At 33.0% G+C, this 70,524-nt stretch overlaps 4 protein-coding genes across 6 annotated transcripts; all 4 read left to right on the top strand.

Annotated features, from left to right (window-relative positions):
- The first annotated feature begins 372 nt into the window (after positions 1 to 372).
- On the top strand, positions 373 to 3,079 carry LOC137820499 (protein NUCLEAR FUSION DEFECTIVE 4-like). Its single transcript, XM_068624621.1, has 2 exons — positions 373 to 1,232; positions 1,710 to 3,079. The coding sequence occupies exons 1-2, from the start codon at positions 738 to 740 to the stop codon at positions 2,889 to 2,891; spliced, it is 1,677 nt and encodes a 558-aa protein (XP_068480722.1). The 5' UTR covers positions 373 to 737; the 3' UTR covers positions 2,892 to 3,079.
- A 4,968-nt stretch (positions 3,080 to 8,047) lies between these two features.
- Positions 8,048 to 10,873, top strand: LOC137822006 (uncharacterized). 2 transcript variants are annotated; one of them, XM_068626879.1, is made up of 2 exons: positions 8,048 to 8,419; positions 8,640 to 10,873. In XM_068626879.1, the coding sequence occupies exon 2, from the start codon at positions 8,822 to 8,824 to the stop codon at positions 10,445 to 10,447; it is 1,626 nt and encodes a 541-aa protein (XP_068482980.1). In that variant the 5' UTR covers positions 8,048 to 8,419; positions 8,640 to 8,821; the 3' UTR covers positions 10,448 to 10,873. The 2 variants fall into 2 exon arrangements, with proteins under 2 accessions (XP_068482980.1, XP_068482981.1); XM_068626880.1 differs by having other exon boundaries at positions 8,307 to 8,510.
- An 18,351-nt stretch (positions 10,874 to 29,224) lies between these two features.
- Positions 29,225 to 32,383, top strand: LOC137822620 (flavin-containing monooxygenase FMO GS-OX-like 9). Its single transcript, XM_068627533.1, has 7 exons — positions 29,225 to 29,868; positions 30,037 to 30,107; positions 30,260 to 30,418; positions 30,616 to 30,698; positions 30,946 to 31,081; positions 31,248 to 31,421; positions 31,791 to 32,383. Exons 1-7 carry the CDS (start codon positions 29,310 to 29,312, stop codon positions 31,986 to 31,988), a joined length of 1,380 nt encoding a protein of 459 aa, XP_068483634.1. The 5' UTR covers positions 29,225 to 29,309; the 3' UTR covers positions 31,989 to 32,383.
- Positions 32,384 to 39,648: 7,265 nt separating this feature from the next.
- LOC137821998 (uncharacterized) lies at positions 39,649 to 66,994 on the top strand. Of its 2 annotated transcripts, none has more exons than XM_068626837.1 (24): positions 39,649 to 39,997; positions 40,083 to 40,445; positions 40,554 to 40,686; positions 42,502 to 42,674; positions 46,899 to 46,972; positions 47,166 to 47,201; positions 47,296 to 47,386; positions 47,868 to 47,927; positions 48,530 to 48,710; positions 49,319 to 49,464; positions 50,084 to 50,185; positions 50,722 to 50,832; positions 53,481 to 53,546; positions 53,649 to 53,747; positions 54,628 to 54,831; positions 54,956 to 55,075; positions 55,154 to 55,264; positions 59,212 to 59,544; positions 59,667 to 59,854; positions 59,929 to 60,031; positions 60,179 to 60,324; positions 60,484 to 60,563; positions 64,911 to 65,083; positions 66,165 to 66,994. In XM_068626837.1, the coding sequence occupies exons 1-24, from the start codon at positions 39,683 to 39,685 to the stop codon at positions 66,255 to 66,257; spliced, it is 3,501 nt and encodes a 1,166-aa protein (XP_068482938.1). In that variant the 5' UTR covers positions 39,649 to 39,682; the 3' UTR covers positions 66,258 to 66,994. The 2 variants fall into 2 exon arrangements, with proteins under 2 accessions (XP_068482938.1, XP_068482939.1); XM_068626838.1 differs by having other exon boundaries at positions 55,160 to 55,264.
- Positions 66,995 to 70,524: the final 3,530 nt, after the last annotated feature.

Raw genomic sequence — 70,524 nt, forward strand, 5'->3', positions numbered from 1 at the left:
AAGGTAATTACAATTAGTAAGTGTGTAGGATATAATTACTTAGACAAGTAAAAAATTAGATAAATAATATTTATAATAGATAGATTTTAAAGAAATTTAAATTAGTAAAATATGTAAATAAGAAAAAAATTATAAACAAAAAAGAAAAGAAAGAATTTAAGAAGTGATGGAAAGTGTGTGATATAATTAAATTTATTGAATATTAACTTTAAAAAAAATAAGTGTATGTAATATATTCTATGTGACGGTCTCAAATTATTCTATTTTAAATTATTAATATTTTGTTTTTTCTATTCTTTTCTTCTCTTTCATTATTATTTTAAATAAAAAGGAAATAAAAATACAAAAAGTTTGGAGAACTAAATTTCTTTCAACCTGCATCTAATTAAAGATCAGAATTAGATTCTCTAAAAACAGATTCTAACCTGAAAGAGGACTACTGTGTAGAAAAAAGTCTACATATTTTTTTTTCTATTTTTTTAACCAAACTATCATGTAATTTTCCCTCTTTTGGATGGAAATTTCATTATATATGAGCTTGTAATCAAACAACAATCATTCAATATATGGCAACCACCTAAATTCCAATTATTATTTTTGGAAGAAAGAAGGAAAAATAAAATTTGTGGGGTTCCTTCCAAGTGTGTGGCAATGGAGTTCGGTTAATCACCGAAGGAAACAATTTCCGTATTTTGTTCATTCACGTCAACCAAACCCATTCGCCCACCAACGGATCCATGGGATGGGTGGCGAATCCCTGGACGGCCGTCGCCGCCGCCATCTGGATTCAGTCCAGCTGCGGCGCATCCTACACCTTCAGCATTTACTCCTCCGTGCTCAAGTCCACGCAGGGCTACGACCAATCCACCCTCGACACCGTCTCCGTCTTCAAGGACATCGGCGCTAACTTCGGCGTCCTCTCTGGCCTCCTCTACACCGCCGTCGTCCCCTACACCCATCGCTCCGCCCTCCCCGGCTCGCCCTCCAAGTCAAAATGGACCTTTCTCGCTGGACCCTGGCTCGTCCTCGCTGCCGGCGCAATCCAGTTCTTAACGGGCTTCATCTTCATCTGGGCCTCCGTCGTGGGCCTTATAAGTCCCCCGCCCGTGCCCGTCATGTGCTTCTTCGCGTGGCTGTCGGCTAATGGTCAAACCTTCCTGAACACCACCAATGTCGTCACTGGCTTGCGCAATTTCCCTGGGCATAGCGGCACCATCATTGGTATCATGAAGGTAACTGAAACAAAAAAGGGTTCAATGATTAGTGATTTGTTCCGAACGTACTTATAAGCATATTGCACAATTTTTAATTTAAATTAAAATGTAAATAGGAAATGTTTATTTTAATTTAACCTAAAAGAACAGCATTTCTGCCTTATTTTAGTTTCATTGTGATTCTGTTGTTTCAGTGAGTTTTATTTGTGTTGACCAATTACAAATATTCACGGAATTTTTTTAGTTGAATCCGGGGTTTGAAGTTCATGCAAAGTTGTGTAGACTAGTCAGAGAATTTTTTTTGTTATGATCTTTTTCGGTTTAAACAAAATTGTCTTAGTATTTGTGTTGTCTTACAAAAGAAAAGAAGAAACACAATCAGAAATCATTATTAATGTCAGCATATTCCATGACCTTTTATAAGAAGACAGTGTAGAAAAGAAAACCTTTAACATTCTAATTAAGTTCTGGTTGAATTGGAATTTTGTTGTTCAGGGCTTTCTTGGACTGAGTGGAGCTATCTTGATCCAAATTTACCATACGTTTTTTGATGGGGACCCTTCAACGTTCATTTTGATGCTTGCTTTGTTGCCTTCATTCATCTCCGTGTTGCTTATGTTCTTGCTGAGGATTTATGAAGTTCATGGCAGTGATTACAAGAAGCATTTGGATAGTTTCTCTGTGACTACTGTGATTATTGTTTCCTATCTCGTGTTCATTATAATCTTACAGAACTTCGTTAGTTTGCCATATTGGGGACAGATGTTTGAGTTTGTGATTCTCATGGTTCTGCTAGCATCGCCTTTTGGAATTGCTATCAAGGCACATTGGGAGGAGTCGCAGAAGTTTACACAGTCCTACACCATTGAGAGGGGTTCTTCTACAAATAAGGGTTCTACGTCTTCCAGTTATTCTGCATCAGTGGATCAAGTGGAGTACACTGAGTTGCCTAGTGGTGAGGAGCAGGTACAAGTGACTTCAGATGACGAATTGCCCCATGAAGAAGATAAGAGCCCCTTGCAAGCTATGTGCACGATTGAATTTTGGATGTTGTTTGTGATCATGATATCAGGATTGGGCTCTGGGCTTGCAACTATCAATAATATGAGCCAAATAGGGCAATCCCTTGGCTATAGTACCATTGAGATTAATAATTTGGTGTCACTATGGAGTATGTGGAACTTCCTTGGTCGTTTTGGAGGTGGCCATATATCGGATTATATCATGCACAGAAAAGGTTGGCCAAGGCCCCTGTTGATGACGACAACACTGGGGATAATGGTTATTGGTCATTTAATTATAGCATGTGGTTTCCGTGGAAATTTGTACTTGGGCCCTGTCCTTGTGGGCATTGGCTATGGTGCGCATTGGTCCTTGATGCCTACAATCACTTCGGAGCTATTTGGTGTAAAGCATATGGGTACCATTTTCAATGCCATTGCTGCAGCAAGTCCACTTGGATCTTACATACTTTCTGTGAGAGTTGTTGGATATTTTTATGACAAGCAAGCCGATGAAGATAATTTGTGCTTTGGCATAGACTGTTTCATGTCATCATTTTTTATCCTGGCAGGTGTGGCTTTTCTTACATTTTTGGTTGGTTTGGTATTGTACTTCCGGACCCAGAGGTTTTATAAACAAGTTGTGCTTAGAAGATTAAAACATTATGCAAGATGATGAAGATTGTATTTGCCTGCGTTTCAACACGGGGTAAAGGCTGAGGAAATCACTCTTGCTTTCTCTGTTCCGTTTGGCATAATTATAATTACTGCAGTTTTGTACAGGTTGTCTACTGAATTATGTATTTTATTTGTTATAAATGTATACATAATTAAATAATAACAATAGATTCCCACTTCTCAGAAGGCATTTCATTCTTTAATTCGCTTCCCAAATGATTGATGATAGACCTTTTTGATTTGTATACAAGAGAAGAAGGTTAGAAAGGGTTGGGCTAAGTAAAGGGGTACAACAGAAGTTTGGAGTGAATTGGTGGCCTAGAACAAGGGAGAGCAGACTCTATATATAATTATATTCATATCAGTTTCTGATTTTTTGGCATTTCTTCCATTCTGGTTTGAAAAGGAGTTTTCCTCCTTGAGTTGTATTTATTTCAATATTAACACCAGTACCTATCAAGCTGGCATCACAGCTCCCATTCCCAGGGAGCCTTTGGATGGCACTGACATGCTTGGAGGGAAGCTCGGAAGCTCTGCTGGGATGGAGGATGGATGGAATTCCTGACCTGATGAAGGTGCAAGTGGAGAGATATCAGCATGTGAAATAGTAGTACTTTGAAATCAATAAGATATTATGGGTGGAGAAGGTGACTAAGACAGCGGTTTTTTTGGATGGAACGGGCACTGGATTGGTCCAAACTTCCAGTGGTTAGAACTGTGGACAAGGGTCATGATTTGGCCATTGTTCAACAGTGGATTGTTATTGGTTTGTCAAACAGTTCATGAGGTGTTAATGTAATTTGAATTCTGTTAATAGACTTTGTATCATTTAAGTGTTCTAGCAAAGGCATTAATCACTTTGAAAATTAAGAGCTTGTAGAATTAAAATCGTTTGAAGAGGTTTTCTTGTGATTGCAGCATGCTACTTGTCCCTATGTGAAGTTTTGTAGTAGTGGAGTGTAAGACAGAACAACTTTAAAACTGCAAGCTTCACATATTTGAACGTGTTTTGTGTACAAATTAGTTTGAAAGTGGTTCGTATTTTGTTTTCTTTGTTAAAATGATTATTTATGTGCTTTGCATTTGGGATGAATAATGGGTTCTGTAGAAAAAAACATTGACATATTTAGTTTTTAATATATAATTAATCTTAAGAAACTAATTGGGGATCTAAAATTTGAAGGTTCTCCTTAAAGTTAATTTTGTATATTAATGTCATTTTTTTAATAAATATACATGACAGGTAGCATGTACTCAATTTCCCTGAATCATTAATAAATTTTAAATAAATTAATATCATTAAAGTTTTTCTACTAAGATTTTTTTTGTACTAAAAATATGAAATATATCAATAATTATGGTAATGAATTAACTATTTACTCTTAGATTTGAGAGTATTGTTATATGAAAAATTAAAAATTGGGAGGGTTATTGGCAAAATAACGAGTTACCTAAATTGAGGTACACATTTATTGTTCAATTACCATTTTCTCTTGGCAAACTAAGATGTTTTTAAGTATGTGCAGCATTAATATTGATATTTAATTTTTTTTAACATGTGTATGCTACAAAATTTTATTAAATTATAATAAAGTGATTTCGGAATAAGAAAAAAGCTACATTAAACATATTGTCATGTTCCTTTGCGTTTTTTTTTTCTTTTTTACACTTTATTGGATCAATTTAACTAACTGTTTTTTTAAAAACACTAATTTACTTAAATTAAATAAAATAGAAGACTATTTTTTTTAATTTAATTCTATTTAAAAATGGGATGAATAATAAATAGATGACACCGATGAATAATTGAATGAACTAACTTTTAAATCGATTCATTCTCATTCTTTTAAATTATTGTTTTAAACAACAATAATTCCGTTTTAATTTACTAATCATTTTAACTTATATTTTTTTAGACTTTATTTGATTTTTTTTAAAATCGTAATTGAATTTATTGAGATATGACTTTGGTTTAACTAATCCTAATATATTTATTGTTTGTTGATTTTTCATTAGATTGTGCATCAGACGACCTAAGACCTTCATTAGATGGTCTATAAGTTAAACTTTTTTATTTGATTGAGTATGACATCAACTAATACACTTTTGAGGAGTAGTCTTCTTAAAAAAAATATGTTTATCCCTTTTATTCTAAGACAAGCTAGCTTTACAAGTGAACAATATCTGAGGAGATAATTTATCTCAACCTCAGACATGTTGGATTATTTTTTGGTAATGGATTTTCTAATCATTGAGAGCTTTTGAACTCACCTAGCTTCATTTTTTTCGTCTGTCGAGCATGCATGTAGGGGTACATTAAATGTGCTTGATGCATCATAAAATACCACGTTTTTTTTCAAGCAAGATCTCGACAACTAGAAATACTTATCACCGCTAGGTCATATATGTTTTTACTCAAAATGTAGTAATAACAGAGACCATACAAGATGAGCTAGAGTTAATATAAGCTTGTGTCAAGATGGTTGTTGAAAATAATTTTATCTCATATCTCAAGTGATCTTTGTGTAAACATACGTTTGTGCAGATCATCTTAGTGGATAGGAGATGGAGACATTATTTGCAACACACTGGTAAGTTCAAAGAATGTTTTTGTTAGTTACAACACAAAATTAAAGTACATGTGTATTATCATTTAATGAAGGTTTCACTTATCATATGAAGTGAAAATGACAATGTGTTGTATCATATGTCAAACAAAGTGCATGTGTCTTACATGATATGCTTGTTTTTCATATTTTAACATCTTTTAGACGATTTTTCATGTTTCTTACTTTATTGTGAGAAACACTTAATCAAAATTATAGGATTGTTAGACTTTTGTTTTAACAAATACATATACATATATTTATAGCTTTATTTTACATTGAAAATACTTTTAATATACTTTATTTTCATTTTTAAATTATTTCTGTAAATTTTTAGAAAAAAACTTAGTTACTTTGATTTCAAAACGATATTGAAAATCAACCAACAGCAAGATTATACTCTACACTTAGAGCCACACACAAAGCTAAATTTAGAAGAACACTACAACTTTATTATTTTAATACTTTATTTTAGTATTTGGTGTAAGTGATAAGATATAAAAGGGTAAGCACCTTGTTAGAGTTTGATGTAATTGCCCAACTCCTATAACTCTTCTTGTACTTTTGAACAAGATTGATTAATTTAGGTTATTGTTTTCACTTTGCTTTGAATTCTTTCTAGCTTGATCAACCTAATTATCGTTTTCACTTTTATTTTCAAATCCTAAAGTTCTCTAAATTATGTTTTCTCTGATTATTTATATATATAATGTTAATATTACGTGTTTTTAATGTTTTTGTAAATATATTTTAGAACCTAATTTTTTGACATTGAAAATTCTTCTGATTTGTAGGTGTACTGGAGAAATGCCGGCACATTATTTATGTGGAGTCTTTGATTTAGTTAGTAAGCATGAAGGGCAATGATTATTGGTCATAAACAAACCAATTACTGATCGCAACGTTGGACAGCTTGTATTAATTATTTATATGGGTGGATCAAGGAACCACTCATGCTTCATTAAGAAGATACCTTTAATTAACTTATCTTAACAAAATTCTTGTCCCAAATTTTGTATCTATTTCCTCAACTTTCTTTCTTGGAATTAATGAGAAAGACGGGAATATATGCATCATGCTAATTTCATTTCTTACTTCCACTAAATTAGGGATTTGTATTAATCTCTTCAAATTATTGAAATTTGGTAAATTTTTTAAAAATAATCAAAATGGATAAGTAGTTAAAGGTGATAACTTAAATGTTAATTATATTCTTTTACTAAATTCGTGCCATCATGACAAAACTTACTTATTCTATTGTTTTTAATAATTTTACATATTTTAATAATTAAGCTGCAAAAATTTATCAGATTAATAAAATAATTCACTAATTATATGATATGATATAGCAAAATTATTTATCAGTATAAAATATCATATTAATCATATAATTTTATAATGTCTTTTATGAACGCTAGTGTAACTCTTATTAAACAAAACCTATTCCAATCAAGAGAAAGACTAATTCTCGATAATAGTATATTTTTTTTTATTGAGAAATGCCTTTTAAGTATCTTCAAAGTGTATATGAGCATGATATAAATTAGTGAATAATATATTTTTTTTTAGAGTTTAATGGTTTAGTGAAAAATAATTTTATGTTGTTATTTAATCATAAAGTAATGGTTTAGTGTGTTTCTTAATATAAAATTATCGTAGAGTAAGATGTGATTGTATCATCGTACAAAATGATTTTAGATTGTCCTCAGATAATGTTTTTTCCTCATCAAAGAACCTTAATTAAAACAATTATCAGATATAATATCAGTGGGTGTAAGTTTTACAGTGAAGATACAAAACTACGTAAAGGCAGATTCCATTTATTGGAAAGAAAGCAAGTGGTGAAAGAAAACAAGGGAAGATCCAGATGAAGATCATTGGATTTAACAAAATTCGGCCCAGAATTAGTAAATTACTTTGCTTCTTCGCTAATTCAAGCTCCAACGAAACATCTATCTGCTTTATAACTTTCATCATTGTAATAAACTACAATACCTTTACAAGGCACCAGAAGACAAAGTATATGACATCAATTTTGTTTGGAAGCAGATAAAAAACTTTTGGAACAGCAAATAGATAGAAGATTAAAGTTGGTTTAGAGTAGTTTGATCCTTTACACAAATTGAGAGTGACCAAAAGGGATCAAAGTGCATGCCCAACAGGCTTAACCAGGAGCCATTGTGGATAACCAACACTCCTCTAAAGGATAACATCTCCATATTCTTGTTTGCATCCAACATCCTATTTTGGATAATTTACAATGTTTTGGATACACAATTCCAAAAGGGCATTCAAAGATGAAATAAATGTGGCAGATTTTTGAGTTGCATCACTTAACCAGCTCAGCTTGTTGGAGATGTTAATGGTTAATAATAGCAGTGACAGTAGCATGGTAGAATGTGAAGTAATAGTTATGGAGGGCCCACATGAAAAAATCTGTTGTAAATCCGACAAATAAGAAAACATATGAGTAATAGAAAGTCCAGAAGAATAACGGTAAGGAACCTTTCACTTCTTTCACTTGATAGTACATATGTAGAGAAAGAAAAGAAGCATTTTTTTTTCATAGCAAGACAAAGGAAGGAATAGTTGGGAATGCAGTTAGTTTTAGCAGGTTCCTCAGCCTAAAGGATGCTGATGTGGAGGAATCTGAGGCCGTTGGATGAAGGGGTGGCGTAAGATCCTCGGTTGAGTACACGTGCTGTCTCTCTACCTTTACCACCCCTTCTCTTTTTTTATTTTTTTTATTTCTTCTTTTGTTTGTTTTTTAATCTTTGCTTCCATGCATGGATTTCTCCTCCTAATATAGTGAAGTTTAGAGAGAGAATTGGAGAAACAAACGCTCACTCACTCACTCACTCTTGTTTGTTCTTTTCTCCCTTGGCTTCCTCATCCATCATCGCTATCATTAGCAACAAAGGTAACACGCACAACTCCTCTCCATCTCTTCCAACTTTGATTTTTTCTTCAAAATTCAACTTCCCAAAGGACACCAGCTACTACTCATGGTGGTACTATTCTCAAGAAGCTTTCTAGTTTATATAGTTTACCATACTACTACACCTTCTCTTGTCCCTTTTGTTTTCCTCTTTTTCTGACTTAGATCTTGCACTCACCTTGGAACTTTTGTGTCAACCCAGACATGGGGTTTCTCTTCTTCTTCTTCTTCTCTCCCACCGCTTCCAAGATGCTGTGCTGATCTGGGGTCTTGCTGTTTTTCCTTGTGACTCTCTTGTGCTGATGATCAAGAAGTCACTTAATTTGGCTTTGTTTGCTGATCCGTGTGTCGTGTCGTGTGTGTCTTCGGTTTCTTGAAAATCCAATGGAAGAAGATCAAGAAGTGAAGCACTTGTGCAAGTTCTGCAGCAAGAGCTTCCCTTGCGGGAGATCCTTGGGTGGTCACATGAGGTCACATGTCACCAATGTTTCAACCGAGACAGAGAAACTTTCGTTTTTCAGCAACAACAATGGTGGAGGAGATAGAGACACGGGAATGATGGGTTCTGAAGGGGGAACTAGCAATGGAGGCTATGGTCTGAGAGAGAACCCGAAGAAGACTTCGAGGTTCACGGATTCCATTGAGGACACTATTTTGGTCTTGGACAAGTTGTGCAAGGAGTGTGGCAAAGGCTTTCACTCTTGGAAAGCTCTGTTTGGTCACATGAAGTGCCATTCCGAGAGAGTATCCCAAAACAACAGCAGCTTATTGGAGGATCAAGATTCGTGGACCGAAAACACGAATGGTAGCCAGAAGATGGTCTTGGATGATAGCCACTCTGACGATGAAGCCACTGCTCCAAACCGAAGGAGAAGATCCAAGAGGAGAAGGACAAGGTACGTGGCCCCATCAACTTCTTCTGTGTCCTTTGTTTCTGAGTCAGAGCAGGAGCAGGAAGAGGTCGCCATGAGTTTGATGATGCTTAGCAGGGATCTTAGTCCTTGGTGTGGTCTCAGTTCTGTTAACTCATTGCACTTTGAATCTCCTTCTTTGGTTCCAACCAATTTAGATTCTAAGGCAGAAGGCAAGAGGGTTGTCTCCAATGGTTCTGTAAAAAAGGTTACCAAACCAAAGGATATGAAGTGGGAGTTTGGCAATTTGGATGCTTCAAATCTCAACTCCAAAGGTACTGAGAGTACTGGATTTGGGGACATGACCATGGTTTCCGTTCAGGGGAATGAGAAGAAGGCCGAGCTTGATACTAATTCTGCATTTGAGGACAATGGAATAGATGATGATAGAAATAATAAGTACACTTCAATCAAGGCAAAGTATTTGGATTCTGAAGTGAAGGCAAGTTCTTCAAAGAGTTGGGTGAAGAACAAGTCCCCAGAAGCTGAATCGAGCAAAAGCTCCAACAAGAGAGGAAAATTTGAGTGTACTACTTGCAAGAAAATCTTCCACTCTTACCAAGCACTTGGAGGTCACAGAGCTAGTCACAAGAAGATCAAGGGATGCTTTGCTTCAAGAAATGAGAGCAGTGAAAACAGCACAGAGTTCGAAGCTGACCTCTCCCCTGACCCAACAACAGAAAGTAAGCTCCTGAAGAATGAATATGTGGAAGAACATGAAATGGTTACTGTTACTGCTACTGGTACTACTGCTACTGGTTTTGACAATGAGGAAGAGAGAGAGAGAGAGTCCAAAAAGGGGAAAGGTCATGAGTGCCCAATTTGCCTCAAGGTTTTTCCATCTGGACAAGCCTTGGGTGGTCACAAGAGATCTCATCACTTGCCTAGTGGGTCTGAGATTACTAGAAACTGTCAAAGTCAAACAGTTGTACTTGGGGGAGAAGCCCCAGAAATAAGGGACTTTTTTGATCTTAATCTTCCTGCTTCTACAGAGGAAGAAGGTAACAGCCATGGACGTGCTGCTGAGCCTTACAAACCTTGGTGGGTAGTAGGAGGCAGCCACAAGCAAGAGGCACTCGTAGGCCTCATTTCTAACTAAACTAAACCTATCCTAGTTCATTCCAGCAGAGGTTTCAAATCTGAATTCAACTTCAGAGAGTGAAGATTCCAAACTGTATAGAAAAGCTTCCCCTTATTTCATTAATTCTTTACAGGATTCATGTCTTCTTTGAGGTATTTCTGTTATTCTTCAAGTAGTTCATAAGCAACTTTTCATCCTTTTCTCTTTTTATTTTCTTTACTTTTTTGGTGGGGTGATATTTGTTGGTTACTTTCTTCATACTTCAAGGAATAAGTCCCTTGTTCCAAATTTTAGGTTCATCATTTTGGTCATCCTTCAAACTTCAAACTTCAAACTTAAGGAATTTGTATCAGTTTGTGCTGTTTTGACACAGTTTCCTCCCTGGCATTGTATGAATAGAAATTGTTGTGTGAAATTCCAAAAGTGACATTTTGGTGGTAGTTATCTTTGTTTGCATCAAAGAGAAATGAATGAGGTGTTGAAAATTTGGATAGATACTGGACGTCATAACACATGACATGAGGAGATAAAAAGGCAAGGTTTTTATTATAAACATAAAGAAGGCATGTGAGAAGAAGGTGGTTGTTTAGTCACATACCATAAAACCTCACCACCCATTCCTTCTCTCACTGCCCACACAACTGCTGTCTTGTTAAATCTCTTTCTCTCTCTCTATTTAATCTTTATATACTCAGTAATCATAATAATAATAACTCACAGGGGTGGTGGGGTTGGACCACAGATCATAACAACTAACTTGTCAAAAGCTGCTGCTACCATAGTAACTATTATGCTGCTAACTGATGAAACACAACTTTTTCAATTTTACTTCTTTTTCTTCTTAACTTAGAATTCAATTTTGTTATATTGATGATACTAGATGATGGAGTTAACTGTAGATAGATGGAAAAAGAAAACAAAAAACTGAGATCCTCATTTAATCATTGTAGATGCAAGAACTGGGAGCATTGGTCTTGGATATGTCTTTTAATATGTGAGGCCAACAACATGGTGCAGCTTACAAAACGGCACTTGTTGGCATTTGTTGTCTTTACTTAGTAACAGTAATGACATTTATCTGATCAAATAATTAAATGAACTTTCCTATTATTTATTTTCCATTTATTCATCAACCTTGAATCGAGATGAATGTTAAAAGAATAAAATAAAGAAGAAAAATGAAAGAAGTAAGCACTAATAAGAACTTTAAATACTGAAAATATTTATCAATATAATAAAATTTTATCTCTTAATTATCTTATTTTAAAAAATTATCAAAATAAACAAAAAAATGTCAAGGTGACTGATTCATAATAATTAAATTTTAATAAATTTTTAAAAATTTATCTATTTTAATAATTAAAAGATAAAATTCTATCAGATTAATACAAAGTAACAAAATACTGTAGTCATCTTGCAGCAGCCTGCAGTGAGATTCCTGAGTTCGGTTCCCAAAAATGTTATGGTGGGATTATTTAAAAATAAACACTATTATATGCTGCTGTTTAGAGTGATCAACAAATTGTTTTTTAAAATATCTTCGTATGTGATGAAATAATATTTTAATTAATTCATAAAATGGTATATTGTTTATTAATTTTTGGTAGAACAAAGATATATAAGTACAAATTAATAATTTCTTATCTTCAAGTGAAATTAGTAACTATAATTATTTGTTCTTAAAAATAAATATTAAATAAATAAAGAAGGGGTTAGTATTTGAATGTGAAATTTATACATAATAATATGATATTTTTAGTATCTTTAAAATTTACTTTTAATTTTTTATTCATTAATGTATAATGCTATCTAGTATATATAATCAAATGTAAATATTATATATATATAATATTATATTATTACATTTAATGAACAGTACATATCTATAATTTATATTTATGTTTGATTTTAAAAAAAATTGTATATATTCCCCTATTATTAAAATTTATATTGTAAAGAAAATGTTAGTATATATGAAATTTGAATTGATATATTGTTACATTTTTAATATAGTACAATATATTTAAATTAATTCATTTAAATATTTTATATTTAGAGTCTATTTTATATTATGTTCTTATTAATATTTATATTTTATAATGCATCTAATCCGAATAAATATATTTGAATACACAATTAAATATTAAAAAAATAAGAAGATCAACAATATACATATATTAACATGCACTATTACCGGTTTCATGTTATAAACACACATGAATTAATTTCACAATAATAATAATAATAATTATTATTATTATTATTTACAAGGCATATATATTATTGTAAAAATGAATTTAATGGATTATTTGTAGGGATGTCAATGTCGATCGAGACTTGTAGGTTGACTCAGGCCTGCAAAGAAAAAACATGGGGCAGTGCGGACTTTACTACATATCTTAAAATATATAGAAATTTATTTCTGCACTCTCATAATTTCTTTCTGTGGTCTCATTTTTTAAAATTTTAAAATTATCCATTTCAAGTTTTACAATTTGGAATATAAATTTGTACTTTGGATTGTGCAATCTAAAATATTGTACAACTCTAAACACAAATTTTAACTTTCAAATTCTATAATCGAGATGTCTCTTAATTCCACATTCCAAAATTAAAGAAAAAAAATATTCATTAAGAAATTTCAAAGGGTAATTTGAGTATTTTTTGAAGTATGAGGTGCAAAAAGAAAGACATGTAGGTGCAAGAAGAAACTCCCCTCAATCTCTAATTTAGAACACCTTCACAAAATTCGATAATAACTTTTTAATATTTAATAGTATTTTTTTATTTTTTTAAAATGTATACATTTATTATATTTCAATACTCATTCAATAATAATTTTTTTTATAATAAAATTTAAATATAGTAATATATATATATATATATATATTATTTTATATTATTTTTTAAATTAGAATGGTAATGATGTATCTACATCCATTACCTTAAAAAAATTGTATTTTTAATGAAATATTTTATTAGACAATCTATTAATATGATTAAAATTCAAATTTTATTGAAATTTAGAACTTTTTTTTATCCGTATCTTATTACACATTTTTCGTAAGTATAATAATATGATAACATTTACTTAATTCATGTAAATAAGAAAAAAAATAATTTAATAAACAAAACATAAATTTATTTAAAAATTGATTTTTCATTAATTTAAAAAAGAATTATGCAAGCTAGCCCATAGACCCGTAGACCAACTTTGACCAATAAAATCAACCCACAACTTTTTACGTGGGACAGATCAACTCAACCCACATTTTATTGACCAAATATAAGATGAGTCATTACAGAATAAGTGAGTCCATATTGACATGCAATTATTTGAGTAGTTCTATACAATATTAAAATAACTTTTCAATATTACTTGAGTTTTAACTGTAGATAACTTTTCAATATTTAATGAGTTTTAACCGTAGATAATTTATATATATATATATATATATATATTTTGATGTTTATATTTCTTATCTTTAATGTACATATATTTTTAATAAAGATATTTTTTTTTGAAACTAATAAAATCATTTTAAAATGTTAAATCATATTAAAAAAAATAAAAACAAAAAGATTTACATTTTTTATAAAGGCTATCACTTCAAACTATAGGATAACTTTCTAATCTTGTACTTAATAATAAAATTAGACAACGAAAGTAAAAAAGAAACAATTTTCATTTAATGGTTCTTTATGGTAATTTTTTATTTATTTTGTTGGGAATATTTCCTTGATCATATACTAAAAAGATAAAGATAAATTATAATTCGTAAACCTGAAATTAAAACTAAATAAACAACTTGTGACACTTTTTGCAACACGAGGATAAAGTAATTAAAACTCAAAGTTGCATCCTAAAAGTAGCTAAGTTAGGCTATCAACATTACAAGGTTGGTCTTATCGGTGAACTTTGACCAATATTCAATCTTTTTTCCGCAAATAATAAACTATCTAACAACCAAACAAAGCAAACACAACAATTTTATGTCAGTTCACTCAATCTTAAAAGTTACTTCTAGTTTTCCTTAAGATAAAATTTTGACTAATCAATCAATAATTTGAAAAGTACACAAGTTCTATTTAATCTATCTTAGTCTTCTACTAAAAACTGAAAAGATTGTAATAAAGAAACTTTAAAAGAAAGGGCAATTTAAGATTATTGGGTGATTTCATATAGTGAAGAATAAAAAGGTTTTAACTCTCCCACAAAATTTAAAATATTTATTAGAACATTTAACTCTAGAAAGGGAGTTGAATAGTGTCTTAAACTCTTCTGGTAGACAACTAGACTAAACCATCTAGTGAAAAGGCAAAGAAAAACAAAATAGATTATGTAAATAATGATAAGGAATAACTTATTTGAAGATAGAGATGAGCAAATAAAGACAAGAAGTATGACAAGGAAAAATAAAGAAGAAGAAAAAAAAATATTTTAAAGGAGATTCACAAGAGAAATACTTAGAAAATTAGAAGAAGAAATAGAGAAACACTTAACTTTTACCCTTTAATGTAGTTTTGATCTTGTGTTTAAACAGTAAAGTATAAAACACAATTTCGTCAACATCAGGCATAGTTAGATGCAAGTGTCTTGTTTAGTCAAACAAAGGCAAGTCTTTTGGTTGAACAAATGTAAATGTTATTTGTTATGTGCTTCATCTTATAAACTTTTTCCTAGACAGACGATAATTATACTTTATTTGATAGACGATAAGTCTTAAGCATTTCATAATTTACATCAAAGAGTTATGAATACTTATTATTTATTTGCAAGTAATGTTCATCTCTTGGCTTTGCTAGCATTTCATAATCACTAGCATGTTTAATTTTGCTAATACTATAGTAGAAGTTTATTTTCTTTATACTAAGAACTTGATTATGTTTTCCCTTACTTTGAAAATACCTAGACTAGGTCAATTAAATGTATGTCTGGAGGTGGAAATCAAAATATTTAGAGCTTCGCAATTCTCAAAATAATTTACAAAATCATGCTTGCAACATGATATATTTTCCTATAGTTTTTGTAATTTATTTTGATTGCATCTGATGATACAGTTTGTTCCATAGTGGAAACATTTTCATCAGATGCAACTTTATCTTGCTTGAGTATTTTGTTATCTAAACAAAAAACTTTACATTTTTGTTTTAATTTTAAATATTGCTTGAAAAAAGTATTGCAATTATTAAGAAGTTACTCATATGAGAGATCACTCTCTTCATCATCATCAAATGATGAGTGATGAGTACATTTCTAATCACATTTAGAGTGTTTAACCTTAAATTTCTTAGACTATAATTGATAATAAATCCATTGTTTTATATAAGATTTACCTAATCAGGATTAATTGGATTTTAATTGAGATTATTGGCTAAACTTAAATTTTAAGCACAATCTCTCACTTTTCTCTTTTCTAATTATCCGTAGAGATTTTGTACCTTGATAAAATTATTTTAAAGTCTGAAAAGTTATGCTAAACAAGGACTAGATGATCTACAACTAAATATACCACTTTAAAGTCGTAAGACACGAGTTTTGTGATTTGGTTACTTTCTGAAGAAATAAACTAACCTAGTGCACTATCTAACTATGTGATCTCTCTCTCTAAACTTCACTCTAATATCTATTCATAGAAGTTTTAAAGCTTTATAAATGAATGTGATTTTGGTGTTAGACGAAATTGGGCCCACAAAAGCATTTCTAAAACTAAGCTAACTACTTCAACATCTTCTTTTTCAGTGTAGCGTTGACTAGGACTTATTTACCATCTAATGTCGATTTCGTCATATTTTCTCTTTTTAATTCATCTTTTTCTTGTCTTTATGACATCAATATCTTCATTTAATCTTCTAAGGTTAAAGTCCAATTCAAAAAATGTTCCTACAATTGATCAAAACATTTGTTAGACGATTCCAACAAAATACAAGTTGAAAAATGCAATTTTTATGATATTTTTGTAAAAACTCTAATTTTATACAGAAAATACAAATTTTAACTAAGAATGGAAAAAGAAAAGAAAAAGAAACTCCAAGGAATTACAATTATCCTTGAAAAGGCTCAATTTGTCGCACATTTAAAATGTTGGTTCCCTTGTGGGATGGGGACGAATTCTTCCAGCTTTAGCTTTCAAATTCCTTGGGGGTGTCTTAAGGACCAAGGTTGTTCTTCATAAGCCAATTCATCTTATGTGGCTCAAGTACAAAAGAAGACTTTTGCACAAGCCTTGAATAATGTTTTTGATATTCCTATTTCATAGTTGTTTTCTCCTTGCATATAGGTGTTGAAATAAAGAGAAGCTAAGTTCAAGAGGGAGTGAAATATACTTAAAAAAATTTTCGCAAATAATTGTTTACAACAAATCAGAAAGAACTTTAACAAATTGTTTTCCAAAACAACATATTGATTTTGTAGTTGAAATACACTAATACAAAAAATGAATCTATTTTATGAAACACAATTGATTTAAATCTTTATTACACAGATCTTATAAAAAGTTTGAAAAGTTCTAAAACTGTTTTAAAAGAAACAAATATTTGAAATAAATTCAATATTTTTTTTTTTAAATTAACATATTTTTTTACGATCAAGAATTATTGGAAAGATATTTTTACAAATTATATGACAAGTGCATAATTCAGAAGTATCCATCAATGTTTTTAAGAAAATCTTTGATTATATCATAACTAATGAAAACTTCTTAAGTTGTGAATTGTTTTAGTTTACATTGTTAATCAGTAACTAATACAAATTGATACAAAATATATCAATATTCAATGTAACACCAATATCACTTATCACAGTAGTTTCAGTTATCATAGAGAATCAGACAAGTCTGCAGAGAACATAAACCACAGATTGATTTTTGAAAACAAATGATTGATTATACTAGTACAAATTATTATGCATAAATATTATAAAGCTAGGATAAAGAACATATAAAAGACCCAAAGACTTTATACTGGTTCACTCACAATAGAGTTGCATCTAGTCTCACCTCATACCCAGGTGGATTCCACTAAAACAACACAATTTCTTTATAAGAAATAAAAAACAGTTATTCAACATTCCAAGAACAAAAACCAATCAATGCAACACCCTGTCACAACATTGATACACATCAAGAAATCCTATCTTGGCCCTAACAATTATAACAAATATACAAAACATAATAGAAGGGAACGAATAAACATGGACCGTGAACCAATACATAGAATAGGATCTCTCAAATTCACAGTTGCAATGAAATACCTTTGACCTCAATCATAGATGATGAAAGTTTTGCTCCAAGAAAACTCAATGATCTTTCAAAGACTATTTCTTTCAAAAACTTTTAACACAAAGACTCTCATAGATGTAAAATTGTAAATTGTATAAGTAGTCTTTTTCTGAAATGACGCATACCCTTTTATAGAGATTTAACACAAATAGTTTTTATTAAAAAGGTGTAGTGAAGTAAAATCAACCTGTTCAAAAATTGAAAAATTTGTTGATTTCACTTAAAAATTTAATATGCATGAAAACTTATTTTTCTCAAATAGAAAGTACTCAGACTAAAAATAGTTCTTATGTTACACATTAAAACATGGTTTTCGATATATAAAACATATTTCAGAAAAATCTAAAAACTTTTCACTATTTTCAATCAATTGATTTAAAAGATAAAAGATTGAAAAATTGTAACATTCCAAAAAACAAATTAAAACGAGTTGAAAAAAGTTTTAATCGGTTAAAAATATTTGTTATTGGATTCATCATCATTTCTTAAGGCAAAAGATAAATCAAGACACACAAAATAAAAAACTAAACTACCTAGATACTTAAGGCAACAAGTCTTCAACATGGCTTCATCACACAACAAAGTTGGATCCTTGAGATGTCCAACAATAGGAAGATTTGATATTTGTTTAGATTGATAAAGATATGCATCTCGCATGTCTTGAAGACTGTAAAAATCACCTTCATAGAAAAATAATACTATCCAAGGGTGACAAACATCTTACTCATATGGACGTGTGCAAAAAGCTAAAATTTGCTTGGAAATCTTTAGGATCTTGGAAAGTTATTCCTCTAGGAAAACGGGTTTACGAATTTTGATTTTTCTTCCTTTGAAGACGTGAGAAGAGTCCTATGGAATCTCAATCCGGGTATCTAGAGAGTATTTTCTTGGGCTAAAGACTTTGTGCCATCTTTCACAAAACTCACCAAAGCTCAATGTTGGGTCAGAATGCACGACCCTTTTATGGAATATTGACAACCAAAAACAATTTTCTCTACATCGAGAGAGATTAATACTCCTTTTTTTCTTGATGACTGCACCATGAATAAAACTAGAAGATTTATTTGCTAGAGTGTTGATTGATATTGACATGCTATCTATTTTTCCTAGTCAAATTTTGGTGGAAAGACATGGTTTTTTTTTATTGCATATATTGAATTTGAGAAGCTGGCTCCATTTTTCTCTTCATGAAAAATGATAGAGCATGATATTTTTAAATGCATACGACATCTTGATAAGCTCAATAACACGACAAAATCGCCTACTATTTTGTCCAAACCTGTTGTTATACAATAAAAACATGTGATTGTCTAGACCAAAGAAACTAATGATATCCCTCACAAGAAAGTGGTTGGTGTCACAGAAACAAAATTTTGCGGCAGATGTACATATATGTGATGCACCTATTCGAAATGCAGGGGTGGTGGAAGTTAAGGGAGTTGTTATTGATCTTGATACCCTTCTTGAAGTTTGTTATTGGCCAGTTGGAGGGTGAATCTCTTGTTGCTTAAAATTTTAAGAAATTTGCTGAAGATATAAGGGTTGTTTCAGGGTATGATGATGATATTTTTGCTGATATGTCCTCTTTGGAGGATATCCATGAATCAGATTATTTGTTACAAAAAAATAACTCCTTGCCTATTGAAAATTCTAGTCTTTTAAAAGGATTTTGTCATCTCAAATATGCAAATAATACAATAAGTCCTAAATTAGTTGTTTCCAAACGGGTTACTTCTAAGTCTGTTTCTTAGTATTTAGTCTTGCAAAATTGTTTTGAATCTCTTTCGGGTGACGAATAAGAGGCTCAAGAGTAATTTCTCACTATCTTTCCAACCGATATAGTTGAATCTACCTTGACTAGTATTTTCTTAGAAGAAGTAAATTCGGTCTCTAAGTTCTAGGCTGAAAAGATGGATAAGGAGAAATCATTAAGTGAAAACGATGAACTAATTCAAACCTTCAGGAGACCAAAACGATATCCTAAAGCTAGAGTGAAATCCAATAAGATGACATCCAAAACAGGCCAACCTAAGAAAAAGTAATGGTAGAGACGTGCATCAATATCATATGATTTTATTACCGCTGTTGAATGCAAACGAGGGTCAGTCTGATTGAATTTTTGGAATTCAATCGTTCCTCTTTGTTCTATTTATAGAAGCTACACAATAGATAATGTTCTTTTGTTTGTAGTCTTGTCTTTATTTATTTATTTATTTTTTATTTAAACTGACAATGTAGTTACTTAGGCTATTTTATATTTTCTTTTCCATAGATTTGGTGGATATCCATCAGGTATAGTAACTCATGTTTTTTTTTTCTTTTTTGTTTTTATACTATTTTTCATATAATAGCACGTGTTGCTTAATGTAAATTTTATTAAAAAGAATATGACTAAAAATTTAAATTGATTAGGTTAAGAATCACATGCATAATTTAGAGGAGAAAAAATACTGTAAAAAAATCTCTTCATATTAATATATCTTATAAATTTCAAAATAAATAAGTTAGTTATAACTTTAAAAAACACAAAATGTTTGAAGTAAATTAGTAAGAGTTTTTATAGAGAATCACCCCAAAATATGTGTTATTTTTTTATAAGTTTCTCAACAAGAGATTTCAAGGCAACAATCTATCCTCCTTCCATAATTTGTATCATCCAACCTTATATCTTGCGTAAAATATGTACGGTTGACATTAAAAGTTAGAGTTTAAAGATTTTATTTTTGGTTCTTAACTATTATCATTAACGAGAAAATCATTTAAAAATAAATAAGTATATTTTTTACCTTAAATATTTTAAAAATAAGAAAAAGAAAAAATAACATATAGAAGAATGATGATTGGGACCGATTTGATCACGCACGAGTGGAAGATTAACCAGCTTTTAACTCACTTTAAGTTTGATATGCCTCCATTAAGTTTAGAACTTGATAAACAAGCTTTAATGATTTGTTTCCAAATCACAATATAGTGCCTATCACTATTATCATCAATATGTAAGCAAATCAGTACTAATTAGGTCATTTTAGACCACTATTAGAAAAACATAACATGCAAGTCAATTAGTGGTAATGAGAACATTTTATATGTTATAAGCCTTTAAAAGATATAAGAAAATATAACAAATATAAGAAAAAGAGATGTTTCTTATTCTCTTATGTGTATATTACATCACTTCATGTATACTAGTAAATATATATAGGGAGTTTCTCTCCCCAAATTACAATCTAATTAGGTAAGATATTAATCATGAGATTCTATAATTATTAAATTAATTGCATATAATTGAGTACAATATCGTCAAATATTGCATATAATTTGATAATTATTATTTTCTTAATACTCCCCTCAAGTTGGTAGGTGAAGATCAAGAACCCCAACTTGTGTCGTAGCATCAAAAATCGTTCCTTGCCCAATGCCTTCGTAAAAATATTTGCGAGTTGATACTGTGTTGGTACATATGAAGGACTGATTATCCCAGCTTGTAATTTTTCTCGCACAATGTGGCAGTCTATCTCAATGTGTTTTGTGCGTTCATGAAATACTGGGTTTGCTGCTATATGTAATGCCGCTTGATTGTCACAGAAAAGTTGAGCTGGCAAGTTACATGGCACCTTTAAATCCTGCAACAGATATCGCAACCAAACTATCTCCAAACAAGTCTTGGCCATTGCGCGATATTCTGCTTCCGCTGATGATCTTGATACGTTTGTCTATTTTTTTGACTTCCATGAGATAATAGAGGAACCAAAAAAAATGCAATACCCAGATACTGATCTCCGAGTTGTCTGACAACCTCCCCAGTCTGAGTCGCAATAAGCTGTCAATGTCAGATTGTTTTCGGATGGCAATAACAATCCTGTCCTGGTGATTCTTTGATGTACTTTAGGACTCGAATTGCGGCATCCCAATGAGGTTTCCGTGGATCCTGTATATATTGACTTAGGGTCCGAACCGAAAATGCTATGTCAGGCCGAGTAACCGTGAGGTATATCAGTCGTCCCACGAGTCGCCTGTATTTGACTGGATCCTTTAATAACTCTCCGTCGTCTGGTGTGAGTTTTAGGTATTGTTACATTGGAAATTTGTCTGGACGAGCACCTGTGAGTCCCGTATCCTGCAAAATATCAAGCGCATATTTTCTTTGGGACATGTAAATACCAACTTTGGAACGGGAAAATTCAATCCCTAGAAAATATTTTAGGTCTCCAAGATCTTTAATGCGAAATTGTTGTAATAAACAATCTTTAACACGCTAAATTTCTGTCAAATCATTTCCTGTCAAAAGAATATCATCCACATAAATCAAAAGGACAGTAAATGATAAGTTATTCTGTCTTGTGAATAGAGAGTAATCTGTCATCCTACAGATTTAATCACATGAGAAAATTTTGAAAACCATGTTCGAGATGTTTGTTTGAGACCATAAAGGGATTTGTTGAGTCGACATACAATGTTCTCCCCCTGTCGATGATGCCCGGGTGGCAAGTCCATGTAAATAATTTCATGCAATGTGTCATGTAAGAAGGCATTTTGCACATCTAGCTGGTGAGTAAACCAATTTCTGGTTGCTGCAATAGTGAGGAGACACCTCAAAGTTGTTAATTTTGCTGTTGGTGAAAAAGTTTCAGAATAGTCGACACCTTCAATCTGAGTGTACCCCTTTGCGATAAGGCGCGCCTTATATCTGTCGACGCTACCATCTGAGTTGTACTTTATTTTATAGACCCATTTGCATCCGATGGGTTTCTGTCCAGCGGGTAACAGTGTTAAGGTCCACGTTTGATTTAGCTGCAAGGCGGAAAGCTTTTCGTCCATTGCTTTTTGCCAATTTGGATCAAGGATAGCTTGAGCATAAGTGTGGGGTTCTTTGGTGGTTGTGATGTTAGCAAGATATGCACTATGTGTAGAAGAAAATCGTGAATTAGAAAGAAAATGATGCATAGGATACCTGGTTCCATTCGGTCGGTATTGGGCAGTGGTCGAATGATTGGCTTGGGATCCCGTTACGTAGTCTTGAAGCCAGGAAGGTTGGGTTGATGTGCAACTGGATCGTCGAACAGGAAGGTCGGTTGGAGAAGGTTTGGTAATAGGTGCTAAACTTCTTGGCATGGGAGAAGAAGGTTGGTCTACTGGAGGTTCAGGTGTATTATGACGAATAGGAGAAGAAGGTTGGTTTGATGGAGGTTCAGGTGCATTGTGACGAGTAGGAGAAGAGAGTTGGTTTGATGGAGGTTCAGGTGTATTGTGACGAGTAGGAGAAGAAGGTTGGTTTGATGGAGGTTCAGGTGCATTGTGACGAGTAAGAGAAGAAGGTTGATCGAGTGAATGTTGGACAGGAGTGGGTAAGTCAATGTCAATAGTGGGCAAAATACCTTGTAATGGAGGTGAGAATTGTGTCTGTGACTGTTGGCAGAATGGGAAAACACTTTCATGGAAGATGACATCCCGACTTGTAAAGAAAGTGTCTGCATCTATATCAAATAGTTTGTATGCTTTTTTACTGTGAGGATAACCAATGAAGATGCATTGTCGGGCACACGGATCAAATTTTTGCTTAGGTGAAACAACAGTTGCGTAACAGAGGCAACCAAAAGTTTTTAGGTGAGAAAGTGAAGGTGGTTGATTATATAGTAGCTCAAAAGGTGATTGTGATTTATTTTTTAGTAAAGGTGATGGCAAGCGATTAATGATATATGTGGCGGTTAAAACGCATTCTCCCAAAATTCTAATGGTAAATTGGACTGAAATAGAAGGGCTCGTGCTGTGTTTAAAATATGTTTATGTTTGCGTTCTACTACTCCATTTTGTTGAGGAGTGTAGACGCAAGTGCGTTGACATTCAATACCTTTTTTGAAAAAAAAAATCATATATTGAAATAAATTCCAGTCCGTTGTCAACGCGGATGGTTTTAATAGATGCCTGAAATTGATTTTGTGCAAATGTAATGAATGACTCTAAGAGATGTTGGGTTTCAGATTTCTGATTCATAAGAAATAGCCAAGTACATCTAGTATAGTAATCGACTATAGTGAGAAAAAAAAACGTTTTCCAAAATGAGTTGGGGTTTTATGAGGACTCCAAATGTCACAATGCAATAGATTAAATGGAGAATGAGATTTTATTGTGCTTAAAGGAAAGGGTAGCCTTGTCGGTTTAGCTTTGGGACAAATACTACAATTATTATTATGAATGGGAATGAGATTTTTACTGATAGGGATAGGTAGTAAGGAAGATACAAGTTGTAGACACGCCGGAGAAGGATGTCCAAGGCGCTTGTGCCATAAATCAGGATCGATCGATATTTGAGATGCGTGGGCTTGGTTTGGAAGAGGGGACATGTAGTATAAGTCTGCGTGTTGTTTACCCGAGCCAATCATCCTCCCCGTAGCCAAGTCCTGTAAAACCCATGTGGAGTAAAAACGACACAACAATTTAGTGAACTGGTTATCTTACCAATGGACATGAGATTTAAATTAAAAGAAGGAACACAAAGAACATCTCTTTGAGAGTGATTTTGTCATTGAATTTAACTGTGCTTGTAGATGAGATGAGCACAGTTGATCCTGTGGGCAGATTAACATTTGAAATAAATGATGATGAAGTGTGTGTGAAAAATTGTGAACTAGATGCAATGTGATTTGTTGCTCCGCTATCCAAAATCCATGGTTTCGTAAAAGCAGAATTAGAAGAGGAGTTATGGGCAAGCAGACCTGCAGAATAGCCCTTGTCAATTGCTGAATTTACTCGGCACTGAAGCGAAATGGAGAGGCTGTCAGGGCACCAAGATCGGTGCTCTGATACCATATAAGAAAATGAAAACAAAAATGGTAAGAAGAAGAGATGTTTCTTATTCTCTTATGTGTTTATTACATCATTTCATTGTATAGTAGGAAATATATAATAGGGATGGCAAAGCGGGCCAGCCCGCCCCGCATTGGCCCGCCCCGCACTTGGCCCGCAAAAATGCGGGACGGGTTGGTCCGCCCCACAAAGTTATTGCGGGCTAGAATTCCCAACCCGCCCCGCATAAGAGCTGGTCCGCAGGTTTGCGGGCCAGCCCGCGTTCTTTTTTTTTAAAAATTAAATATTTATTTTTTTTACATTTTGTTATTAAAAAATTGTCAAATTAAACCTATATATTTGTTATTATCAAACCTAATTTTTTTTCCTTCCTTTTCAAATATAGTCAAACATCAAAACATTAAGATAAATATCAAATATCACTATTCTTCCACTTCCAAAACATTAAAAATACCTAATTCCAAAACATTAAACATAAACATTAATTCAAAAACATTAAACATAAACATTATTGACATTCTTCCATTTCAATAACATTGGATGCCACCTTAGTAGAACCTTCATCCATTTTTTCATAATTATAATCTTCCCCGTCATCTGCATATATTAAAACAATGACAATTAATTAATTTTTCATAAAAATAATACAATAAAAATAAGATAACTTTTGACTCAATTGATGGTTTGGTCATGGGTAACTTCTAAAATACCCTCTGCTTACTTCTCCTTCTCTAAATGGTGTCTTGTTCCTTTATCATGTTTGAAATTGATTTAATTGGCATGACCCAGTTTAGGTTGCCCTGCTGCTACTAAGTGTCAATATTTTTTTCTTGCGGGTTTGCAGGCCAGCCCGCCCCGCCCCGCAACTGGCCCGCGCGGGTTGCGGGCTAATGCGGGGCGGGCTAATGCGGGTTAGCGGGTTGAAAAGGTCATCCCGCCCCGCGTTTTTTACCTGCGGGCCGCGGGCCGGCCCGCCCCGCTTTGCCATCCCTAATATATAATATATAGGGAGTTTCTCTCCCCAAAATTACAATCTAATTAGGTAGGATACTAATCATGAGATTCTATACTTATTAAATTAATTGCATATAATTGGGTACAATATCGTCAAATATTGCATACAATAATTGCATATAATTTGATAATTATTATTTCCTTAATAAAAGAATTTAGAAAAAATGAATTCATCTCTTTCTAGATTAAAATTAACTTATACATAATAAATTAAAAGTATTTTTTTTAAAATTTTTCTATCTTTATCTTAATCTATAGTAAGATCTCATAACAATTAAAATAAGAACGATATATAATATTACATAAATAGTTACAAACATTATTTTATAAATTAATTTTATAAGATTAAATTTAAATTGATTTTGTAAGATTAAATTAAATTTAAAGGGAATGAATGATTTTTTATTAATGATCAAGAGAAAAAAAATTTCATACTATATAACATATAGTTTTTTCACAGTAATATATAGCTTTTTGATAGTGGTAAATAAAAGATAAAAAGTGTATCTCCCTTGAGTAGGATTATGCAAAGCGTAAAGGGAAAATGTGTATTTGATCTTGCTTCCAAGCATTCTCAAAAGCAGTGTATTTACAGCAATTACAGTGTGTTTGATTGTGCATGTGGCAGCTATTTTCCAGTTTTAACTGTTTCCAAAAGGGTTATTCACATAATGTCATTTCAATCATAACATGAGAAAGAGTGAGATTATGTGTTTGATGTTATTTCCTGCCTAATCTCTTTGACCAAAACCCAATAAACTTCAATAATCTATCACCCTTGTGCTCTTCTCAAATCACAATTTTTCCCTTTAAGGAAGGTTTTGAGTTTATCCTCATACACATTTCTAACTAATTATACTACTCTCACTATTTTCAATTTTAAACCATACACTTTTCTCTTCTCATTTAATCATTAGATATGACCAAGACTTACTTTCAAACCACACAGTAATTCAAAATTCAAGTCTTCCCAATTTTATATATATATTTTGAAACTTGTTACTTTCTCTTTTTTAAGTGTAAGATTGTTCAGCCATGCTAAGTTATGATGAAATAATAAACCATATTATAAAAAATTTCTACCTTTTTACTAGATTAGATTGTTTCAAGTCACATAACAAAGAGATTATTTGGTTAAACATGTCAAAGTAATTAATTGAAAGTTCTAGAAGATTGCAGGAACCTCTATGATGATTATTTCAAGATCTGAGACAGAGGCATAAACTCATTACCTGCTTCTAACACAATTTTGTTTGAGAAGGGAAAATGTTGGTTCATGTTAGTAGGCTTCATCAACCCCTATTTCTCTTCCCTTTAGGGGTAATAAATGGACTCAAATAAAAACCAATTCAAAGCATATAAAGAAATAATATTGCTAATATAACTACTATGATGATAATGATTTCATTACAAAACATAATACAGATTAAATATTTTATTGACACTTTTTTTTCATTGTTTTCTTAAGATCTATTCTCAAATCTATTGGGTGTTCTTTTCAATATTCAACTACCTACAAGTGGTCACAAATCTTACAAGTTATACAAATATAATAGTGGAAAGAAAGCAAAAGAATGCCAAACTTGTATCTTTTCCATAGAAATAACAAATAAAGAGTGTGAGATTAAACTATTATGGTGATTAAAGAGTAAATTCAGTAGCTAAAATAGCATGACATTTTCAATTTAACTAAAAATATTACATGGTAGCCATATAAAATATCATCAATCCAATGAATTCATAATTTTATATAAATTAAAATTTAGGAGCAAAATTCATAACAATCATCATTAGTTTCAATTAATTTGTTTGTTAAGATAATGTTGACCCATTACGTAATCAAACAATTATAGCATGCATATACACCTAACTTATTCAATGTAAGTGCAAATTGTAAGTCATGTAACACAGAAAGATAAATAGTAGACCACATAAAAATATTAAAAAAAAATATTTCCTATAGAAATGATTATGTTGACTTTTGAATCATGATATTTGTAATGAAAGTCTCCCATGCATGAAACGTGTGGGCTAATTAATTAATTACTTACTAAAATTTGTATGAATTATTAGCAACCCTATATCATTTTCCCTAATTACAAAATAAATAATAAATAAAATAAAAATGGACGGCTATACTTTAACTTCACCCAAAGACAACAGGGATGAAAAACAAGTATAACTTAGAACCTACTCAAAGCATTTGATGTATGGTATAGGAAAAAGAAATGATAAAAAATAGAAACTTTCCCTTCATTATTCATTGTATTATATAACACTTATATTCTCTAGTATAATTAAAAAAACAAATAAATTAAGAAATGAAGAGGGTAACTGTTTAATGATTATATATATTATTCATGTTTCCTTCGCTTCAAGGTGAGGCATGCCTAGTGTGATTGTGGGGCTCATGGCCTCAAAAGTTTCAACCCTTTCTGTTTAGCTCTTCCTCACTGCCTCAAAAGTTTAAACACATTAAATACCTTCCTAATCTAAATCATTAACTACATAACCTTTTTAATCTTATATCAAAATATTTTTTAATTTATATTCTTAGTCAATGTGGGATCTCCAACACATCCCCTCACGTTTAATGTGGGACAACATATTATGGATGGTCCGATAACGGTCCGATAGCAGGTGACCTGATAAGCCTAACAAACATTCGCTAGGATAGGTTCGAACCTGACTTTGATACCATTTTACTTTAAGCCTAACTCAATCCCATAAAACTGGTTTATGAGGTGAGGTTTGCACCCAGTTATATACAATGAATTGTTTCAATCTCTAGTCGATTTGGAATTTATAACATAATACTTCATTTAAAAAATTTAAAACAATAAACACGTAATCAATACTAATATTTTTTTATACCTTTCTTCCTATCACATCATATTATCTATATATTTTTTTATTTGTATAGGTATTAATAACTTTTGAAAAAAGAAATGAGGTCCGCAATCAATGGATATTTGAGGGACAGAAAACTAACGCTGATTTATGTGAAATTGTTCTGGTCCTTTTTCTTAGGTAGTGTGAACCAAAGACCATCACCATCATATGGGGTGTACCAATTGCATGCATGCAGTATGCACACCAGAGAACTTTCTCCACACCAATGGAAAAAGAGACATGAAAAAAATAAGTTAAGGCATAACACTATAGCTTCAACTTTTAACAATTGCTTTGATATTTGAAAATAAGAAATTCTAACAAAGTTCTCCTTCATAAGTTCTTTTTAAGAAATATGATGCATTCACAACTTTACACTCAATAACAATTGAAAATAAACTGTTGCATTTTCATTATATTATATATGCAGTTATTAAAGTAATATTTTCCTTTTTCCTCCTTTTAATATACTTCATATTACATATTTATTCTTCTTAGGAAAACAACCAAGTTGAAACAATAATAAAATTAGCATGGATAATGAAGTGTTGTTGTTGTTGGGTGTTCTTTTTAAGAATACATGGAAGAGCAGAAAAGATAATGAAGTATTGAACGTAAAGGTAGAAGAGTCGATGTGGTACTATTGAAGTCCAAACTTGAAAGTAGACAGATTTCAAAAGCACTGATTTTGCATCATCACGTGTGTCTCCCAGCCAGCAAACCATCGCTATCCCTCAAATTATGGTTTTCCTTTGGCTACGTGAAACATATTCAACTATAAAAGGCCCCCATTAGCACCAACCCTTTTCCCCACATTACATGAAACCACCTTGCTTTTGAATTCTCATCTATTCCATTCCATTCCTTCAACCCCTCACCTTTCTGCCACCATGGTTTCTGAGACAGTCCAGACCCAATCCAAGAACGTGTGTGTGATTGGAGCTGGACCTTCAGGGCTAGTGGCAGCCAGGGAGTTGAAAAAAGAGGGTCACAAGGTGGTTGTGTTGGAGCAGAATCATGATGTTGGAGGGCAGTGGCTTTATGCAGCAAATGTGGAAGGCGAGGACGCTTTAGGGAGAAAGCCTTTTCTAAAGGTGCATAGCAGTATCTATGAATCCTTGAGGCTTACATCTCCACGTGAGATCATGGGGTTCTCTGATTTTCCATTTTTGGTCAAGAAGGGTCGAGACATGAGAAGGTTCCCTAGCCATACAGAGCTTCTTCTCTACTTAAAGGACTTCTGTGAATATTTTGGCTTGAGAGAGCTCATAAGGTTCAACACAAGGGTAGATCATGTGGGAATGTTGGATTATGGTGTCTGTAGTAATGATTTGAAATGGATTGCTAGAAGCATAGACAAGAAGAGTGAAAAGGTGGTGGAAGAGGTGTTTGATGCAGTTGTTGTGGCCACTGGCCATTACTCTCAACCAAGATTGCCCTCCATTCAAGGTAAGTGAAAGACATAGCAATCGATTTATCTCTTCTATGACTATCTCTAACACCTTGTAGGTACTTATCTATTTCTTCATGCCACAGAAAATATCAGATCATCCACATATAATTGTAAATGCTAAGCTCAAGCATAATTACCTTAGTTTCTGTCTTTCTGATGCTCAGGAATGGATACATGGAAAAGGAAACAAATGCATAGTCACATTTACAGGACCCCAGAACCATTCAATAATGAGGTATGTGACTTAAGTAATCTCTTTATTTTCAATAGAGTAAACAGGTTTTGAAACAGGCACATGTGCACCAGCTTAAAAGTGATAAATATTATTGAACTGTCATGTTTTATCACTCTTAAACTTAATAATAGAGGCAATTTTTCATGTAACAGGTTGTGGTGGTGGTTGGAAATTCCTTGAGTGGGCAAGACATATCAATAGAGCTTGTGGAAGTAGCAAAGGAAGTCCACATGAGTTCCAGATCTCTGAACATCTCTGAGGGTTTATCTAAAGTCATATGCAAACATGCAAACTTCTATCTTCATCCACAGGTACTGCTACTTCAAGTTCTAACCAAATACAACAAAAGATACTCACTCAGCTCCATTTTGAATGAATAAAATAAAAAAGATAAACAGAAGTCAGCTTGTTTAGTAAGTTAAGTCTAACATAAATTTGTTCTTAATGAAGGGTCTTAGTTCACTGATAACTTCTTTAGCTTCCTAACATGTGGTACCTTTTTCTTCAGATAGAGACCCTTCAAGAGGATGGACGGGTCACCTTCTTGGATGGTTCTTCCATTATTGCAGACTCTATTTTGTACTGCACAGGGTAACCTCCTATAACCAACCTATGCATAGTACACCTAATCAAAGAGCAAAACTATTGTTAATAAATTTCATTTCACTAAGTTAAGTTCCAAAAGGCAGCATGATTGAATAATTATGATCTCTTAGGGTTGGAGATTTCACCGTGGGGCAATGTCAAAACATGTCTCCATGTATCCTTTTAGATTTAATTAGTTGTGTTTTGTAATCATTGATGATGATGGATTTCAAATTAAATTGGTTATGTGTAGGTACTCCTATGCATTTCCCTTTCTTGACACCAAAGGAATGGTGGTTGTAGATGATGACAGAGTGGGGCCATTGTATGAGCACACTTTTCCCCCATCACTTGCTCCATCCCTTTCTTTTATAGGCATCCCTAGAAAGGTAAACTACCCCAAAACCACTGGTTTCAATTTGTCTAAGCTCTCATGTTTTTCACACACACAAATTCCTTTTGGTTGCAATGGAAATTTGTATTTTCCCATGTGAGCTTCTAATGTAACAATAAACTGGTTGATTGAGGAGAGTGCATGTGTGTGTGTGCTTACAGATCATAGGATTCCCTTTCTTTGAGTCTCAAGCAATATGGATAGCTCAACTGCTTTCAGGGAAAAAAGTGTTGCCATCATGGGAGGAAATGATGAAATCCATCAAGGACTTCTACCATTCAAGAGAAGCAGCAGGCATTCCCAAGCACTGTACTCATGAAATTGCAAACTTTGAGGTAAAGAAATTAAAAACTTTTCACTTTAGTTTAAAGCTTTTTTATTATACAAATAACAAGTGAACTTTAAACTTAATTCAAACTTATAAAATCTCCTTCTGTCAACTCCTACATGAAACTACATATTATGAGTGATAAACTCAACAAACTCTCATTGTAATCTAAATGACTATGATATCATTCTAAGAAGAGAACTTTAAGTCTAATTTAATCTTATAAAACTGTTTATAAGATGAAATTTATACCTATTTATATATTATGAATTATTTTTATCTTTAATTAACGTGAATCTCCTAACATAGATGTAAATCTCATTCTAATCCTTGGAATTATTAGCATTGGTTTGAGTAAGTTTTTGTTGAATTGCAGTACTGTGACAAATATGGGGAGAATGTGGGATTCCCTCATACAGAAGAATGGAGGAAACAACTATGCTTATCAGCCATAATTAATGCTGATGTGAACTTGGAGACTTATCGAGATTTGTGGGATGATCATGAACTACTCCAAGAGGCCCTTCAAAGTCCTCACTTCACTCAACTTGGACTTGCAGATTCTCCCCTGTAAAGCCAAAAAAATTAAATATAAAAGTATCATTCAAAGAAAATTTTGCATGATTAGCCCTTAAATAATTTGTTTGTGTATTTTCTGTTTTTGAAACATTGGAGAAGACAAAGGAGATTGAATGAGAAGAATATTGGGTTTGATACAGAGAAGACGAATGATTGTGGAGCTGAAATTTTGATTGTATCTTTGTTGCAATTTATTTGTTTTGTAGTAAGGTTAATTTGTTTGTTTTGTAATAAGGTTAATTTATTTGTTTTGTAATAAGGTTAAGGAGAACTCTACATGAGAGAGTTGGCTAAGTGGAGAATCTCTTGAACAATTAGAAAACAAAAGCACTTGTATAAAAATAGCAAATACTATGTGAAAAGAAAATGATTATTAAGGATTTGATTTAAGTCTACTTTCTCTTTACAAAATTTACTTGTAAGAAAATTATAAGTTAGTTTTATCTTTAATTAATCTTGCATATTTAATAATGATGATAAAAAATATAAATTATTTCTAACTGAAATTAAGTTTTAAATGTCTAACAATACTTTTTTTCGAATTTAATAACTAATATTTTCAAAAATTTAGTTTAACTATATGACCTTCTTTACTTCAATTGTTTATCTGTCCATTATGTTTAAGTTAAAAAAATTGGTTTAAGAATATGACTTTTTTTTAATCCAATTGTTATGTGTTGGTAAGTTGAAATAGGCATCACACAACTTTATTTAAGCTTTTTATAATTGAAAATTTGAAATGATAGAGATTTGTTTCAACATTAAATGTTGGTATACGTTAGATAGGAAATTAAAATTATGTTTCTAAGGAATATAATTAAAAGCACGTATATTAACTTATTTGTTATTATATATAATTCATAGAATAAATACTTATGACAATATCAAAGTAAAAATATAAATATAAAACTAAAAATAATTACAAAAAAACTACTTGTAATAAAAAATAATAACAAGTAAAAGATATGATAAGTTAACCGTTTACAATTTATTTTCTAACGTGAACGTAACATCCTAATTATATATATATATATCACATCGTACAACTTCTCATTTATTTATATATATTACAAAAAATTTAAAACTTTTCAAAATAAACTTCTCTCTTTAAAGAAATTCAAAACATATATACATATTCATATTGAGGAAAAAAAATAAACAACTACAATAGATAGTTTTCTAATTCTTTTAACTCTTAAGTCTATTCCGTGTGATCCACGATCATTATCATAATTGTTAACGTACACAATTATCATAATTGATAAACGTACACAAACAAGAAAAAAAAAAAGAGTAGGATAGAGTTTAAAAAAATATTCATTCTCATTCATTATTTTATATAATAATATTTTTTTATAATAAATAAAATCTACAAATCATGCCAGAACTCTATTTCAATGGCAAACGTCATAAAAATATTTGACTGATGCCTTGAATTTGACTTAGAGATCTACACAAGTTATACTACATTCACTATGTTATCTCTCCAACACAACTCATGAAAATAGGAACTAAGTCCTTTCATATGAGAGGGTAAATTCATATGACTTGTTAGACCAACTACAAACCACAGACTCAGTCACATGGACATCTCTCGACTCTCACCACCTAATAATTTTTATATATATGATTCAAATATACCAGTAGAATCAAAATATATTCTTCTAGAAGAATTTCGAATTCAATACATATCCTAGACATCTCAACATAAATTTCCCTTTCCTGAGGATAATATGTCTTCATCATACATCATATCATATACCAGATAGTCATATACTTCTAACTAAATTCAAACACCGCTAACATGAAATCCATGTCACATTTTACTTTATAAATAAATCAATCACACACCATATCAATTAATATTATAAACTTTAATATGGAAAAACATGTTTAAAAAAATAAATTAAAATACAAAGACTATAGAATTTCATAAATCAGCATTGTCGCCAAGCGAGCACTTGACAAGCCTAACAAACATTGCACATGAGGTTTCAAATAATAAAATTCTCTCAACGAGAATGGGATCGTCAAACAACCAAAGGTCTTGGGTTTTTAGAAAAAGTATTTCACCCAACAGGAGTTTGTCTCGTCTAATGAGAGTTTGTCGCAATTAGATGGATTCCATAAAATTAGATTGAAACCTAACATACACATACAAATTACATGATATACGATCTACTTGCAATAAGATATGTTAAGGATTTCATCACACCCTATATGTGGTCTAGTTAACTGATTTTTCTCCCTCATTTGTAACTAAGTAGCAATTAGTGGTCATTGGTCTTGCAATCTCTTTGGAAGAATTCATATTGAACTTCTTGAGAAGTTCATTACAATATTTATTTGGTGAAACAAAAACTCCATCCTTGAGCTACCTGATTTGAAGTCCTAGGAAGAAATTCAATTCTGCCATCATAGGCATTTCAAACTCACCCTATATCATACTAAAAAATCTTGACATAAAGAGGGGTTAGTTGACCCAAACATTGGATTTTAATATGAAAAATGTAGAATCAACTTTACCTCTAGTAAATTCCTTTTTAATAAGGAATCTACTCAACCTTTTTAGTGCTTGTTTTAATCCAAATAATGTCTTCTTAAGCTTGTATACATGATTTAGGTTCAAAATTAGTGAAGCCTGGAGGTTGTTCTACATATATTTCCTTCTTTACATACCATTTAGAAATGCACTTTTTACACCTATAAAAAATAATTTTAATTCCTTAAGAAAAGCAAAAATAACTAATGTTCTATTTGTCTCAAGTTCGACCACAGGTGCATAAGACTCATCATATTCTATTCCCTTTTCTTGATTTTGCTTTATTCTTAATTATTAAGCCATTTTCACCAAGATTGTTTCTAAAGACTCACTTTGTGCCTATTACCTATTGGTAGTTGGACCTTGGCAGAATATCCCACAGTTGGTTTCTTTCAAATTAATGTAACTCTTCTTGCATTGACAAAAAACACTTCTCATTGTTCAAAGCCTATTTTACATCCGTGAGTTCTATATGAGATACATAAGCAACATGCAAACATAAGTTACTTACCTTTCCTCTTGTTTTAACTCCCATAGATATATCCTTATAATATTGTCAATGGACAAGCTTCTTGGAGATTTCTATCCCCTTAGTAAAACATAATCACTTATAAATTCTTCTTGTCTTTCTTTAATAATTGGGAAGGAATCATCTTCTTCATCTATTTTTTCTACATCATCAAGATTAAAAGAAGACTTCGTTCAGTCCAGAGGTGTTGCCTTATGATCCAGTATTTCATCAAAGACAACACGGATATACTCTTCCACAACTAAAGTTCTTTTATTAAAAACTTTGTAAGCTTTACTTTGAGAAGAATAACCAAGAAATGTAGGTTCATAAGCCTCAGAGTCCAATTTTCCATGATTCTTGATGAACATAATTCTATTCACACTTAATAACTTTAACCATAGATTCTTGAAATGTAATCATAAATAAATTGTTTAATTAATATTCTTCTAATTGGTTTTATTTGGGTTTTAATTATTATTTTTATTAATTTTGTGTTTTTAATCCAAGTTGTTTCTTTTGAATCAAAATAGGAAACAAATCTAAGATAAACAAAATTAGAGAATTAAATCTGCAAATGTCTAAAAAAAATTTTGAAAGCAAATCTTCGGTATGGATATTCTCCAAAAATTCTGTAAATAAACCTCCTTTACAAAACCTTTAAAAATAAAGAAAATATAATTTGAAGATATTATTGAAGAAAATCTTCTGCGACATCTCTCACAACAGTGCTGGAATCAATTACCATCAATGCCAAAATCTGAAGAAAAATTGGAAATAATATACCAGAAGAGAAGTAAGAATAAAATTTGAGACGGATAGAATGAAGATATTTGTCTAATAATTTGAAACAAGAAAAGGAACATCTGATAATTGTAAAACAATATTATGAGGCAGATTTTGAATATGATTTTGTCCAAGGAAAATATTATTATAAAAGTGATTCCAGAGGAAGAAAGAAGAGAGCTTTTGGATTGCGTCTCATTTGGTTGAAAGTAGACACATGGTTTACTGATAAGTTTCAAGTTGAATCATAATAACACACATGTTCAATTTGATTTAGTTCTGTTTGAGGGATTGAGAAATGAACAATATTTAGAGAACCTGTGAAGAATTCAGTGGTGGAAGAACTTGAAAATCAACCGCTTTTTATTTGTTGTTTTAATAATTTATTTTATGTTTACTATTAAATAAATTAAAACCCTCATTTTTATTTTTATTGTTATTGTTAACTTTTCTTGCTTGTAGATATATTTTGAACATTGATTTATTGATTTCACTATTGGATTTGTTGGGAGATAACTTGGGGTCATCTGACCAATTCTCTTTGTCATTATTTAAAACAAAACATTTACCACAAAAAAAAACTTTCAAAATGAGAATTATTGGGTTTTCTTCTTTGAAAAACTCATATGGGGTGAGCTTCAAAATAGGCCTAATAAGAATTCTATCATGAACATGACATATAGTATTTACTGCATTTGTCCAAAAATAATTTAATAAATCATTTTCATTTAACATTATTTTGGTTAATTCTTCTAAAGATTTGTTCTTCTTTCAACCATACCATTATATTGTGATGTCTTGGGAGTTGAACAATTGTGTGTATCCCATTGTTTTCCCACAAAAATTGCAAAAGACTCATTTTGAAACTCCCCACCATGACAAATTTTTAAGGATTTGATTTTTAAATCTTTCTCATTTGCTATGATTTTGACAAAATTTCTAAAGGCTTTATAATTTTCATTATTTGACGCAAGAAAAGAAATGTCCATGTGTATTTTAAAAAATTATCTATTAGTATGGATGCATAATAATTTTCACCAATATTCTTTTTTTCTGGATGTGCCAAACAAATCCATGTGAATCAGTTCAAGAGTTTCTTTTTAGTTGATAAAACAATTTTAGATTAAAAAAATGTTTAACCTGCTTACCTTCTTGACATGCAACATGATTTTTGTCATTTTGAAATTTTAGCTTTGGTAAAACTTCTACAAGATTTTTAGAGCTTAACTTTCCTAGGTGAGACATATGAATATACATGACTCTTCTATGCCACAATTATGAACAATTATCATTTGTAATCAAGCATAATATATTAGACTATGCATGATTTAAGTATACTAAATAGACATTGTTATGTTTCTCTCTAATCAAGGCAATTTTATCATAATTATTTTGAACAATTATACAAAAATGTAATTAAAAAAGCGTTGTAGCAAAGGTGACTTATATTGAAAAGGTTGTGTTGCAACCTTTCTATTAGTAATACATTTTTTTTAATTGAATCATTTATACCAATTTCTCCTTGCCTTTGTTGTCATCATCATAAGTGACAAATTTATTATTTTTTTTTAATTGAACAAACTTTGTTATGTCTTCAGTCATGACTTGAGCAACCTCTATCAAGGTACCATACACAAATTAGTTCTTAATTTTGAAATGGTTTTCTAGTATTAGCTTTTGCTATGTAACAAGTTTCTTTCTTTTTTGTATTGATTGTGTAAGATTTATCTATAACAAAACTTTTACTATTTTTATACACTTTTTAGCGCTTTTGCATGATAAAATCTTAATACAAATCTCCATTGTTAATACAAAAAATATGATGTGTTTTGCCCTTGCATTATTTTGTGCTTCTTCCTCAGTCTAAGAGTCAACAACTTCCTTATCCTCCATGTTGTTAATCACAATAATATTCCAAATATTACAATCTACATATTCAATAAATAACTACATTATGTTTTTCCATATGAACATTTTTTTCTCTAAAGAATAAGCGGAGTCTAATTTCAACCTCCTTAGAAACACAAATTATGCATAATCATGAGAATTTTTTTTCTAAGATCTTAATTTCAATAAATTTAAAAAATAAGCTTTGAGGTCAATTGTTGGAATTTTTTTATGGTTGAGCTAAACCAAAAAGGTGTGAATTGGCTTTGTAAAACTTTCGTGAAAAATATTTCCCCTTCTTATACTCTTTTGAAAAACAATACTTATTGAAATCATTATGCAATTAAATTTGGAATCAAAATTGATAAATATCACACATTATATTCACAAACACAGTTTAATATGTAAAGACAAAAAAAGTTGAAAAAAGATTATACAAAGATTTATATTGGTTTAGATTAAACTGATCCTACATCCAGTCTTAGTTCTTCAACCTCAAAAGAACCGAATTTCACTATCTTTTATATGAGTTTATACAAACACATACACACGCAAATCACATACAACATAAGTGCACAACAAATCAAGTCTTGGACATAGTTAAACAGATATAGTTAAACCCTAGGATCACCCTAAGAGGATACAACACACAACTCTTGAAATCTCTTCAAGAGGACACCAATTCAACCCTTGAAAACTCAAGAGCATACAAATAGGATTAACCCACAAATTGATAAACTTAGTAGAATGAAAATATAATACCAAAGTTTACAAAAAAATATTCTCAAGTGGTTACACAATTCTAACACATAGCCTTAAAGAAATTCCTTATCAAAGTGACAACCATATCTTTAATAGCCTGCACTGCTTCAGTCAATTCGGTGTTTCTTCTCTTGTTTGCCATCTATAATCACACATGTAAGAGTCTATAACAAATTGTCACGATGAACTCATTTCACAGGTCACACATGAAACATTGTTATGATACCATTAAGTTGTTACATCTTCTTATAAAACACATTTAATACATATAATTCTATCTTAATTTATCATTTTTGTTAGACGCAAGATTCTATTTTTGTTTCATCCAATGAAGGTGTATAATAATTTGGTATAACCAATAGGTTAAAGATGTTATTTATAATTTCATTTGATAAGTCAAGTGTAAGTCTTTCTCTTTGGACCTTTTGTCTAATGCATGCTTTTATTTAGATTGATGATTACTATTATGTGTATTTCATACAAGTCTTTTTACAAATCTTCCGGACAAGTGTTATTCTATCAAATTTAGTTTGTCTTATTTCGAAGTTCTTCAAAATGTGATGTATCAGACGAAACTTGGAATTCACCTTTTTTTTTTTAGAATTTGTTGAATTAAAAACGATGGATTTATCTATCTTACAGAATGAAGCTTCATCTAAACTTTTGGATTTGTGAGATGACCTAACAAGTCAAATAACATTTCAGATGATATTCTATTATTTTTTTTTCTTAAACCATAAATAAAAACTATCCAAATGATTTAATAATAATATTAAGTATTATATTGAATGAGTAATATTGTTACAATTTTGAAATGTGAGTAAACATCACATATATACTTGGAGTGGAAATCATAGGAATAATTGGAGTGGAAATGATACGAATAATTTGTGTTAGACAATTATAATTGTCATCTTTACCTTATATATTCTTCTATAAATAATTTATTTAGAAAATAATAGAACAATGATAAGTTGTAATATATAAAATTTCCTATCATATATATTTGTTCTACATTTAACAAGCAATTTGAGTTACTTCCTGAGGAATTGTTACAACATTTCTCCCCATTCCGAGAAGGGCGTGAATGTACGCGCCAGAGTTGGCACGTGCTTAGTTCAAATCTAAAAACTGCGCTCATCGCTTCAATTCAAATAAAATAAAATCAAACTCACTCATTCTGCTGCATGCCCAGTACTGGCAAATGGAACTCACCGAAGAACAACAACGACAAGTGGAAGCGAACCGCGCAGCGGCGATCGCAAAACGCAAAGCGTTCTTAGAATCCAAAGCACAACAACAAGAACAACCTCATCGCGAAGGAGAAATCACCACCAATCCCAACCCTTGGCACCTTTTCAAGTGCCAAAAGTTTCCTAAACCTCAACCCATAAAGTTCCTTGCAAGACTCGAAATATGCTCCTCCGATTCCTTCTCCGTCACGCCCGTTCCTCTCCCTTCATTCCCCTTCCCCGGTCACCAGCACTGCCTCTCCACTCTAAACTCTATTCTCTCAAATGTACTTCACTTCTCTCGCTCTCATTTTTAATGATCACACCACTCTTCTGTTTTCATTAACCCTAATTTCGTTTTTCGTTTCTCAGGTGATGCTTTCGCACTTCACACAGACCACCGGCGGGGTCAAGGCCTGTGTGTTCAAGCTCACGGAGTACCACGCCGTGCTAAGACAGTTGAAGGCCGAGGCGCAGGCGCTGCAGGTGGAGGAGATCCCCTGGGCGACGTTCAACGTGGTGGAACGTCTCTCGCATTCGGTCGCTGCTGGGCGGTGGACTCCGGTGCGGCCGGAGCACTTGGCCGACGAGGAGGTAGAGCGCCTGATCGCCAAACTCCCAAGGACTCTCCTTGACGTGTTGCTCCCTTTCCAGCACGACGGACTGCGGTTCGCGTTGAGAAGAGGCGCGCGGTGCCTCATTGCTGATGATATGGGCCTCGGGAAAACGCTCCAGGTAACGAAATTCATTGTTGTGATGATTTGTGTTTGGCTGAACTGTGTAAATGTGATTGTAAATTTCTGATGTGATTGTTTGATTGATGGTTTTTTTGTTTTGTATAAGGCTATTGCTATTGCCGGGTGTTTTCTGGATGAAGGGTCTATACTCGTGGTTTGTCCTGCTGTGTTGCGGTTTTCGTGGGCGGAGGAATTGGAGCGATGGCTTCCTTTCTGCTTGCCGGCTGATATACATCTCGGTAATGTTTTGCTTTCTAAGCAAGGTTGTGGTATTTGTTAATGATCAATGGTGGGGTTGGTCACAGTTGACAATGGAAACTGTGAAAGTGTTGTTCTTGAAAGAAATGTTGAGTGCTTGAGATGACAGTAAAGTTCATGTGTTTGAATAGTATGTTAATGGAATTCTTAGGATGCATAGATGATTGTACTGAAGATGGTTTGACATTGGGAGATTTGAACAGTAAAAGGAAAAGATGGTTTTGGATATGGTACCTGGACTAAATGGAAAGATTGGTTAAATGAATCAGCCATGTTTTATAAATATATGTTTTGAGCACTCTACTGTGGAAATCACTTTGTGTGGATGGGTGTTTTGTTGATTAGGTGGTTAGTTAAGAGTGGTTTGTAGTTACACAGGATGAGTTGATGATCAAGTAGGGTATTTTTGAGTGCTGGCAATTGGCCACATTAACTACTTAGAAGATTTGGAACTAAGCTGACTTCATGATTAGATTCAGGAATATTGGACATGAGTTTTAGAAGAACGTTTGGTGTTATGTGGTCATGGAAGTAAGTCCAACTTTTCAGTGCTTTACAACTTGGTGTGATTGCATTGTGCATTCAAGGCCACAATTTTCTGAAACTTAAATGAAACATGGGTTTGCATTAGTAAGTCACCAATTATCCAAGCTTATTGCAGAAAGAAAGGGAGACGGAATGGGGATTAGCTCCTCATGTGATCAGTGCATTCACTGTGATCACCGAAAGCAATGAGTAAAAGCACAACTAACTGTACACATGGTGTGAGGCATGGGAATGGGAATATACATAGGGCTATTCAGTTGGTTGGAAGAGGGGAGAAAGGGGGAGGAGGGGAAAGAAAGAGAGAGAAGAAGCAGGAAAGATCCGAGTAGATGGAATTGCAGGAATAGACCCTCTCGATGGCTTTGGATAATCTGTATTTATTTTACAATTTATTTTTGCTATTTTCTCTGCATTTATTTTTTGATGATACTGACATTCCACTGATATTTGTAGCTGAAGTGAGTTGTACACTATATGTACTGCTTTCAGTAGAGATCTGGTCCTTATTTTCTATCTTTTTGCCATGCTTGTTCTCTCAGTAATACAACCTTCTACTACTACTAGGCCATCAAATAAGTTCTGTTACTATTTGCTTAGTTTTGGCTGTGATAAAAGGACTCATTGTCCACCTCTGTATTCTTCTCCTTATGGATTTCTCTATGGCCAATCCCAAGCCCTTGACAGCCAATGTAAAGCTTGTTGAAACCCCTTATGAATGAGACAAAAAAATAACAGTGAAATCCACATGAATACTCACATATTCAAATTTGCATTTGGGTACACAGTTGATTCTTGCATTGTGACTGTTTAAGAGTAAAACAACGTGGCACAGATTTCAAAGCCAACATGATAACATTACGAAAGATAAGCTTAAAATAAATAGCTTATTAAAAATAAAATGATAGTATTATTTGGAAAATAGAATTTTCTTGCAGGGCCTCACTATGCCCTTTCCATTAATAACATACATGAAAGCCACACCCCACGGTAATTATCAGAATGAAAAAGCTGTTCAGCAATTCACTTTAGTCTGCTGTATATTCAGTTAAATGGTCTTTGGGTAATTTATTTTCAATACTACTGTAAAGCTGTTGGTGATCACTAATGTAGATTTTACTCTAAATAATTTGAAATTATGTACATTGTTTTCCTTTTTTGTTGCTTGGCCTTTTTTCTATTCATGTCTTTTTTACATAATTTTTACTTTCTCGTGCTAGCTAGTTGACATTTAGATGTTTCTTCAATTTCAGTTTTTGGCCATCAAGACAATCCTATATATTTAACACGAAGCCCTAGAGTTGTGGTTATTTCTTATACCATGCTTCATCGTTTAAGAAAGAACATGCTTGAACTTGAATGGGCTCTTCTGATTGTTGATGAATCTCATCATGTGCGATGTACGAAGAAAACAGAACCAGGAGAGGTACGCTATTGAAAGAAATAGATGGAATGTATTTCTGATGTGTATTACAAATGTGATTACAATATCTATTTTTAGACTGTTTTACAACTTAATTAAGGAAATAAATAATATGTAATGAAAGTCTGAAATAATGAGTGTTTAAAATTGTACAAATCAAATAAAATCAAATCACTAGCAAATCTGTCCTAATAAATATAGAATGGAATCTGCACTTAATTACAACATAATTCACTTGATTATGCAACACTCCCCTTAAGTTGGTGAATGTATATCTATCATTCCTTGCTTGTAAGTAAGATCTTCGAATTGTTTTGTGGGAAGTCCCTTAGTAAACATATCTACCAATTGGAGTCTTGAAGGGATGTACTCAGTGGCTATAAGACCATCATTCAACTTCTCCTTAATAAAGTGTCGGTCTATCTCTACGTGCTTTGTTCGATCATGTTGAACTGGATTGTGTGCAATACTGATAGCAGACTTATTATCACACGCCAAGCCCATAGGAGCTTCATATTTTATTTTTAGGTCATCAAATATGATCTTCATCCATAATAGTTCACACACTCCTTGAGCCATGACTCTAAATTCTGCCTCTGAACTTGATCTTGCAACTACATTTTGCTACTTGCTCCTCCATATCACTAGATTTCCACCCAAGAACATGTAGTAGCTTGTGATGGATCTTCTATCAACAATCGATCCTGCATAGTCTGCATCAGTATGTACTTTTATGGATAAATTTCCCCCCTTTTTGAATAACAATCCTTTTCCTTGAGAGACTTTTAAGTAATGAATAATTCTATCTACTGCCTGCAAGTGTCTTTCTCTTGGATCATGCATAAATTGACTAACCACACTAACTGCATAAGCTATGTCTAGCCTAGTGTGTGATAGATAAATGAGTTTTCCCATAAGTCTTTGATATTGTGTCTTCTCCACTTTTGGGTTTTCCTCATCATTTCCAATCCAATGATTTTTCTCTATTGGCACTCCAGTGGTCTTACATCCCAACTTACCAGTCTCTTTGAGAAGATCAAGGATGTATTTCCTTTGAGAAATAAAGATGCCCTCTATCCCAAGGAAGTACTTCAGCTTCCCAAGATCCTTCATCTCAAATTGAGCAGCTAGTCTCTCCCTCAAATTTTGTTTTTCAATCTCATCATCACCTGTAATAATCATATCATCTACATAGACCAAAAGTAGAGTGAGTTTACCACTCTGAGAATGTTTTATAAACAAAGTATGGTCACCTTGGCTTTGTCGGTACCCCAAAGATACCATAGCTTGAGTAAACCTTCCAAACTAAGCACGAGTTGATTGTTTAAGACCATACAGGGCCTTCTTAAGTTTGCACACCTTATTTTTTTCATTAACATTACCATAACCAGGTAGAATCTCCAAGCTTCCATGCAAGAAGACATTCTTAACATCAAATTGATGCATCTCCCAACCAAAGTGCCAAGGAGAGAATAATTTTGACTGTATTCATTTTTGCTATTGGAGCAAAAGTTTCCTCATAATCGATCCCATAGGTTTGAGTGTATCCTTTAGAAACCAACCTTGTCTTATATCGATCCAATGTCCCTTTTTGTTAGGGGCATAACCGATGAAGACACATTTGATGGCGTGTGGATCTAACTTACCCCGATACGGACTATGAACATGGACAAAAGCTAGACAACCAAAGATACGACTCTGAAGACTAGCCAAAATGGGAATAGAAGATAGAATGTGGTCATAAGTTGAATAAGAGTAACACCCTCTAAAACCCGAAAGGGTAATCTATTATTCAAATAAGTGGCAATCAAGACTGTCTCCCCCAGTAAGATCTAGGAACAGACGTTTGGAAAAGTAAAGCTTTAGTAACCTCAAGGAGATGACGATTTTTCCTTTTTGCAACCCTATTTTGTTGAGGAGTGTCCACACAAGTTAATTCATGAACAACTCCATTTTCCTTAAGGAACTTGGAAAGGTTTTGGTTCACATATTCTCTTCCATTATCAAAACGTAATCTCTTAATTGGACTTTCAAATTGTGTTTGAACCAATTTTTTAAAAATTTACAAACAAGTGAAAAACTTCAGACTTATCTTTCATGAGGAATATCCAGGTAACTTGAGTACAATCATCAATAAATGAAACAAACCATTTTGCACCCGAGATATTAGAAATATGGGAATGTCCCCATACATCTGAATGAATAAGATAAAAAAATTTAGAACTTCTATTATTATTCGAAGGAAAAGTTGTTCTGTGGTGTTTAGCAAACTGACAAACATCACAATGAAAAGACTCAATCGATAATTTTGTAAATAAAACAAGAAATAAGGACTTTAGGGTACTAAAAGGAGGATGACCAAGACGTCTGTGTTGAAGCCATATCTGAGAAGATGACCAAGATTCAGTGCCTTGCTGAAGATTAGAAGGGTGTGCCTGTATTTTAGCACACTTTTTATTTTCTTTCTTCTGTAAGTAATATAACCCGCCCTGCTCTTTAGCAAGTCCAATTGTCTTCCCCGTGGCAAGATCCTGAAAAACACAATGGGAAGAAGAAAATGTCACTGCACATTTAAATCTTGGGTAATCTTATTAATAGACAAGAGGTTATTAGATAGGTTGGGAACATGAAACACATTTTTAAAGGAAAGAAAGGTTGAAGGTGGATATTACCACGACCAGTAATGGGGGTATTGGAATCATTAGCTGCAGTAATATGTTGGTCACAAGATAAGGCATTGTAGGACGAAAATTAAGAGGAAAAATTAAGAGGAATGAGGTGTCATGATCCGTAACATCAGAGTCTATAATCCAGATATTCTCAGTACTAGAAGGATTAAAGGATAAGAAACTAGAACTCTTACCACTCATGGTTAAAGAACAAGAGCTAGTCTTACTAAGAGAGTTCATGAGAGCTCGTAAACGTTCCAACTCTTTTTTGATGAGTGAGGGGACCTCCTCTGCTATTTGAGGGAAAGGTAGGGTCGCACTTTCAGAGTCAGATGATGCTTGATTAATATGCCTTTGTATGGTACCTTTGAATCCTCCAGTACGTTCCAAGACCTTCTCCTTTCCATGAAGTTTGAAACACCTTTCCTTAGTATGACCCGTCTTTTTACAATAATTGCACCAACGATCATGACGATTAGCCTTTTTGGGAGGCTTTCCAAATGAAGGAAATGAACCTCTTATAGGGCCCTTGCCAGTCGCTAGAGCTGAACTATCAACAGAGTTGCCAATATCTGTTTTCTTTCTCTACATTTAAGGTATTATATGAAGTTCTCATTTTTCATCTGAGAATTTCCTTTCTTTTGAGTTTTCTGATCCAGTTTCTATAAAAATTCCTGTCTCCCTCAGCAAACCATTTGGTTCTAGATTTTTTCCTCCAAAATTCCTCTTGTAATAATAAATCTTGATTGAGCTCTTTGATATCAAGCTGCTCCTCTTGCATAAGATTCCCATCATAGCTGGTATTAGCAATCTGCAACTGAATCTGGTTAACTTTGTCATTAACTGAGACAACTTGTTGGTGCACATTGCCTAAAAATTGCTTACTCCATACTTTAATTCTACTTGTAACTTCCTTGTGCTTTTGATTTATAATATACACAGGGCAGCCATACCAAGGCTTGTTCCAGGCTTCTTCAATAATCTTTTCACATTTAAAGAAATTTAAATGAAGAAAAAAGATTAAATACCTGTGTATTTATTTTTGCAAAACACTGATTTCCATTGCCTTTGTGTGCATGATTGTTTGGGTGGAAACTACTGCTGTGCTACTCGTAAGATAGAGGCTTCCTGGTTCTTGTAAATGGTGGTGACAGCATAATTGTTGTAGCTACAATTACTATCACTGTTTCTCTTTTTTGCCCTGGATTGTGAATTTGCATTTACAATTTATTAAAGTTAGTATATACCAATGCAGGGCTAATTTATAATTGCTTGCTGGGAACTTGTATGAATTTGGATTGAGGGAGGAGATTTATATTAGTGGGAGATAAGAACATCTGATTGGGGTCTGGGAATCAAATAACTATATTTTATCATCTTAGAGTCCAAAATCAAACATGTTAGTTTATTTTCATTTTGAAGAACTGCTTTCAGAAGGCAGATTTTCATATTCTTAATATCAGCCTTGTAATTGTAATTTATTGTATTATCCTTTGTCTCTGTATCTTCTATTTAGCTAAAGTCAAAAAATTATTTTTTGATATCTTTGTTTAAACAGATACAGGCTGTTCTCGATGTGGCTTCAAAAGTCAATCGTATAATTCTGCTATCAGGGACTCCTTCTCTGTCAAGGTTGTAGCATAATCACAGCAAGCCAGCTGCATTTGCTTTCAACTTGGAACGAAAATGAAAAATGTTATTTAATATTTTGGTTTTGACTCTATATTTAACTTTCTGCTCTTTGTGTCCACTTTTCCTGATTTTATTATTTTAACAATTCAAATTTCTTACATCTTATGGTGCCTTTCTTCCTAGGCGCTCATAGACCGTATGACATATATAACCAGATAAATATGTTATGGCAAGTATATTCACATTGAGTGTTTTTCATATTTATATTTTTCTATCTACAAAGCCTCTGAATGCAATTTTCTGCAACATGCTTCTATTTACAGGCCTGGTTTGCTGGGGAAGACTAAATACGAGTTTGCAAAAACTTATTGTGATTTAAAATATATCAAAGGCAATCAAGGCAAATATTTTGCGGTAATCCTGATATAGAAGTACTTCATATCCTCTCTATGAATGTGTGCTTGGAGAACATCTGTATTTATATATTTTGCTTACATCATAATTATCTTCTAGCTGCTAAGAAGTTATTTCTTACTATAGAAGATCATTACCTTTCCTATGATGTATTTCAGGATGATCACTTGTGTTATTCCCATACCTTGGTTGGTATAAATATATTTTAAATATGGTTGCAGTCGACCAATGAAAATTTTATAAAATTGTTATTAGGAAAACAGGCTAATTCAAAGGTTATAGAGTTTTTAGATTCTGTTTTGGCCTCTTGGAGGTGTTGTTTAATACCCATCATTTACTTAAAGATTGTCATCTTCTTAATCTTTAGTTACTTATGATGAGGGAAAAGTGGTGGAATATATATATAATTCAGTTTCATATTTCTTTTTTGGGTTGTACTTCACTGTTAAGAAATTGACGTAATGATGGGATTATGCCGCAGGATTATTCAAAGGGTGTGCGCTTGGAAGAGTTAAACGTGTTACTAAAGCAAACTGTTATGGTTGGATCTCATCCCATGTTAATCATCTGATCAGTACTTCAATTTTTTGTGTTTTCTTTTTTTTGGATTACTGACATCAATTACATTTGTAGAAGCATTTGTCTGTTTTGGCATCTGCTTTTCAAATGACTAGCCTGGCATTTTGAAGCAATGAGAGCAGTTTGGCTGTGAAATTTGCACAATTAAATTAGACTCTTAGATGAATGTGATCTGATAGTTTTCATTTTATTTACCCAATTTTTCCTTGTGGGATATGGCTTGATTGTTGTTCTAATTTGATGATTTGGTTATTTCATATAGGCTTATATCCTTTTCTAGTGTATCAAACAAGACCTAGGAATCATTGTTGTTTTTAAATAATTGTATTTTGGCTTCACAATAGTATTTTCCATTAAGTTCTTACAAGCTACTGCTTATTTTGAAAAAAAAACGCTTAGGTAGTACTTCAGAGATGACTTAGATTGAGTGATTTTTTATTTTAAATCTTCATTTGGTTATTGAGTGCCACATTTTACTTTTAAACACTTATTGTTCTTTTTATTATGTCTCTTGTTTTTTCCTTGATTGCAAAGAATACGGTTATATGATGTCGTCCATTGTAGATAAGGCGTCTGAAGGAACATGTGATGCTACAGTTACCTCCGAAACGTCGGCAAATTATAAGACTGTTGATAAAGCGATCAGATATAGTTGCTGCTAAAACTGCAATTGGGGAATTAAGTATTGAGGCCACTGAAAGGGAAAGTGAAGACATACCTTTAGAAAATTTGGATGAACCTGATGGTATTGTCAAGGAATCTTTGACTCTACTTCTGTGAGATGTTGAATTTGTGTGTCATCTAATGTGTCACATGATAGCCTTAAGTTCATCATTGTTTTACTAGATTGGGATGATTTCGCGTAAAAACGTACTGCTAAGGCAGGATCAAAAGCTTTGGAAATTGTTACTTCAAAAGAATGAATTTGATTGCTTACCACATGAATAGCTCAATTCTAGTTGTAAACCTAGATGATTTAGAATTTTCTTCTGATGCCAAAAAGACATATAATACTGATGGTCACAAGAATATCCAATAGGACCCAAAAAAGTAATAAAAAATGTTCAATTGTTACCTGCAATATGTAACTTTACCAACCTACTTTTGAACTATGCAAAAATTGGAAAATTAAATAAAATTTCATGTTCTTGTCAAATTTCTTTGTCAATGCACCTTGTCAAAAGGGTTGCTTGGTAGTTATTTTTTGTGTTGTTCAAAGAAAATGGCTGTGCTATTTCTCTTGTATCAAGATAATAATACCGTTTGTGTGTGTGTGTGTGTATATATGTTATGGCTGTAATGCAGAAGATTGTTATATAAGTTTCTTCATTCATCTCTTGTACCTGTTGTCAGGAAAGCTTTCTTATCAGGAACTTGGAATTGCTAAGCTTTCTGGTTTTCGTGAATGGCTTGCCCTCCATCCAATTGTTTCTGGATCAGAGAATGCTTCAAAAATGATAATTTTTGCTCATCACCTCAAAGTTCTTGATGGAGTACAGGTTTGGAAACTATTGCTTACTGTAAATCCGCTTAGCAGTTATGTAAAATTGTGGAGTGATGTCAGTGACTCAATGTTTTTCCTTTTGGCCTTTCTCTTTTTGCTTTTTGCCGACTATCATATTTCAGCTTTAGGTAGTGTTTGGTCCAACTTGTTTTAGGCTTTTCTTAAAAAGAGAAGTTCGGCCAAACACATTTTCTAAAAGTTCTTGAAAATTAAGCAACTTATTTTTATAAAAGAAAAGGAAAAGTAGTTTGTTTGAATAAAAAATATGAAGAAGGAGCTTTTAGAAGTTAAAAGAAATGAAAAACTGTCAACAGCTTCTACTTTATTTTAAAGCTAGTTTTTGAACTTTAACTTTGAAGGAACTTTTAAAGCAAATATTGCCCTAGTAAATCATGCTCCTAGCCTACCTTCATGAAGTAAATAGGAGGTACAATTTACTTTTGGAATACCTGGACTACTTGATCCTGTTTTGTGACTGGAGCATGATCTTCTCCTGCTGTCTTCATTTATTTCATTGGCTATTTATTTTTCCCTCTTGTGATTTGATGACTATTATGTCTGACAAACATTTATATGCATTTTTTATGTGAAGTTTTTCTTTCTGAACCATTCAGGAGTTTATATGCGAGAAAGGTATAAATTTTGTACGAATTGATGGAAATACTCTTGCCAGAGATAGGCAATCAGCAGTAGTCTCATTTCGGTCATCACCAGAGGTATCACAACCATTGCCTTTTCTCCTCAAGTTATTGTGAAAAATTACCGCTCTATTTATTTTATTCCCTATTTATGATATTTTCTATTTTTATGTTTATTGTGTTTGAAATTATAACTTGTAATTTTTTTTACTTTCTATATCTCCTGTTGCACAATTAAAAACTTTGAAGTAGCATTTTCTGACAATCAGACTGAGTTTTATTATCATTGTTCTATTTTCCAAATTGATGTTTTTTTAATCTTGTTGTGGGCATGCATCAATACTTGACCAATTTATTAAGCAAATTAATGTCACATTATATCAAGTCTGTTGCTCCACTTATTAAAAGGACATTTTGTTGCGTATGCTAAAAGTAAGAACCATGTCATTCCTAACATAAACTACCTTGAGCATTTCCGTCAACATCAAACTCCCTTTACTACCGTACTTTCTTATGCACTTCATGCAACATGTGTTCTGAATTTCAGGTTACTGACTTATGAGTTTCATGCTTCATTTATGATTACTGACTTATGGGTTACATTTTTATGTAAGGTTAAAATTGCGATAATAGGTATTCTAGCAGCAGGTTTTGGACTTGATTTCTCAACAGCGCAAGAAGTAGTGTTCTTGGAGCTACCACAATGCCCAACTCTAATGCTCCAGGTTCTGTTTGTTTGAATACCACTTCATTGATTAAGTTGTATTTATAACTATTGTTGGGTTGTAGAATTGGTATCATATGCTAGTGACTTGCGTTTTCTGTTGTGACATTGATTTGGTTCGTGTTAAATCGTGTTTCTGTGACAATACAAGTGATTTATTTATATTGAGAAAATAAAATCAATTCAATAAATAGAAAAAAATTGATATAATACTTGAATAAATGTCACTAGTAATAAAAATATGATCCTTAACTTTGTAATTACACTCCACCTCAAGGACCATATAAGTCATATGAGTTCAGCTTAGACTATAGTTGACAAATCTCGTGGTGATATATTCAGATTCCAACTTTTTCTCGTATGAAATGACATGGTACACAACCAAAGGCAATTGTAATGCTGATTGCTTGTCACATATATGACACATTTGGGAATTTTCTTCAAATTTAAGTTTTGAGAAATTACTTTAGCCATATCAGCTCATAGGTGACTAAAGCAATTGCCTTGTATTTTTCTTCTACACTTGATCTTGCCACAATATTTTTGTTTTTTGTTATTCAAAGATATTAAACTATTCCCAACAAAAAAACAATATCTAGAAATAGAGTGTTTATCGGTAGGCGAGGTTTCCCAATTAGCTTCAATGTGCTAAACCTTATGGCCTTTTCCAAGAGCATTCTTCATATTTCTTAAGATTTGTACAATTGCATCCCAATGATCTTGACAAGGAGAGTTCAAGAATTGACTTATTACACTCACTACAAAGGAAATGTCAGGATGAGTCACAATGAGTTAATTTAGCTTACCGCCAATGGATGTACATCTACTTTAGTCATCAATAAAGGAAACAATATTTAAAACTAGAATGAGTAACAATATAAGAAGAACCCCAAATATTAGACTGAATTGTAGAGGAAGGAGATGAAGCTTGTTTATTGATGCTTTTAGAAAATGAATGATGAATATGTTTACCTAACTGACATAAATCACATTTCAAACTAGACATTTTTTAAACTTGACACCATCTTCTACAATTTGTTCAACTCGGGAGTCTTAATTGTGCATGAATCATCATGGGAGAAAGTAGATGTACAAACAAGTGTTGATGGAGAAAGATAGTAGAGGCCTTGCAACTCACATTCAATGACAATTGTCCATATTGAGATGTGATCTTGCAAAGTAATCCCCATCACATGTAGCATGATACTCTTGTGGCAAGCCATACAAAGCATAAGTCAAAAAATGTATTGTGGTTCTCCAGGTCCTTCTTTACATCTACAAATGGTGCTAGAAGTTTATTAAAATCATGTATAATAACTTGAATCTGCCCAATCAGACATAGGCCATCAAATTGTCGTGGAGCAGCAATGGCAAAAGAACTTTGTCAAACACTATAAAAATGCTAGGTATCATTGGTATGGGGGCTTGGCCCTCACTTCAAATATTATAAAATGCATAGTCTCATAAGGATGGAAAATAGGTTTGAATGAGGTGTCGATAGTGGACTTGAGAACATTGCACAATCAAACATCAATTTTTATCAATTGTTCACATTCATCTACTTGTACGAATTCAGTAGTGGTATTGAGATGAGATTTTTTGCCCAATCCTTTGAACCACAACTTAATTTTGGAAGCCCAATTGGAATAGTTAGATTGTCCATCTTCTCAATACTAACAATATAGTTAAAAAGATAGGAGAATATATTCGAGATGCATACTGTTGGTGTTGGAAAATGTTTTTTTTTTAAATTTAAAAACATTAGAATATAAAAGGAGAGAAAAAAAAGAAGGTCGAACCACCTAATCAATTTCAATAGAACTGCAACTTTTGGTGTATGGTCACACGAGGGGCGACCTAGGCGAGAGGTGGTCAACTCTCGCATGCATGAGGGTGTGTGGGTAGGTATTTAGGTTGTGTTTTGTATGTTTGTGTAGATTAGCACAACACAATCCCAATCTTTTGGTCATTGGAGAAAAAAGACTGTCACTAAAAAGGTTGTCAGAGACATGGAAAACCACCATTAGGAACATTAAGTAAACCTCGAAAGGAATAAAAGGGTTTGCCATAAAGAAATCTCCTTTAGAGACCGTGGGTCCATTGGGGAAACATAGTTTTCAAGAGGCTCTAGACACCGCGTTAAACTATTTGTAAAATAAGAATTGAGTTGAAATAGTGTGTTTCTATGATAGCAGAAATGATTTATTTATTTGTGAATAAATATGATTCTAGAATAAATGTCACTAATAATACATATATGATTTTGATATTTCTAATTATGAAGGGATCGTTTTTTATGTAATTATAACATCTTGAAATATTTTGCGTTAGTGGAGTGTCAATGAGTGGGAAACCCTAAAATAGAACTGGTTAGTATAGCAAAGGGAATGAAGTAGTCCTATTGGTGAATGATATACAATAATGGAATTGTAACAAAGGGAATTGACACTTAGGTGTATCTGTACACGGTAGTTGCTAATATTTTATTGCAAATTTGGAACTAGCTCACTGTAAGCCGATAAATCTAATGGAACTAATGGTTCATCTTTCTTACAACTAATTGTGCAAAGTGTTACATTTGATGAAATCTTTTCTATTGTGCCATAGATGCAGTGTATCATAAGTAAATAATGTTAATATGTTTTGAAGGCTGAGGATAGAGCTCATCGTCGAGGACAAACAAATGCGGTTAATGTTTACATATTCTGTGCAAAGGTGATTAGGTTCTCATTCATTCTGACAGTTTGGGATTAGGGCTTGTTGTGATATGCCTAATGTCTCTTACAAGCTGCACTTTTTGGTATAATATCTCTGCAGGATACATTGGATGAATCACATTGGAAAAATATGAACAAAAGTTTGCAACGTGTTTCACGTACAACTGATGGCAAATATGATGCGATGAAAGAGATAGAGGTATCATATACCAGTTTTTCATTAGCTAGTCACTTTTAGCTTCATGTTGAAAAGCAAATGTATTTGCAAATTTTCTTTACCCTAGTAAGCTATTTTTAAATCTTAAGTTAGCTCATTACGATTTGTGGGTCTACCATCTATTTCAAGTGACTTATCATTGACAGATTTCGTGTAGATATTTGTAAAAATCAGAGTGTAACACTTGGTCACAGTGTGCTATTTTTTCTCAAATAAATGAAAATAATACTGATAGAACTGACATGAGAATAGGAAAGAAAAGACACAATCTTGAATTTTATTGCCCTTTTTGAATTCCAGTCCCACACCAATGTAGTAGGGATAGAGTTGAGGAATACAAAGAAGACAACGGTACACAATACAATCAGAGGTTATTTGAGAGAACCTCACTCTCCAGCTATCCTTCTATTTTTCTTTTCTCCAAAAGTATCTCTACTAACTCCCCTAGATACAGCTGTACCTTACCTTTTCCTACTGAACCTATCAAATACCAAATAAATTTATGCAGTAAATAAATGGATTGGAAGATGCATGTGGGATGCATAGATGAATTCCCTTTCCTATATTGATTCTCTTTGCAAGTAATGACATATCATAAGTTCACTACTTCGTTATATTGAATGACTTATTTCTCATTGGTTGTCAATAAAGTCTCCAACCTGTTGAGAGCTTATTTTGGTTTCAACACTGTACATGTCTTTGGTGTGAAAGCTTGTCTTACAAATTTTAATATTCTGATAACCTAACAAGATACACTTCTTTTGCCATTATTATGAAAACAAAAATGTTTGATATTTTGCTACATTTTATAACGTTTTTCCTCATATGATATCTTCTTCCTTTTGGGGATATTTGGTGGCAGGTTGAAGGTATTTCGTTTTTAGACTCATCTTTTAAAAGTGATAATCGTAAAGAACAATCTGCATGCAAAGTTGCAGTAGAAGAAACACAATTGGATGAGCAACCTCCTGCAGTAAATTCAAATGATTCAGAAGCAAGTCAAGATGATAAATCTGGCGAGGGATCTCCTTTTGTTAACAAGTCAACTGAGAGTTTTAATGTTTTGGTAATACATTGGTACTTAAACTTTAAATTTTTTTGCCTCAATTAAGCCTGTTATTTCATTGTCTTTGTTTATTCACTATATTACTTGCTTTTTCTTAAATTATTCTAATTTGTTGCTAGAATAGGCTGACGATGTCTCCTGCCAAGATTTAAGCAAAGCTTCAGTTCTGAATGGAAGTTGTGATGCTGATGTTTTTGAAGATATGGAGAGATATACTGGAAAGAGTTTTGAAGACACAAATCCAGTAATTGGGGTCCAGTTTCTCTTTCAACTTCCTAATGTATAGAATGACTGCCTGAGTGCTTAATTGTCTTATTTATAGTTGCAGGATATGAAATGTGTTTCAACAACAGAAGCAGATGACAACCAGTCTGTTCAGCTGGTTGAAGCTGATAGTCATTGTTCTAATCAAGTTGATTTTCTGCGATTTGAGGTAAATTTATAACTTGTTGGTTGAATAAATCCATTGTACAAGAAAATTGATATCATTTTAGTCATTTATTAGTTATTATTACAAGGGAGAAAATAGAGGCACCTTCAGCATAAAATTGTGTGCTGGAATACACCATTGATGCATGATTATGTACTCTTATTGCATTCATTACATGTGATCAAAGGATATTGTTTCCCCTAAACATGATTCTTATTAGGTAAACTTTAAGTCTAACTGAAACTTACAACATTAGCTTGTAAGATGAGAGTTGCATCTACTTATATACTATAAATTTGTCATATAATCGATGTGGGATCTCCAATAGTCCATATTAAGAAGTGGACTTTAAGCCTAACTCAACCCCATAAAATTGGCTCAATGAGGTGAGGTTTGCACTTACTTATATACTATGAAAGACTCTAATTTCTAGTCGATGTGGGATCTCCAGCACACCCCCCTCACGCCGAGACTACCAACTCGTGCGTGAGACTATATATTATGGGTGGTCCGATAACGGGTGGCACGATAGGCCCAACACAAACATTCGCTAGGATAGACTCGAAATGACTCTGATACCATATTAAGAAGTGAACTTTAAGCCTAACTCAACCCCATAAAACCAGCTCATGAGGTTGAGGTAATGAATTGTCCTCACGCCGAGACTACCAACTCGTGCGTGAGACTATATATTATAGGTGGTCAGATAGCGGTCCGATAGTAGGTGGCATGATAGGCCCAACACAAACATTCGCTAGGATAGACTCGAAATGGCTTTGATACCATAGTTTGAGTAAACCTTCCAAACCAAGCACGAGGTGATTGTTTAAGACCATACAAGCCCTTCTTAAATCTGCACACCTTATTTTCTTCATTAACATTACCATAGCCCGGTGGAATCTCCATGTATACTTCTTCCTCCAAGCTTCCATGCAAGAAGGCATTCTTAACATCAAACTGATGCATCTCCCAATCAAAGTGCGCTGCCAAAGAGAGAATAATTCTGACTGTATTCATTTTTGCTACTGGAGCAAAAGTTTCCTCATAATCGATCCTACTAGTAGCAATTCACTCTAGATTTAATCTTCATTTACATGAACCAAGCACCTCCTTTTATAGCATTGGAGGGCCGGAATTGGAATAGCCAAATACAAGTGAATTGAAAGCTAAATTCAAATGGAAATTGCATTTGAATTTTGGCGCCTATTTTGGGACTTCGCACATGGAGCATGTGATGGGGAGCACATGTGGAACATGTGCACTCTTCTCCATGGCTCAGTCATAACCGGCCTTGGTTAAATTAGGTGTTTTAAAGAACCCTAATTTAACCTAGGTTGGTTTTTTTGGTGCCAAATTTCATCTAAGGAAAAATAACAAATAAAATTCCTAATCTACACTAGAGTTATGGCATCTTTGAACATATATTGGGAGGTTTCTCTGCCATCAGTAACTGTATTCCAGTCCTCTTGAACCTTCTTTGCCATAGCTCTAGTAATTGGCCCTGATCTTCTATTTGTTGGGCTTGTACTTGGTCTTGTGCTTGGGCCTCTTCCATCACAATCTATATTTATTGTAAAGTAAATGTGCAATATTTACACCCATATTTCAACAAGAACTCCTATTCACAAGAAGTATTTTAGTCTTTTGTCTGAAATTGACATAGAATAAGAAATTTTAAGCAGTGGATTTGAAGCGTATTCTTAGGTACATATGTCTGATGTGGGCCTCGTAAACAAGGGTGATGGAATGTGTCTCCTTGTTGGTGATATGAATGCAAGACGGTCTATTAATGAAGCCTATAGTTGGGAACTTATTGATCAGTTGTAAAGAATTCAACAACCAATAATAATGTTGTTTATAATTGAAGCATAATACATGGCTCAATAATGAAAGAAGTCCTGTCATGATCTTGTTGAAGAGATGCAAATTTACGAGTAGAGTCATAACGTACTTAGTCTTTTTCCAATAAAGAGTGACATGATTTGAATGCTCTAAGAGTTCTCAATATATTGGGTTCAACATATTGCCACAACAAGGCTTAAAGTTGAAAATCTATCTTTTTCGACTGGTCAACAATGTGTAATGGTATTGCACCACCATCTTTTAAGTGGTCGTAAAATTCTTCTTCTTGATTTTTTTTCTATTAGGCTTCTTTGAAGTAATTGTCGGTGACCTAGAAGACGGTGATCATGTCCAAAAGCCATTGCAAAAAAAAAAGGAGGGCAAAAGGGTAAAAAAGGAACTTTGAAGGTGTTCAAAGGGGAGGCCAAACTCCAATCAGTGGGAAAGGAAGAAAAGGAGGTTGGATCAGGGACAAAAGAGGCCAACAAGAGCAACAGAGGCAACACGACGTCTCTATGGTGATCTGAAGGTGGTGTGTGGATTGCACGTGCTTGGGTTCATCATGCAAAGATGTGCATGAACTGACACATGTGGAGGAATTTATCTCCGGGATTGGTGGGATTCTAGTCGCTCTGAGAGTTGCTCTTGATTTGGTGCTCGTAGGTAAAATTTGTGGCATGATCAACATGTTATGATGTCAACTAGAGATAGAAAAATGGAGGAAAGAGCTTGAGAGTATGTATCATCTCTTTAGCTCATTCAATAGTTTATAGGAGAGCCTTACATTAAATATACATAAAAGTAATGAGAAATCCTACCATATAGTTTAGGTAGGAAACTATGAATAAGTTGCTCAATTTTGACAATTTAAAAAAAAATGTAGAAGGTCATGCTATTTATTAAATAACACTTTGTAGAAGTACATGGCCCTAAAAACGAAGAGGTACATTATAGTGAAGGAGGAGGGTGAGTTGTAACAATTAGGTGACCATTTTTCTCTCAACTACAACATTTTTTGTGCGGTGTGTGGGCACAAAATGTTTCTCTTAGAACTCCTGCAAGGTAGGTTAGACTGAAACTAGGAAGACAAATTACATATATTGTTAGTTTGTAAAACTTTTGTACAATGGATAAAACATTAGAGTGATTTTTCATTCAGAATACCCAAACTAACTCTATTTTGCAGACCAACGTGAAGTGCCACATGCAATGTAATGCATAAGTAGACTTCCCATTATCTCATGTATTGCATGTGCTAAATTATAACATTGCACGTGTGTCTACTGAAGATCACATGCATTGAATACAAAGTTTCTGATAAAGGGTGGGTCTGAGAGTTGACAAAAAGTTGAGTAGAGGCCAACCCATATCTTTGAAAGGCTCATCCTGCCTCCTATAAAGTAGTGTCGTGATCATATGACGTTATGGTTTCAAACTTTCAAGAACCTTAAGAAAATCAATTGTCACTTAAACTTCCTCTGCAAGTTAACTCCTTCTGCTCCCATGGGCATGATTTCTCATGCAAGCCTTGGTATTCTTGCAACCCTTGGTATTCTTGCAACCCTTGGTATCCAAATTCAAGTGTAGCAAAAAACCTATTTCGCTGAAACGATGTAGGATTTTCTGAATGTTTATTAGAACATAGAATTTTGTATTTCCAACAGTCAAGAATACAAAATATGGAAAGAAAATAGAGAGTAATAAGGGATATAATCTGTGTTAGCTATACATATTTCCCTATTTGCATAGTATCATACTTAATAATAGGCTGTCATATCATGTGTACAGGAATTTAATGTACTATAATAATTTGTGTTTATTATAATCAGTTTATATATAAAATAGACTCTGGTATGTAGTCCATGCACGCATTTTTCAGCATCTCTTGCATCTATTGTTCTCTCTTTTAAACATGTATTTGAAAGAATATAGGAGCTTAAATTCTGGTTGTAGTGTGGGTTTATGTGATTTCCTTGGTGTACTTTTTGTTAGAGCATAATGTGCACATTTTCAACTGTATATTTGCCACTCTTGGTGCTATACGTATAGGCTGAATTGTGCCATTGATTATTATTTATAAATGCCAATAACATTTTCTTTTTCTTCAGGTAAGCCCATACACTGGAAGGATCCACTTGTATACTTGTATTTTGGGTACTGATAAAAGACCACAACCACTTTATGAAAATTTTCGACCAGAGGAACTTGAATTGTTATGTTATGTTGCTGCTGATGAGAAACAAGTTCATGGTGGAAAACAAAAAAGAGAATATGTATCTGTCAAGGACAACCCCTCCTGTAAGCATGCTCTTCTAGCTTTTGCGGAAGAATGGAAGAACTTAAGGTCAATTGAACGCAGGAAGTTAATTGGAAAACCGTTACAACTTCCTTTGGATGTTGAATTATGCTATTTGAGTGAAAGCAACAACCACAACAGCAAAGTAACTATAGCGAAATTGACTTTTTTGAGTGGATATGATTATTTTTCATGAAGTTAATCCATGCTTGCTGGTATATTTTTCGTTTTATATAATGTCACAGAACATAAGTCTATGTTTGACAGGGATTATTAAATGGTGGAAGTAAAAGACGCAAGACACCCTTAATAGAGATCAGCTATCCTTTACCACTAGATGCTGTTTGGAGGAAGGTTTATTTGCGAAGTGGTCACGGTAAGAAGGAAAAAGAATACACTCAAGGCTGGACTATGACAGATGATCCACTCTGTAAGCTTTGTCAAAAGCAGTGCCAGTAAGTTCCGTACCAATCGAATATTGCCTTTATTATTAATTTTAGTGTTCAATAGTTAGCAACTCTACTTTCAGGGGTAAGAATGCCAAGAGACCTGAATTTCTAGAAGATCTTTTTTGTAACCTTGTCTGCTATGAGGAGTATCGAATGAGAACTAGCAACAGATTCCTCCGTGAGGTCAGAACATTGATCATATTCACTTCAAATTAAGATTTCGTTTATTAATTTTGCTTTTGTAATTTGAATGTTCTATCTCAAACAGTATGTTGTAGTTTTGTCTTGTCTCTGAGGTAACATTAAATGTACTTGAGTTGAGATCTTCAGGAACTTTTCAAAATTGAACATGGTGTGTGCACAAATTGCCAATTGGACTGTCATAAGCTTGTTAAGGATACAAGACCTTTGTCATTGGAAAGGCGACGAGAGTTCATAGAAAAAATAGCACCAAATGTTGCTAAACGGAAGAACATGTAAGTATAAAGTATGAAAGTGAAATAGCTAGGGTTAATTCTCTTATGTTAATAAGCTTACGGGCTTGTTGAAATACTGTCCATACAGAAGAGTGTTAGTAAACTTGCTTGTTAACCTTACACCTACAGTATTCTAAAGTACTAGTTGACCATTTGCAGGCTTGAGAAGCTTGTCAATGAACCAACTGAAGGAAATGCATGGCATGCTGATCATATTGTTCCAGTATATGAAGGAGGAGGTAGAATTTATTTGAAAGTTTAATCCTACTTTCTTCTTAGGAAGATATATAATATCAATTTCTTGTAATAGAGACATGTTTTTCCTACAAAATGACCCATACATTGTGTTTCAAATTTAAAATTTATTTGAAATTAGTTAAATAGAATACGATAAAGATAAATGATGATAACTGAAAAAATTATAAATAAGATATAGATTATTAGTCTGGATACCTTTGCTAAAAGTAATAGACCAATCTGAAGCAAGTCATGTGAAAGAGTTACGGTGAGTATTGGAGGAAGATCTTAATAATGAGACTTTTGGAAGAGTGGGAGGAGCTATTTGTGTTGTGCGTTTGTATGTAACAAAAGGTGGTGGAGCAATGTCTAATTTGGTTTCATTATGGTTGGAAGTAGAAAAAGCTGGAATCATTAGAAGGCCATAGGTTGGAACAGGGAGAACCTCTTGATTGAAAGCAAGTTCATGGATGATGAGAAAAAAGGTGTTCCCAAAAGAGGTGACATCAACTGGCATATAGTATATTTTGGTAGTTGGAGAATAGCATTTGTATCCTTTTTAAAGGTGAGAATATCCCAGGAAAACAAAACAATTACAACTAAACACTCTAGGATAGACATGAAATAAAGGATCATTTGGAAAAGTAATGGAGTGAGGAATTTGATTTTCAAGAGAGGAAGAAGATATTCTATTTCTTAAAAAACAAGTAGCGAGAATTGCATCTCCCTAATGATGCACAAGAGTATTGTAGTTCTCAAAAGAGGTGACATCAGCTGACATATAATATATTTTGGTAGTTGGAGAATAGCATTTGTATCCTTTTTAAAGGTGAGAATATCCCAGAAAAACAAAACAATTACAACTAAACACTCTAGGAGAGACATGATATAAAAGATCATTTGGAAAAAATAATGGAGTGAGGAATTTGATTTTCAAGAGAGGAAGAAGATATTCTATTTCTTAAAAAACAGGTAACGAGAATTGCATCTCCATAATGATGCACAAGAGTATTTGTATTCAACATTAAAAGGCATACAATTTAAATGAGATTTTTATTTTTTTTCTCTTTACAAAAGCTTGAGAGTTGAGGCAGCGAAACAAGAAACAAGTGGACTCCCTTCCAAATAATAAAGTTCACGTGATTCATGTGCTTGGCTAATTAGGTAACCCATACCATGTTCTTGTATGACAAAAATTAGCATATTTTCTTATATGCTACTTTGGATCCATTGTCTATAATAACAAGGTGCATAATTTTTGAAGAGATATGTGAAAATAAAGTAAAAAGAGGAATAGGATTAATCCCTTGTGTATATTGAAAACATAGGGTTATGTATTTATAGATAAGAAACATACAAAACGTATGGACTAACCCGTTTCTTGTAACACTTCCTTTCAAGTTGGTGCATATAAATCGTATGTACCAACCTTGTTTCAAATATAATCAATTCTAGGTACCTAAATATCTGCCAATTGATCCTTCAAATTAACAAACTCAGTCTTAGATGTCTCTAGATACAACCTTTTCTCGAATAAAATGGCAATCAATCTCAATATGTTAGGTCCTCTCATGAAAGGCGGGATTTGAGCTAATATGAAAAACAAATTATCTAGAGATCAAGTTATCACCAATGGAGACACAACATCTCAAAGTGGATCATGTATTAGAAGGAGTTCTGTCGAATCAGCATCTGAGTAACAAACAACTTAGTATGGTTATTGTGACCATATAACAAACCTTTTTTAGGAGAACCTTTAGTGTACTTAAATATATGAATGACTACATTCCAGTGATCTACATATGGGGACTTAAGAAATTGACTTACCACACTAACTGCAAGGGAAATCTCATGACGAGTAACAATAAGATAGTTTAAGTTTCCATCTAATCTTCTGTACTTCTCAGGATCTTAGAGAGGCTCCCCTTGATTTGACATTGGGATCCATGGGTGTGTCAACAAATTTTGAATTAATTAACCCAATTTCTTCCAAAATATCTAATGCACACTTCCTTTGAGAGATAACGATACCATTGTTGATTGTACTACCTCAATCCCCAAGAAATATGAGTTTATCAAGATTTTTTGGTCTAAAAGTGGTGACAAAGGTGTTGCTTTACTTGCGAGATGTTATGGTGATCACTGCCTATAAGAGCAATGATAACATTTACTACTAGATAGATACACTAAACACTTGGTGAGATATTCATGGGCGTTATCACTGCACAAAATTCAAACATAAACTCCAAATTGATTTTTAATTTCATTGGAAAAGGATTGAAATATAGGAAACAACTCAAGATGATTTTTCATTAAAAACAATCAAGTACATCTTGAATAATCATAAATAAACATAACAAAATACTGAAATCCTAAATTGGACTTAACACAATTTGGTATCCAAATGTCAGAGTGAACTAAGGCAAAAACAGACGAAGCACGTTGTGAGAAACTACTAGAAAAAGAATTGCGACTTTGTTTCCCTAGTTGACACGACTCACATGACAAACTCGATAACTTTGACAAAGATGGAACAAGCTGTTGGATCTTGGCAAGACTAAGATGACCCAATGAGCATGAATGAGAGATGGGGAGTCAATTACAGTGCCGCCAACATGTACAGATTTTTGTAGGTGATAAATACCATGAGACTCACATTCGGTGTCAATCATTCATTTTGAATTCCACTCTTGTAAACAAACAAAATCTTTGGTAAAATAAATAACACAATCATGGGAACGAGTGAGACGATTAACAAATAATAAGTTAAATAAAGACCCATGAGATGAGACGCTGCAGTCATTGGCCATGGTAACAGAATGTAAATAACCTGAAGTAGACTGAGAAGAGAAAAAAGATTTATTACCAGTAATGTGATCTGTGGAACCTGAGTCTAGAACCCAAGGGACAAGAGAATTGGAGTGAGTGAGGCTAGCAAAAGATGTACCTGTTTGTGGAATAGAAGTAGTGGAACTAGAGTGCTGATGGTTCTCATACCACTTCAGAAATTCATTGAAAATAACAGTTTGTTTTAACATATTACATGAAGTAGGCGGTTACGAAGGAACAGTTTGGACAATTGCAGCAGATCGAGGAGAACGACCGTGTAAGGCATAACACCTGTCAATTATGTGGCCTAGCCTATGACAATATTCATAGTTGTGATGCCCTTTGCCCAGCTTGCGAGGGCGATTGCGATGATCACACTGAGATACCAAAGCAAAAGAGTCATCAACGGAAGCAAGTATATCAGTGATTGGCTTACCTGACACACGTAAAAGGGTGGAACAAGTGGAAGTAAAATTAGGCACAACTAGGGATCCCAAAATCTGATCATAGACATGTGAATAATCAACAAGAAGGCATGTAAAGCCAATAACATGAAGAACTTTGACCATTGCTCGAGTTCTTGAGAAGGAGTGGAGGCAGGAGGCAATAACTCATTGAAGTGGTGAAGAAGAAAATGAACTTTACCCAAATATTTAGCCATTGAACCATCAAGATGTCTGGGGGCAACAATATTGAGGAGATTTTGTAAAACACCATAAAAATGTTGAGTATCATTGGTGTATAATAATTTGGCTTGTTCCTAAACTTATGAAAATGTCTCGTAAGCGTGAAATATTTGTTTTAAAGATGAGTGAATAGTATATTTGAGAACAATGAATAATTGAGCATCAATTTTGATCCAATTGGTTACTTCATTTTCAGCAATAGTTGTTACACTTTGAGTAAGTTGATCAACCCTAACTCTTAAGCTAATGCTCAAGTATCATAATTAGTTCCATCCAATTTGTTACCGGATAGATGTACATTGACATAATTAGTATAAATTTTTTTTTTCCTCGTGTCCTATTCTTTCTTTGAATTTTCCAATTCACATTATGTTATTTTTATCCAATGTTCTTTTTCTATTGATTTCACCATCTTCTTTAACTTTTTTTACTTAAGTCCAATTGTTCTTGATTATTGAGTGACCTTATAATCTATCGTGAATGAATGGAAATGATTTGGTGTCATTTTTCCATCATTGTACTTTATTTATTGTAATTGATACTTGAAGAATCCTTAAATGGTGATTGATTTGATCCAAACGTCATTAAATATTCAGCAGCTGAATCACTTAACATTTTTTATAATTTTTCCTTGTTCTGTTAGTCTTTTTTATTGAAATGCATCCGTGTCTCTCCCTCCTTTCTATTTACTCTTGATCCGAGTTATATTTTAGCTTAGTGCTTATTTGATATCTTAGTTAATTTTTTCTCATTGATTTATTTCTGCTATTTTGGATGAAAAAATGGATTTTACCTTTGATTTTAATTTCATACCTTATTTAATTATTTCTATAGGTGAATGCAAGCTAGAGAATCTGAGGACTCTTTGTGTGGCCTGTCATTATGATGTTACTGCCGCACAATGTGCTGAACGATGTAAAGCAAAAGCAAATGCTAAGAAAAAACTGAAAGAGTTAATGAATAGTATGAAAAATGGTATTAAGGGTTCTGCTGGCGCTAATATTAAGGTATTGTTTATTGTAATCAGAATTAGATGATTTCATTTTGTCAATTTAATATTAAAATTTATTGTAATTAGAATCTGTTGCTATTCTTTCTGTGTTTTAGTACTAGCTTTATGGAAAGAATCTTCCCTGATATTTTTGCAAAATCCTTGGGAGGACTTCAAATTCAATATATATATTCTAAGCTTGGTACATATAATTTGTATGTTCCAACTTGAGAAGGGGGAGTGTTAAAATAATTTATATTATATTTTGAGCAACTTTATATAAGTTGTTGTGTCCTAGCTATATATAATCTAGGTTATAGGGGTGAACTATCTTTTATTTCTTTTCTCCCTCCTTGACTTTCTTACAAGATTCACATCTTTGAAAAGAGACCTAAGATAAGATCTCTTATGTTCCTTTTCTCCTATATTTTTCTCTTGTCACACACACACTTACATATAAAAGCCCACTTGAATTTAGATGATGGCCAGAAATCAGTGATTCCTCCTCGGCCCTCAGCTGATGTATTATATTATATTATATTATATTATATTATATTATATATATATATATATATATATATATATGAAAACATGTGAACAAGTACACTACAAGGAAAAGCCTGAATCTTAACCCTGACAATAGATAGTCCAAAAGAGGGAAGGTTTATAAAAGCTATACAACAACTAATGAATATTGTTTAACACTCCTTCTCGAGGTGGAACATAAAAATTGTATGCAGCAAGCTTGGAAAATAATTATATTTAGATTTGTTATTTTGTTGTGTTCTACTATTGGTTACTCACTCAGCTGTTCTGTATTTATTTTATTGTACTATATAGGTTGTTGATTACTTTTACACCTGCTTCCTGATGGTATTTTCATAAGTTGCTTTGATTACTTTTGCATGCCTAGGAAGTAAATTTGAGCTAGTTGTAAAATATGATTTTGTTCTCCACCTCACTATCCAAAATTGTTTAAACAAACACAAGTTATTTACAGTTTACACGCACATGTAAAACCATTAACAATATATGTTAACCAAAGTTGTTGAATGTTATGAGCTTTCAAATGACATCACTTCATGAATCAAATTCAGGACCATAGGGTTATCGATGAACGAGGTAGTATAATCGAGGATGAGCTTTTAGTCGAGGTTCCTGGAAGTGCCTATTCTTTAGCGGATAGCTAATGATGTAGAGATGCACCATGGAAGGGATTTTGAACAATTACAGAGAATTTCCAGAGTCAATCATTTATTTGTGAAAGGAAAAAGTAAAATTTGGTAGCCTCATGATGGAAACTAGCACATCAGTGCAGTTGATTTCCAAACGATATTCTCGTGGAAGAGGTCGAGCCATGAAGGAAGAATTACTTACACCATAACGTCCTTTTTTAACAGATGCTGTGTTGTTGTATAGGTGAAAAGCATGCAGCAGTCAGCATGTATACGTGGAAAAGGTCATTGTGCCCAAGATATAGATCATTTTGGCACTGTAATGACACTGATTGGATCATCCATTTCTAGCCCATCATTATGGCCTGGCAAGTGTTTCTTCCTGCACTCCCATATTTCAAAAGACAATAAAATTACCCTTCTTGGGTAGTTTTCTGGAAAATTTACATTTCGAATTGGATAATCTAGAATACAAAATTTGCATTCTGGATTATTCAATCTAAAATAAATAAAAAATACAAATATTAGTTTTTGGATTTTGTAAGCTGTGAAGTCAATAGATTCCATATTCTGGAATTAAAAAGAAGTCAATAGAATGAGAGTAATTTGATATTTTTTGGAAGTATGGGGGTGTAAGAGGAAAATATGGAGATGGAGGAAGTACTTGCCTTGTTTTCAGGCCGTTTTTGTATAATGTAAAGGCAATGATTGTTTGCCGTTTTGTATAATGTAAAGGCATTGATTGTTCGCCATGGTTGTCTGCATAAAATATTGGTTTGTATGATTTGACTAAATGATACGTTTTTATTGGTATAATTAATCTTAATGATATCAATTGTTTTACTATTTTTTAAAAAATATCTATAAATGTCATTTTAGTTTTACTTTATTGTTTTAATGTCTCATCCATTGTGGTCAAGTCATCCAACAACCTTGTCTACTCCAATGGTACTCTCACCAGATGATAAAGAAAGGGAGGAGGTTGATTGAAGAGTTCACCCTTTTATTATTGGTGCTTAAAAAGGGGAGAATTATATAAAGAGCTAGCATGGAGAAAGAGGTTATAAGGAAAATTAAAGAAATGATGATTACCTCGGGAGGAGCTTATTTGAAGATCATAAGAGCATGTGCTAAGGGGGAGGAGAGAACATAAAAGAAAAGAAGAGAAAATCAAGAACAAAAAACGAAGAAAAGACAAAGCTCACAAGCTCAAGGGGAGCTTTTAGCCTTCAGAGTCAGTTTAGATTGTTTGAGCAAAACAATGACATTTATTTTGTTAAAGTAGTATCCATTGAAATCGCTCTATCTTAGGCTCTGATACAGTTATGGTTTGATCTAACTTTGTACTAAATCTACAATGTAATGAAAAGTTAAAAGATATGTCAACTAGATATAATCCGACTTAAAGATAATTCAATATTTAGATTCAACAGTTTAACAACCCGTCAAACTTATCCCTTTTATATATCACGAGTCTTTTTTATGTTAAAACCTTTTTATGAAAACTTGATCCGTTAAACTTGCTCTTGAAAATATCATGGTTTAAATTTTATTATTTTAAGCACCATAGAAAAGGGGAGATTGTTAGGAAAAATTCCAACACCCATAATTTTGAATAAGTGCTTAAATACAACAAAGCATAAAACATGGTCTTGCATCATTTATAAGACAAATGCTTAGTTCAACAACAAATCACGTAAGATGCAAGTGTTTTGTATGTCACACGACACAATACTATGTAGTCTTTCTTTCCATCTAATATGACATTTATATGCTCAAACAATACACGCATAGTTTGAGCTAACCTCATACTTCTCGAATATCTATACTATAAGTTTATTCTATGTTGCGGGAAATGTTTGTTGTTTTCGCCTGCTAAAGAGATCCATTCAAACACAAGTCACATGAAATGTGATCTCTTGAAAAAAGAGCTAAAATTGTTTTCTTCAACAACAAGCTAACACAAGCATTATTCAACTCTATCCAACTATATGTCCAATACGATGTGCAATTTTACCATAGTTTGGTGCAAAAGGCTATGCTAAGGATTGTCAGTTATCCAGGATGTTGTATAAATAAGAAAGATAATTTAAAAATGCATAGAGTGCTTTTAATAAATGGTCCACTGTCAATCTTGCCAGATACAAAAAGGACATTCAAGTGAGTTGAAGTTGTCCAATGGCTAGAAACAATTATTTTCTTAATTGCTTATATAAACTCTTTTTAAGGAAATTCCTATTGTTTTGTCTAAACCTATTGTTGTTCAATATAAGTATGTTGTTGCTCAGTACAAGGAATCTAACATCACTAATAGGCAAAACGAGGATACTCATGTGGTTTCTTAAAGAGTAGAGGAGGAAAACATGTACATTTTGCAGCATGCTAACGACGTTCAAATTTTTGACATTGTGACTAAAAAGGTATCCTTGAAGAGTGTTCATGAATCTCCCATTGTTTCTGCTATTAATTCTGGTTCGTTTGAAAACTCTTTTCAATGTACTTCAGCAAACAATGCAACGCGAATTAGATCTGCTTCTGCAAAATGAGTTTTTTTTCAAATCTGTCTCTCATGATTTGGTCTTGGAAATTTTTTTGAGTCTCTTTCAGGTGATGAACACGAGGTTATTGAGAATACTACCTTGACTAGTAACTTTAATGAAAAAGTCAAATTAGTCACAAAAAATTGGGCTGATGGGATGGATGAGGAAGAATCATTAAGTGCAATAGATGATGAACATGTTAGATCATTAAGTGCAATAGATGATGAACATGTTAGACCTCTAGGAAACCAAGATGTCCTCCTAAAGTTGGATTAAAAGTCAATACGACCTCCAAAGAAGATCAATCCAAGAAAAAGTAATTGAAGAGAAATGTATGTTCTAGAATATTAGAGGACTACAAATAAAAAAATTCTGGTTATGTTGGGGAGGCTTATGAACAGGTGCTCCCTCATAGTTTATTTATTTATTAACCAATGGTTGCTTTCTCTAATCAATTTGCTTCCTTATTCCAAGAATTTAATCTTTCCATTATTGCGGTGTCTCAAAGTAACCAAAAATCTTTTAGGCTTTGGTGCCTTACTAATCCTAATCTTATATGCAATTTTTATGCACACGCGCAATTTGTAGTTGTTTTAGAAAATATGTTGGTAAAGGATTTTAATTTTGTTGGTGTCTATTGGAAAAAATTCCTACTCTACAAGGAAAGCTCTTTGGAATGATTTGAGCAACCTTCAAGGCCCCTATTGCCCGGTAGGGGATTTTAATGTTATTCTTTTTCTGAAGGATGCAAAAGGGGCTCGACTCCTAATCAAGTTTCTTGCACCGAATTCTTTGATTGGATTAGCACTAGTAATCTTCTTGATATGCCTTTTTTCTAGCCATTCATTCATCCAGTGTAATGGGAGCATTGGGAATAGAAGGATTGATAGAAAGCTTGATAGGGCTCTTTGTAACTTGGAGTGCTTGAATGAGTGGTCTTCTTAAAGATACCAAGTTTTTGTTAAGAGTTGTTCTGATCATACTCCTCCCTTGGTTTCCATATCTAATGATAATTCTAGCCACAAATATTCTTCTTCAAAGTTCCTTATAATGTGGCTTTAGCATCCTGATTGTTTGGATATTATTAGACAGTCTTGGGTTGTTCCAGTTAGTGGATGTACTATGTTGTTTCTTCAGAGAAAATTGCAGCGTCTAAAGATATCTCTTGGAAGTTAGAATGAATATGGTTTTGGAAATATTCATGTTGTGGTGGCTGATAAGCAGAAAATTCTCTTTTTAGTTCAACAACCATTAGACAAAGCCTCTTTACAGCATATTGATGCCCTTGTTGCTTAGGAATAGAAGGCAAAAGATGATCTTTAATATGCTTTGGAATGTCATCATATTTTTTTGGAAAGAGAAGGCACACATGCTTTGGTTCATTGATGGTGACAAGCACACAATTTTTTTGTTCATATTGTGATCAAGAAAAGAAACAATGCATGCACTATTTATAGGCTCATAGTTAATGGAAATTTATTAGAAGGCTCTAAAATGATTTAGGATCATATTCTCTCCTTTTACAAAATAGATTGCTCACTGATATGGAGGTTCAACAGAAAGGATTGAATCTGTGTTCTATGTGTAATAATTTTGAGGAGTCTCTTTCTCATCTTAGTTTTTAATGTTCTGCCGCTCGAAAAGTTTAGTCTTGACTTCAGCAAATCTTTCCCACGATGACTTTTTCTTCTACTAAGGATTTGATCATGAAGTCCCTGGGAATCCCTTGGACCATATCATTT

The sequence above is a fragment of the Phaseolus vulgaris genome, chromosome 9 (assembly GCF_000499845.2).
Source record: "Phaseolus vulgaris cultivar G19833 chromosome 9, P. vulgaris v2.0, whole genome shotgun sequence".
Taxonomy (NCBI): Eukaryota; Viridiplantae; Streptophyta; class Magnoliopsida; order Fabales; family Fabaceae; genus Phaseolus; species Phaseolus vulgaris.

Bases quoted from the DNA above. Each gene is read 5' to 3' on its own strand.
- LOC137820499 (XM_068624621.1), top strand. From the start codon at position 738: ATGGGATGGGTGGCGAATCCCTGGACGGCCGTCGCCGCCGCCATCTGG. The intron at 1,233-1,709 runs GTAACTGAAACA...TTTGTTGTTCAG, and splicing joins CCATCATTGGTATCATGAAG to GGCTTTCTTGGACTGAGTGG.
- LOC137822006 (XM_068626879.1), top strand. From the start codon at position 8,822: ATGGAAGAAGATCAAGAAGTGAAGCACTTGTGCAAGTTCTGCAGCAAG.
- LOC137822620 (XM_068627533.1), top strand. From the start codon at position 29,310: ATGGTTTCTGAGACAGTCCAGACCCAATCCAAGAACGTGTGTGTGATT. The intron at 29,869-30,036 runs GTAAGTGAAAGA...TCTGATGCTCAG, and splicing joins AAGATTGCCCTCCATTCAAG to GAATGGATACATGGAAAAGG. The intron at 31,422-31,790 runs GTAAAGAAATTA...GTTGAATTGCAG, and splicing joins ATGAAATTGCAAACTTTGAG to TACTGTGACAAATATGGGGA.
- LOC137821998 (XM_068626837.1), top strand. From the start codon at position 39,683: ATGGAACTCACCGAAGAACAACAACGACAAGTGGAAGCGAACCGCGCA. The intron at 47,387-47,867 runs GTAATCCTGATA...ATTATGCCGCAG, and splicing joins ATCAAGGCAAATATTTTGCG to GATTATTCAAAGGGTGTGCG. The intron at 50,833-53,480 runs GTTCTGTTTGTT...TATGTTTTGAAG, and splicing joins GCCCAACTCTAATGCTCCAG to GCTGAGGATAGAGCTCATCG.